The sequence below is a fragment of the Carassius carassius genome, chromosome 41, assembly GCF_963082965.1.
Source record: "Carassius carassius chromosome 41, fCarCar2.1, whole genome shotgun sequence".
NCBI lineage: Eukaryota > Metazoa > Chordata > Actinopteri > Cypriniformes > Cyprinidae > Carassius > Carassius carassius.
In genome coordinates, this window is record NC_081795.1 from 24,627,408 (window position 1) to 24,688,355 (window position 60,948).

A 60,948-nucleotide genomic window follows, 5' to 3' on the forward strand; every position below is an offset into this window, starting at 1 on the left:
AGCACATTTAAACTAGTGTTTAACCTTGAGGTTCCATGAGTATCTATATCAGACGTGTAGATCACGTCCAAAACAGACATCATAAAAACTTTCATTCTGGCTCCTTTGTGGAATATCTATGGTGTACTGTCAAGTGGACAATGAGAAACAAGAGACCAAACGATGTAGATGAGCTGAAGGCCACTTTCAAAGAAGACATAGAGACATGAAGCTATGGTACAATTTGATATTCAGCAGATCTACAGCTTGAAGGAAACATCAGTTTCTTAGTTCAAACACAACTTTGTAAAAGGTGCATATGATACTTAATTGCGGGCTCGACATTAGGCTTTGACATGCAGTTGTCCTTCGGACAAGTAAATCAACAATTTACTTGTCCGGGTAAAAAAGTTACTTGTCCTGGGGAAAAAATAAATAAATGTAATTTATTCTGAAGCAGTCTTCTCATTGTTCTATCAGAAATTACTTTAATCAGCATATTTTTGATATCTGCCTTTAACAAAAGAGCTAGAAAAATCACTCTGGACCCCTCACATCCAGAACACTCCCTCTTTGAACTGTTGCCATCTGGTCGATGCCATAGAGCCCTGAGCACCAGAATGGCCAGAAACAGGAACAGTTTCTTCCCTCAGGCAATCCGTTTCAGGAACACATTTACCCAACCCAATTTATACACTAATAAGCTTATTTATCTAACACACACACTTCCCACATAGCAACATTGTTTCGGCCCAGATCTGGCCCACATCTGGCACCCGTGGAAAGATGATCTGGCCCACATGTAGCGTGGAATGATGGCACTTGGGCGGACCGCTCCTGTTTGCCAGATTTGAGCCACAAACAAGCAGGCCATAGCAATGCCACATGTCAGCCAAGACTAAAGAAATTACCCAGAATTGGACCTTATATGAGCCACAAAATCTGTGTATATTAAATATGAAGTAATTTCAGCCTTAATAAGCCTGTTAACAAGCAGAATCACCGAAGGAAAGAAGAGAACAGAAAAAGAGATTAGCAGAAACACAAGAACTACAACTGACTAATTAAAATCTGACTTTAACACTTTAGGGGTCAAGAGCCCAACTAAAGCAAACATTGACCACTATAATGGTGATACCCTTAAAATAGTGGTTTTCATCTTTGTTGATTCTGCATGTTAACATCAGGTCTCATCAATAATGGTCAATCATCATAAATTAATCACTTAATTATCTCATTAACTTTAACTTTAACTCTGCTTCAGTGTTAATATAACACTCCTATTTTAACACTTTCACACTCTTGAGTGTGGTCTCACATGTACTCCCAGCAGAGTTAATTTCACTCAGATTTTTTTGCTGTGCACTAGGTATGCGTGTGTGACATTAATAAATAATTGTGAAAATTAATATAGTTAAATTTATTAAATAAATTAGTTATATTAGTTTTATTACATACTAAATTGAATGATGTTTCTCTTCTAAGTATTCTTTGTTGGGCTTGAGAAAGCCAACATATATTTAAACATTATTATTATTATTATTATTATTATTATTATTATTATTTATTATTATAAGAGAAATTGACACCTACTAGAACTTTAATGTTTCACCAAATTCAGCTTAGATCTTCAGACTCGTCTGACTCGTTGCTGTATAACTGGTCAGACTTAACTTCCCAAAAAATCCTAGTGACTTTTGTTAGCCGAGCAATGAAGGCCTTAACACTTAATGTCCACTAGAGGGGGCGACAGGATTTCTGTTTACAATACATGAATTTCACGTGTATTGCCATGAATATGCCATATCTGTGTACAAGAATAAACTTCACACTTCAAGCTGTACAACAACTTAAAACTTCCTAATCTGTCTTTTTCAACCTACCTCCAAATTTATTTTAAGATATAGTTTATTCACACTGGTTTATGCATTTAATGTTTGTCCATCTGGAACTTTTATTTTTCATGAGCTGTATATTTTAAGATGTACTACACAGCAAAATCCCAAGTGTTAATTTACAAGCAAGCAGACTCACCAAACGAGAAAATCACAATTTGTGTGTCACCATTATAGTGGTCAGTGTTTGCTTTAGTTGTGATCTTGGCTTGTGGCTTTTTACTTTTAAAATTTGTTTGGCAAGCCAAGAGCAAAAATCATCGGATGGTGATGATTATGTTTTAATGTAATTGTTGTTTGACCTGAGTTACTGAACTAATTTACAGTGTTTTCTCTAAATAAAACTTCCATTATTGATTGTAACAGCTTTGATTCCACAATGAAAGTGTCTGCATTTTCTACACATTTTGTAGCCATCTCTTGCAAGTGATTCTGATTATTTATTTTTTTTATTAAAGAGTATTTATTTTAGGTACACACAGATAACAAGAATCAACGTATGAATCTCAACAACGGTGACAAACAGCATATCCAGATAAACAGATCTACTCTGAACATCACAAAACTAGATACTAAAAATTCACATAAAAACAGCAAAAATAAATTATAGTTAGAATAAAAAGTTAAAAAGACAGTTCAGCTCATAATTTATTCATGCCGCAATGCATGATGGGAGCCATGGATGTGTTTTTATTGGCTACAACATGCTTTTTTGATGGTCACCATTGTTGTGATGCTCACACTGATTCTTGATGTCTGTGTGTCTAAACTAAAGAATTTTTTTCTTTATGTAGAACTAACTTTTAAAAACATGTCATATTATGCCAAAAATATCTTTTTTCCACTTAATTTATGTATACATTAAAGAAACCTGAACTCATGCATTCAGGTCACTCCATGACAACTAGCTCAAACCACAATCAATAGCACACATGATTGCCTTTGCTCTGGTCTGTATGTTATAATTTTGTTACCACAGCCCAGAAAGTCTAAAGTAAATAACTGAAGGTTCAAGATCCCAACTAAAGCAAACACTGACCACTGTAATGGTGACACACAAATTGTGATTTTCTTGTTTGGTGAGTCTGCTTGTTAACATCAGGTGTCTTCAATAATGGTCAATCATAACTCAATTAACTTATTAATTATCTCATTAACTTAAACTCTGCTTCAGTGTTTATATGAGTCCACACCCAGAGTGTTAAATTAACACTGGGGATTTTGCTGTGTACCAGCAGGGTCTCAGTGATAGAGTGTGGCTTCATCTAAAATTGTATACTTCTCTAGAATATAGTAGGCCAAAAACAGTATGTGAAAGATAATGTCTTAATTCACAGTATCACAGACCTACTAAAATTTCTGGCATGGATTCGTGGATTTGTTTAACAACGGTTGCAACTTCAACATGAATTTCTTGGTCTGCAATAAAAGCAAATATGCTTATTTTCATTCTTTTATGTGTAAAACATTTTTCAAAAAAAATATTGCAAAAAAAAAAAAAAAGGGAAAGAAAATTCTGGATAAAGTTAAGGTCGAGACTAACAATTTTAAGGGGATACCAGTTTAGTTTCATGTTAGTCATAAGTAACTCCAGCCCATTGTAATGCAGTTGAATGAATGTGGTTTCAAAGAGACTTCACTAGATAGCAGCAAACCATCATGACTATATGTACATCAGCAGTTATACTCACACAAGTTGCACAAGTGAGTAGTCTCAAGTTGCAGGTCGGAAGTGACAGGCACTTAGCGGGTTCTTGCCACTTTACTGAACATTACTCAGTGAAAGGTTCTTTGTTCGGCTGAGGCACTGACACTAGCTAATTATGCAGAATGACCCAAAGCTACAGTAAGTTATTTGCATGGAGGGGACAGGGTGTTGCACAGGCATGAATCATGAATCATGCCTGTGCATGAATCATTTATTCACTTTGGAAATAAAACTCACAACAGCATAACACAAACCTCAAAAGGCAATCACATTCAAAGCAAACCGATTTTGAAAAAAAGATTTTTAAAGTACTTTTAAGGTAACACACACATCCTGCATTTTGTTTTGTGTCTAAAAAACTAAACAAAATGGGAACCAAACAACTTTGACTTGCAAATGACCCAATTGAAAATCACCCAATCACGGGTGCTTGCATTTTTCTCTCATTCTTTGACTTGTTTCACATACACTGACACACATAGAGATACATACAAAACCCAATTTCCTCTTTACATGTTACAGAGGGAACTTATGAAGGGAGTGAATGAAAAAGACAAACTTTAGATCAGAGCTCAGTGGACAGCTTGGCTACAAGTGAGAATTTCAAGTAAGTTAAATATGATTAATTAATTAAATAGCTTTTAGATTTTTGTTTATTGCAATTATGGTTCTTCTATAAACATTGAGGGATCCATTTGAGGGAAAAGTTTGCAGTTATTGCTTTTATCATGCATTAACTGTTATATAAGACAGGACATTTTTAATGTCTCCAAGCTATTTTACCTCTCAGTGCTAAGGAACGTCCTAAAGTTTGAATGTAATATATGTAATTACCAAGAAAGGGCTTGTGCTTCAAAGAGCATTTTGTGGTTATTTTGTTCTAAATGTCAAATGAACTGAGTAATGCATTACTCTTTTTTTGATATGTACCAGATAATTCAGTTAGTTGCTAATTCAAATTTTTTGAATGTTTAGAATTATACAGTATATAAAAATGTTAGCGTCAGTTTAAGCACAGTGACAGTGTCAGTATGATGCCGGTAACATTTATGTCACAGACAAGAGCACATTAAAGTGGCCCCTGTGACCCTGACCTTTATTAAAGAGTCATTGAATTTGATCAATATCACATTATGCAGCTCTCAACACTGCAATAGATTGATGGAGATCTGATTTTGCAACAGTGTATTATGAAATAAAGATATAACCGTCAGAGGTGGTATTCAGTCATTTAAGATCTAAAAATTTCAGGATTGGAATTTGTAAATTTCTTGACTTCATTGCTCAAAATATTTTTCCATTTTTGCTCATTAACAGTCCATGCAGCAGCTGACATAGACGGGCAGATGGGATCAGATTAGGCTTAATTATCCCTGATTGAAATGGGAATATTTTTTTAATGGTTTGTCACCCAGAATGAGGATGTGTGCTGTGTTAAAGAGAAAAAGGACATTCTGTTGCTAATTATACATGTAAATATACCTTAACTGAAATCACAGCAATAGATTGTGTTAAAAGGCAATATGTGAGCACAGATAGTAGAAATGGAGCAAACTGATGTAAAGAGCTGTTTTTATTAATGCGAACATCTGTTTTTGAGTTGTCAGACTGATTCTGTCTGTGCTAAGGTCGACTCAGGTCTTGCTAGTACAGGATACATCTATCGCATTTGCTATTTTTAAAATGGTTGGTCAGTGTGCACATGCCAACCAACAGCTGACTTTAGCTGTTTTATTGCACAGTGATAAGAGAATCGAGAGTCTCATGTTCAGTTTCATTCTGTTACTCAGCTCTTTCTTTAAACACAAGAACACATCCTGTGTGTAAGTTTTTAGAATATGCTTTTTTATTTTTATTTTTATTTTTTTTATTTTTTTTTTTTTTTTTTGAGAACCATTCTAACATTGCAGGAATGCATGGCTGCACGCTTCCCTACTGCCATTTATAACAGATGAAAAACAGAATGTAAAAAGAGTAGTATGTCCAATTCACAGTATTCCTAAAACATTAGGAGAAAAGTTCCAGGATAACTTTCTACTATCACAGATATTTTAAAGTGTACATCCAGTGGACAGTTTACAATCGTACGAGGATGATTTGTGAATGATAATGATGTAATGAGTGTTTAATGACAATGCATAAGCATGCATAAGAGCCTTTGTGTAAAGGTCTTTCTTTAAATGTATGATGAGTAGACTGTAGCCTAAGATTATCCTATTTTTTTAATGGCTTTTAAATATGTTATAGTATATATTATAATGTTATTGTTGTTTTACGTCTTCCATTCATTTTACAATTACATTCAGTATGCAATCCAACCATTTGCACCACCTGGCGGTAGTTTCGCGAATGATTTTAACACGCGACTGTCTTGCAGTTAACGCCGCGGTATTACCTATTTTGGTTGTCAACCTACTGTATATAAAACATACTTTTTTTAACCATCACAAAGTAATAACTTATTTAAAAGACGTACCTGCACAGAGAATAATTCGATTTTGGATGCATCCACCGTTCTCTAAGGGTTATTTTTATGTTATTTTTTATAGCCATAAACTAATCTTCCCAGAACATTGCAGTTTCAAAGAAAATGTTCACTTGTTGAGCTTTAAGGATAAATAAATTCTAGTCTACAACCTACTGTATGGTGAATTTAACCTGTTTGTCTTGTGCATTAATAGATGGAGTCAGCAGTTTCACAAATTCTTCGAACTGCAGAACCACTAACCAGCTTCACCACTGTCCTGAATGAAACCACAGAAGCAAACACGACTCAAGCTGAAACAAAGGCTTCCTGTGAATTTTCAAAGATCCCCTCCCACCCTGTTTTCATAATTGCATACTCACTACTGTTTCTTGTCAGCCTGGGGCTTAACTGCATCACAATGCGGGTGTATTTCTGCACCAATCAGCGTGTCCAGTCCAGCGTAACTGTCTACATGAAGAACCTGGCTGCAGCTGACTTCTTCCTTTGCCTTTGTTTGCCTTTGCGCATTGCTAAGTATGCTAACAGTTCAGATGTACTGCGTGATATTTACTGCAGCTTTGGAGCAACAGCATTCTATATAAACATGTATGCAAGCATTCTCTTCATGGACTTTATTGCTGCAAACAGGTATGCAACTCATGCAAGCAACCTACTTCACAAGAAATTGGTGTGCCTTGTTTTTTTTTTGGATGTGAAATTTACATCAATCCAGTTGTTATAGCAAAATAAAACCTGATAGGGTGATCAAGCCATATTGCTATTACCTACTGACAGAGGGCATCTTGATTGACCGCCACAACCTTGACCTGAAATCACCTTATTTGCAGGCATCAGTCACACAGGATTAGTTTCAAGGATATGCTAAATATTAAAACATTAAGAAAATATTAATATCAGGAAATGTTAAATAGACATGTATGGTAAAAGTGAATATACATAGATTTTAGTTGTTTGCTCAGTTTACTTAATATAAGCTTAAACAGCATAAATATTTAGTTTTTCATTCAGTTGTCATTTGCACTCAGTTTTATTATGTTAAATGAAATAAACTTAAACCATTGAAGTTAACATCATGATCGAGAATAAATGTTGAAATCAAGTGCTGTTTAATTCATTTTTGGTAAAGGTAAAGACATAAGTTTGTTGTTTAGTTATTTTTTACATTTAAAAAAAGTTTGTTTATTTTTGAGGTTACCATTATGGCAAAGTATAGACCCTGTGGTTAGGCTGTAGGCTACATGAGCTGCAACTGTGCTAAAGTCATGAAAACATTTTTATTTGATCATCACTTGCATGGTACAACAATTTTTCTACAGTCAGCATTTGTATTCTTCAAAATCAAACAATCATGAAACATTTACATGCATCTATGATAGCTATTGACAACCTAAGCACAAGCTCCACTCTTCACCACAATGGTAACAAAAAAACATGTTTGAACTATTTTAAATGTTCAAAATAACTAAACATTAAAAACTTAAACTCTAACAGGCCTGTCCATTTTCATGAAAATATATTCTGTATGCAGTCAGTGCAATGTAAAATATAAATAAATTATATATATATATATATATATATATATATATGTAATGTTGAGACAGAGACGTTCGGATCCATGTGCAGAACTTTAATGATGATCAGTAACGGCATCAGGTATGTAGGGATAACCAGAATCGATAACAGAAACAGGCAGATGTCGGGGGCAAGCAGCAGAGAATCAGAGTCGGTATAAACAATCCAAAGGTCAGGTACAGAAGGAAAACACAAGGAAAATGCAAGGAAATGTCAGACTGGCTAAACAAGACTTCGCAGAGAGTGGGAGTGAGTGTGCTGCTTTTATGTGTGTGTAAATGAGGTGCAGGTGTGACAAGGAAATTGGCTGATGAATGATGTGCAGGTGTGGCAGGGTGATTGTGATGCAGTGACTCATGGGGAATGTAGTTCGGGTGTGGTGCAACAGATGAGAGGTGCTAGAGTCCGAGTGACATCTGGTGGTTGATGTGGAATGGTCCTGATTGGAGTGCCCTCTACTGAAGTTCATGGGCACTCCATCTAATGATGGTGACATAGCCCTCCCCCCCCCAAAGGAGCGGCTTCCAGACCCTCAAAACAATCTAGGAGGGCGGTGGAGCGGAGGCGGAACAGGGGGAGGGACGGAGAACCAGGTCCATGAGGAAGTACAGTGGTTGAGGACCGGGGCAGAGCAGGCAGAACTGGGCCTAACATGGAGATCAGGAGCCTCTCCTGGACCTGACATGGGAAACAAGGGCCCTTCCTGGGCCTGACAGGGGAAACAGGGACCCGCCATGGGCTTAACTCGGGAACAGGAACCCGCCATGGGCCTAACTCGGTAACAGGAACCCGCCGTGGGCCTAACTCGGGAACAGGGGTCCACCAAGGCAGAGCAGGTGGAGTGGGAGCCCACCAGAGTGGGGCAGACGACCACCACAGCTGAGAAGAGGAGACAAAAGCCCTCCAGGGCGGAGCAGACGACCACCACAGCTGAGAAGAGGGGACAGAAGCCCACCAGGGCGGAGCAGAGGACCACCATACTTGAGCAGACATGACAGAGGCCCACCAGGGCGGAGCAGAGGACCACCACAGTGGAGTTGATGGCACAGGAAAGCAAGTCTGGTCAGGTGGGACTGAAACAGGGAACATAAACAGGTTAATATCGGTCTCCGTGGCCATGATGAGATGGTAGCTGGCCTCCATGGCTGTGACAGGGCAGGCGGTGAGTTCTGGAAGTGCGGCTGAGATGTGACGAGGCTCTGGTAGATCAGTGGTGATTTGACCGGATTCATGAAGATCGACTGTGACTTGACTTAGTTCACGGAGGTAAATGGTGACTTGACTTTGCTCATGAAGATCATTGGTGACTTGCCTTCTGAGGATCGACTGTGACTTGACTTGGTTCCTGAAGAACGACTGTGATTTGACTTGGTTCCTGAAGATCACCAGTGACTTGACTCTGTCCTTGTAGATCACCAGTGACTTGACTCTGTCCTTGAAGATCACCAGTGACTTGACTCCGTCCTTGAAGATCACCAGTGACTTGACTTGACTCTGAAAGGTCAACGGTGACTAGCCTCAACTCTGGAAGGTCCACAGGAACTAGCCCTGACTCTGGAGGATCGACGGTGACTAACCCTGACTCTGGAGGGTCGACGGTGACTAACCCTGACTCTGGAGGGTCCATGAGCACCTGACTCGACTTTGGAGAGTCCACGAGCACCTGACTCGACTCTGGAGGGTCAACCAGAACCTGACTCAACTCTGGAAAGTCAATGGGCACCTGACTCAACTCTGGAAGGTTAACCGGAATCTGACTTGATTCTGGGGAATCAACTGGAACGTGACTCGACTCTGGAAGGTCAACAGGAACTAGCCCTGACTCTGGAAGGTCAAAAGTGACTAACCGTGACTCTGGAAGGTCGACGGTGACTAACCCTGACATTGGAAGGTCGACAGTGACTAACCCTGACACTGGAAGATCGACGGTGACTAATCCTGACTCTGGAGGGTCCATGAGCACCTGACTCGACTTTGGAGGGTCAACCAGAACCTGACTCAACTCCGGGAAATCAACAGGGACCTGATCAACGGTGAGCTGACTAGACTCATGAAGTTTAACTGTGGTTTTACTTGACTCATGGCTGTTAATGAGTGACTTGACCTGACTCTGGACGGTCAGCGGAGACTTGACTAGACTCATGAAGCTTAACTGTTGTTTCACTTGACTCTTGTGTGTTAGTGGTGACTTGACCTGACTCTGGAAAGTCGACGGGGACCTGACTTGACTCTGGAAAGTCGACGGGGACCTGACTTGACTCTGGAAAGTCGACGAGGACCTGACTTGACTCTGGAAAGTCGACGGGGACGTGACTTGACTCTGGAAAGTCGACGAGGACCTGACTTGACTCTGGAAAGTCGACGGGGACCTGACTTGACTCTGGAAAGTCGACCGTAGCTGCCATCTTGTGCAGCGGCGCTGGGCTGGCGGCCATCTTGTGCAGCGGCGCTGGGCTGGCGGCCATCTTGTGCAAAAGCTCAGGTACAGGGACCATCGAACGGATAGGAGCTGGATACCTTGGAGAAGTGACCTCCTCAAGTGTAAAGGGAGAGCCACAAAACTGCAATACAAAGTCAATAAACTGTCCCAGGGTCCAGCTAGGGTCTTCTGGTAAACTTAAGCTTACCTTAGCGTCAAGACCACTCCAGAAACAGTCCTTTACCAGATCCACATCCCCAGGCAAAAGGTGACTATTCTGAATGAATTCCTCCACAAAGAGCTCAATTGGTCGGCCATCTTGAAAAATGGAGCAAAGCACACCTACAGGGTTAAATGAACTTTTAGCTGGCTCTATACCTGGTCTGGGGTTCAATAAAGCTGCTGGATCCTGGTTAGGCGAAGTCTTCTGTAATGTTGAGACAGAGACGTTCGGATCCATGTGCAGAACTTTAATGATGAGAATGGTCAGACAGGCAATGATCAGTAACGGCGTCAGGTATGTAGGGATAACCAGAATCGATAACAGAAACAGGCAGATGTCAGGGGGAAAGCAGCAGAGAATCAGAGTCAGTATAAACAATCCAAAGGTCAGGTACAGAAGGAAAACACAAGGAAAATGCTCAGAAATGTCAGACTGGCTAAACAAGACTTTGCAGAGAGTGGGAGTGAGTGTGCTGCTTTTATGTGTGTGTAAATGAGGTGCAGGTGTGACAAGGAAATTGGCTGATGAATGATGTGCAGGTGTGGCAGGGTGATTGTGATGCAGTGACTCATGGGGAATGTAGTTCGGGTGTGGTGCAACAGATGAGAGGTGCTAGAGTCCGAGTGACATCTGGTGGTTGATGTGGAATGGTCCTGATTGGAGTGCCCTCTACTGAAGTTCATGGGCACTCCATCTAATGATCGTGACATAGCCCCCCCCCCCCAAAGGAGCGGCTTCCAGATGCTCAAAACAATCTAGGAGGGCGGTGGAGCGGAGGCGGAACAGGGGGAGGGACGGAGGGCCAGGTCCATGAGGAAGTGCAGTGGTTGAGGACCGGGGCAGAGCAGGCAGAACTGGGCCTAACATGGAGATCAGGAGCCTCTCCTGGACCTGACATGGGAAACAAGGGCCCTTCCTGGGCCTGACAGGGGAAACAGGGACCCGCCATGGGCTTAACTCAGGAACAGGAACCCGCCATGGGCCTAACTCGGTAACAGGAACCCGCCGTGGGCCTAACTCGGGAACAGGGGTCCACCAAGGCAGAGCAGGTGGCGTGGGAGCCCACCAGAGCGGAGCAGGTGGAGCTGGAGCCCACCAGGGTGGGGCAGACGACCACCACAGCTGAGAAGAGGACACAAAAGCCCTCCAGGGCGGAGCAGACGACCACCACAGCTGAGAAGAGGGGACAGAAGCCCACCAGGGCGGAGCAGAGGACCACCATAGTTCAGCAGACATGACAGAGGCCCACCAGGGCGGAGCAGAGGACCACCACAGTGGAGTTGATGGCACAGGAAAGCAAGTCTGGTCAGGTGGGACTGAAACAGGGAACATAAACAGGTTGATGAGATGGTAGCTGGCCTCCATGGCCGTGACAGGGCAGGCGGTGAGTTCTGGAAGTGCGGCTGAGATGTGACGAGGCTCTGGTAGATCAGTGGTGATTTGACTGGATTCATGAAGATCGACTGTGACTTGACTTAGTTCACGGAGGTTAATGGTGACTTGACTTTGCTCATGAAGATCATTGGTGACTTGCCTTGGTTCCTGAGGATCGACTGTGACTTGACTTGGTTCCTGAAGAACGACTGTGATTTGACTTGGTTCCTGAAGATCACCAGTGACTTGACTCTGTCCTTGAAGATCACCAGTGACTTGGTAGTACTTGGGGAATGTAGTTAGGTGTGATGCAACAGATGAGAGGTGCTAGAGTCCGAGTGACATCTGGTGGTTGATGCGGAATGGTCCTGATTGGAGTGCCCCCTACTGAAGTTCATGGGCACTCCATCTAATGATATATATATATATCCACTGGGCAAAGTTACGTCCAGTGGAAGTCTTTTTTTATGTCTTTGCAGACGTTGATAAGACGTCCACTGAGGAGCCAGAATGAAGGTTTTTATGACGTCTTTTTTTGATGTGTTCTGTACTTCTGATACAGACACAGTGACGATAAAAGCCAGCAAAGAAGAATGAACAAAATGTTGAACCAAAAAAAAAACCTCTATAGCAGGGGTCTCCAACCTTTTTGTGAGTGAGGGTTCCCTGAAGGGATAAAATAGTCTTGAGGGCTACTTGTTTGATATAGACACACGCACACACACACACACACACACACACACACACACACACACACACACACACACACACAGTTTCAAGTTTTGAAAAATACAACAACAAACAGTAATATTGTTAAATATTATGACTATTGAATATATAATTACCGTATATACCCGAATATAAGACAAGTTTTTTTGTCCTAAAAATAGGCGTTTTTGTCCTAAAAAATGGGGGGTCATCTTATATTCGAGATATAGACAAAATCACGGGGGGAAAGGGAGAAAGAACAACGGCATGAATATGAAATAGTGACTGAATGATATACTTTACATACTTGCATGTAAAATTAGAAAAGCAACATAATATCTGTGTTTAACTAAATTAAAACGCTGCTCCTCTGCCGCGCGATACACAGAGAGAACAAGAGAGGTGCGCGCAAGAGACGCAGAGCGAGCGAGAGACAGAGAGGTGCACGCGCGCGAGACGAAGAGCGAGCGAGCGAGCGAGAGAGAGAGAGAGGTGCGCGCACAAGATGCAGAGAGAGAGAGATAGAGAGACGTGCAGATTCTAAATATTTTAAATTATTGAATTATTTTATTATGTTTTAATGGTATATGAAATGTCACCAATAGTTATTTTCTCATTTTATAACATTATCATAAAAAAAAAAAATGAAAGATTACAATTCAGGCTATTTATAGAACGTGCTCGGCGGGCGACTCAGAGACTCCACGCGGGCTACCAGGTGCCCGCGGGCACCATGTTGGAGACCACTGCTCTATAGCATGATCTTTTCATGTTGTTTTTTAGTTGCTGCTTGCCTTCAGAGTTCATCTGCTCTGTAGAAACACAGTATGACACTGTTTGTTCACAAGAAATTTCTAAGAGTGCAGTTAGATAAAATAGAAGTGCTTCTGTGAAATTACTGTGAAAGTAAAGCAATTGTTAACCTGGAACGTACTGCAATTTCACACTACATTTTTTTAAGTGTTTGCAAGGCGAATTATATTCACATACATTACAAAGTATAAACCTTTATTCAGATTTCAGTATGGGCATTTTGACATTTGTAACACAAGTATGTTGAGGATCTCATCCTTCGGTCGATTTGATGTTCTCTACTGTGATAAATATGAACGTAACTTTTTAATATGTAGGGAAATTTCCAACTTTAAACAATTTACCATTTATGTGCTTAAGAATAAATTATGTTGACTCATTATAATTTTTTTTTTTATTATACGATTTCCTCAATAGAATAGTAATTCGATAGAATACAAGAAGAATACTAGAGAATAGCAATATGGCGGCAATCCAGTTCTCTGTTTTACTGTGTGTATATACTGTTTATTATCTTATAATGCATTGCAAAGTGTAAAACAATCTAAACTAGCTAAAATAGGATTATGTCAACAATATATTCCATAGGACTACAATAATAGAGTGCTGCAGTTGTGACAAAAGGTTCCTCTGAAGTTTTCCTATGGGCTTTTATAATGAGGGTTTTCAATTCATAAGTATTGAATTTGTATCTATTTATGTATTATGATGTTATATGAATCTTTTACTCTCACCTCAGGTACCTGAAGATTGTCCGGCCGTTGGAAACTCATGCTCTGCGGACGGTTCGTACCGCTCGACACATTTCCATAGGAACTTGGGTTTCCCTGTTAGCCATGTCTTCCATCTACTTGATCCTCTTTCTCCTGACCTCTTGGGGTCATGTTCACAAGCCTGAGAATAATGGCTGTGAGGCCTTACACAGTCCCCAGCTCAGTGTGGTCTACAAAGTCACTCACAGTCTGTCTATGGTGCTCTTCACTTTTGTTCTGGTGTCTCTGATTGTTATGTACTGGGGGACTTTGCAAAAGATCAAACAGGCTCAGTTGTCCACAAAGATCACATCCAGAAGCCATAAATTCATGAAATCGAAGCGTAACATGCTGGTGCTTGTGGTGGTTTTTTGTGTGTGCTTTGTGCCCTACCATTTAGTTAGGCTGCCTTACACATTCATCAAACCTCAGATGAAACTCTGCACAGTGCAGGCCATCTATGTCCTGAAGGAGCTGACCGTCCTGCTATCAGTGTTAAATGCTTGTCTGGATCCACTTATATACTTTATTTTTTGCAAGGCTTTCAGAGCTCAGCTAAGCCTCAGGAAGATGTCAGATTCTCCAAGACACAGCGACGATAAAAGCCAGCAAAGAAGAATGAACAACATGTTGAGCTACATTGAGACAAAGCTATCCACATTACGACATGAAAGTGTCATTTAATAGAGAAATTCCCTGGAGGGAATTCAATTTGTCTTAATAACAATGAAACAAACTGTGAGATGTCAATGATGGCTCATTAAATCTAACAGTGTAATACATTAATTTATTAGATTTATTCCTTTTTCTAATGCAACATTTTTAATTTCTGTTTTGTTATCACTTGATTACAGCAAGCCGATATTATGATCTGTTTTAATTGACCACCAAACCAGAAACTGCAATTGTAGATATGCTTTCATAAGTTATAGTGCAATACTATAATATATGAAAAAACATAAAGGAGAAAATATTGTTAATTATATTCTTAATACTGTGTGTATATACTGTTCAACAATTTTTTTTAAAGAAATGCAATTTTAATCAGCAAAGATGCATTAAATTGGTCAAAGGTCACAGTAAAAACATTATGATGTTACAGAATATTTCTTTTGCAAATAAATGCTGTTCATTGGAACTTTCTATTCAACAAACTTAAGAATCCTGATAATAATGTGTAAGAGTGAAAATGTTTGAGCAGTAAATCAGCATATTAGAATGATCATGTGACACTGAAGAGTAATGATGCTGAACATTCAGCTTTGCATCACAGAGATATATAATATATATATATATATATATATATATATATATACACACACGTGTGTGTGTGTGTGTGTGTGTGTGTGTGTGTGTGCGTGTGTAGTCAAAGTCACCTTTATTTATATAGCGCTTTAAACAAAATACATTGCGTCAAAGCAACTGAACAACATTTATTAGGAAAACAGTGTCAATAATGCAAAATGATAGATAAAGGCAGTTCATTATTGGATTCAGTTATGTCATCTCTGTTCAGTTAAATAGTGTCTGTGCATTTATTTGCAATCAAGTCAACAATATCGCTGTAGATGAAGTGTCCCCAACTAAGCAAGCCAGAGGCGACAGCGGCAAGGAACCGAAACTCCATCGGTGACAGAATGGATCAATAGATACTTACTGCAGACTAGTGGAGAAGGATGTTTCCCTCCTATTAGGCAAAAAGAGGGATTATAAGGTAGCCAATAACTTGTCTAAGGTTCAGAGGATGGAATTGAACTCTATAAAAAACGATAAGTCAGTGGTGATCCAAAGTGCAGATAAGGGTGGTGCTATTGTCATCATGGACCGGACAGCATATGATATGGAAATTCAGAGACAGTTGAGCAATACGATCTTCTATAATAAACTCAATCGTAATCCCACACAGGAGTTCAAACAGCGTATAAGCGGGTAGTTGGATTCCCTCCTACAAATTGGAGAAATTACAAAACAAGAACATGCTTTCATGGTAGTAGACTTTCCTGTCACTCCAGTTTTGTACACTCTCCCCAAAATCCATAAAACCTACACAAATGTACCCCCAGGACGGCCCATTTTGGCAGCCATTGGGTCTCTAACAGAGAAAATTGCAGCATTCGTGGATCATTTTCTCCAACCACTCGTCACTTCTCTTCCATCCTATGTAAAAGACTCTGTGGAATTCATAAATATGATTCAATCAATTCAATTATCAGATGAACACTGCATCCTGGTGACCATGGACATTGAGTCTCTTTACACCAATGTACCCTTTGAAGGGGGGCTAAAGGCAGTAGAATTCTTTTTAAATCAGCGCTCGAGCTGCACACCTAGCACTTCCTGTATTGTGGATCTCATAGAAATTGTGCTTACATCCAATTATTTTCTTTTTGGCTCTGACTTTTATCTCCAGGTGTCAGGCACGAGCATGGGAGCTAAAATGGCCCCACGTTTTGCGGCCCTATACTGCGGACTGCTTGAAAAGGAAATCATCCTGAATCAACTACACAGCAAAAAAATCTGAGTGAAATTAACTCTGCTGGGAGTACATGTGAGACCACACTCAAGATTGTGAAAGTGTTAAAATAGGAGTGTTAAATTAAAACTGAAGCAGAGTTAAAGTTAATGAGATAATTAAGTGATTAATTGAGTGATGATTGAAAAATCACTATTTTAATGGTATCACCATTATAGTGGTCAGTGTTTGCTTTAGTTGGGCTCTTGACCGCTAAAGTGTTAAAGTCAGATTTTAATTGGCTGTTATAATGAAGTTTCAAAACTGACGGACAAGCAAAGACTATTGTTATTCTTGAATTACTTGAGTTAAAGTTACATTGTTGATTATTGCAGCCCTATGATTGTTCAACAAAGTATTTCCAGCATTTTAAATACAATCTGAGGAATTTCTTAAAAGTTGTTTGTTCGAAAATCGTTCAAAAGGGTCTTTCAGTTATACATGCAAACATCAAGAATCAACCTGTCAATCTCACAATGGTGAAAATCCAAAAAGCATGTTGCAGTGCATTCTGGGTGCCACCTATCAAAATTCATCCATGGCTCCCATGATGCATTGCAGCATGAATAAATTATTAGCTAAATTGTTTCAGTCATTTCCTTTATTCTTACTATTCTATTTTTGTTTTTTATGTTTCTATTAGTAGTTTGTTTTCTAATGTTTAGAGTTGTTCTATTTTTCTGAATATGCGGTTTGTCACCGTTGTTGAGATTCCTACACTAATTTTTGATGTATGTGTGTGCCTAAAGCAAGCTTTTCTAATGATCAGAACAACTTTCGAGAAATCATTTTAATTAGTGGGTACTGTACAATAACAGGTTTGTTATAATCAATAAGGTCAATCAAATCTGTTTAGGCTTTAATTGAGTTTGGTGATTCAGGTCAAATGACCATGTTTTGATTTTTTTCTTGTCTGTTTGTTACAATTCAGTTGTAACAGCCAAACCAGATCTGACTTTAAAAATGTAAGGCTCAAGAGCCCAACTAAAGCAAACACTGACCACTATAATGGTGACACCATTATATTATAAAATAGTGATTTTCATCTTTGTTGATTCTGCATGTTAACATCAGGTTTCATCAATAATGGTCAATAATCACTCAATTATCTCATTAACTTTAACTCTGCTTCAGTGTTAAATTAACACTCCTATTTTAACACTTTCACACTCTTGAGTGCGGTCTCACATGTACTCCCAGCAGAGTTAATTTCTGAGAAGAAGGAATTAAAAGAGAAGCATTCTGGATCTATACCCTGGACACTTTAGCCCCAAATGGGTTGAATGAAGACATTGACCTGAGGCCATTTCTGTAAATTACTTCTGTAATTTTGTTAATATTGTAAATATTGTTTTGCTGACTTGATATATGTAACACACTTTTGTGGTACCCCTTATGTATCTACATTCTTGCTCATCTATTATGACTGCCTACAGTGGTAGAGACATTTTTTTAAAACTTTCTAGGCTATGCTTCAAGCACTGCAGGCCTTTTCTTAGCCACTTAATATATTTTTTGTATTACAAATGTTGGTTTATATATCTTTATCTGTTTTCCTGATGTAATTATAATTTAACTTGATTGGTCATGTGATTAATCATGGATGTATGTGATCATGTGATCATACATGGCTGTATATATGGAGGTGTGTCTCCCCACTTGTTTTCATGTCTGATGAAGGGCTTGTGCCTGAAACGTTACACGTGGTGAGCAACCATTAAAATTGCTAAGGAGCATTTTCTGGTGTGCGGACTCATTGTTTAACTTTGCAAGAATAGAGAAAAAACCTTGGGAGAAACCAGGCTCAGTTGCGGGGGCAGTTCTCCTCTGACCAGACGAAACCAGTAGTTCAATTCCAGGCTGCAGCAAAGTCAGATTGTGCAGAAGAATCATCTGTTTCCTGTGGTCTTGTCCTGGTGCTCCTCTGAGACAAGGTCTTTACAGGGGATCTGTATCTGGGGCTCTAGTTGTCCTGGTCTCCGCTGTCTTTGAGGGCAGTAGAGGTCCTTTCTAGGTGCTGATCCACCATCTGGTCTGGATACGTACTGGATCCGGGTGACTGCAGTGACCCTCTGATCTGGACACAGACTGGATCTGGTGGCCACGGTGACCTCGGAACAAGAGAGAAACAGACAAATATTAGCGTAGATGCCATTCTTCAAATGATGTAGCAAGTACATAGGGTGTTATGGGAAGTGTTTCCGGTTCCGGTTTACCTAATTAATGCAGCATAAAAATCGTTTAACGGATTTGGATATTAAAAGCATATTAGTATGTTATGTGTATGCCAGGTTAAAGAGATGGGTCTTTAATCTAGATTTAAACTGCAAGAGTGTGTCTGCCTCCTGAACAATGTTAGGTAGTTTATTCCAGAGTTTAGGCGCCAAATAGGAAAAGGATCTGCCGCCCGCAGTTGATTTTGATATTCTAGGTATTATCAAATTGCCTGAGTTTTGAGAACGTAGCGGACGTAGAGGATTATAATGTAAAAGGAGCTCATTCAAATACTGAGGTGCTAAACCATTCAGGGCTTTATAAGTAATAAGCAATATTTTAAAATCTATACGATGTTTGATAGGGAGCCAGTGCAGTGTTGACAGAACCGGGGCTAATATGGTCATACTTCCTGGTTCTAGTAAGAACTCTTGCTGCTGCATTTTGGACTAGCTGTAGTTTGTTTACTAAGCGTGCAGAACAACCACCCAATAAAGCATTACAATAAACTATCATTGAGGTCATAAATGCATGGATCAACATTTCTGCATTTGACATTGAGAGCATAGGCCGTAATTTAGATATATTTTTGAGATGGAAAAATGCAGTTTTACAAATGCTAGACACGTGGCTTTCTAAGGAAAGGTTGCGATCAAATAGCACACCTAGGTTCCTAACTGATGACGAAGAATTGACAGAGCAACCATCAAGTCTTAGACAGTGTTCTAGGTTATTACAAGTGGAGTTTTTAGGTCCTATAATTAACACCTCTGTTTTTTCAGAATTTAGCAGTAAAAAATTACTCGTCATCCAGTTTTTTTATATCGACTATGCAATCCATTAGTTTTTCAAATTGGTGTGTTTCACCGGGCCGCGAAGAAATATAGAGCTGAGTATCATCAGCATAACAGTGAAAGCTAACACCATGTTTCCTGATGATATCTGCCAAGGGTAACATATAAAGCGTGAAGAGTAGCGGCCCTAGTACTGAGCCTTGAGGTACTCCATACTGCACTTGTGATCGATAGGATACATCTTCATTCACTGCTACGAACTGATGGCGGTCATATAAGTACGACTTAAACCATGCTAATGCACTTCCACTGGTGCCAACAAAGTGTTCAAGTCTATGCAAAAGAATGTTGTGGTCAATTGTGTCAAACGCAGCACTAAGATCCAATAAAACTAATAGAGAGATACACCCATGATGAGATGATAAGAGCAGATCATTTGTAACTCTAAGGAGAGCAGTCTCAGTACTATGATACGGTCTAAATCCTGACTGGAAATCCTCACATATACCATTTTTCTCTAAGAAGGAATATAATTGTGAGGATACCACCTTTTCTAGTATCTTGGACAGAAAAGGGAGATTCGAGATTGGTCTATAATTAACTAGTTCTTTGGGGTCAAGTTGTGGTTTTTTGATGAGAGGCTTAATAACAGCCAGTTTGAAGGTTTTGGGGACATATCCTAATGGCAATGAGGAATTAATAATAGTCAGAAGAGGATCTATGACTTCTGGAATAGTGTACATATACATCTACATATAGTTCCGTGTACATATACATCTATAAATAACTGTTAGTTTATATTGCTGCTTACTGATCAAATGATTGCAGCCTTGGTAAGCCTAAAATTTCTTATAAAGAGAGAGAGAGAGAGAGAGAGAGAGGAGAAGAGAAAAAATTATTTATTTATAGTACTGTATACTGCTTGCTATAGAAAAAAATGGCATAATAATAAAATATTAAAGTTGCCTTTTTAGCTTAAATATATATTTTATTGTTGTCTACTTTAATTATTTATTGCTGTTTTATTCTGAGAAAAATAACTGTGCATTAATTTGGTGAACTGTCAAGCCTTGGTGGTAAATTGTCAAAACACTGGTTAATTACAGTGGAAAAACACTTTGAAATGGCTCCTTTCCTATTTAAATAGCTTGCCCTTTTACTGGAAGTATTGTATTTTTAGATATTTTCTCTTAAATCTGTAAACGTGTAGTGAACTTTTTTGAAATACCTTGATGGAAGCATTACATGTTATTGTCTATATCTAGTTTAAAGCCAAACAATTAGTCCTGGTAATACTTTGCAAAACTGCATCTGAAAAACATATATTACTGAATTCTCTGTTTGGTGGGTATGCATTGTTTTGTTTGTGTTTTTAAATGACTTTGTCACTGGGCTACAAACACTCGATTTGATGTTAAATGACACTGACAGTGCAAACTTTTATGTCCAACACATCGAATGGAAAGTCAAAACCCCAACAGTTGTCTTTCAAACCAGGAACTTACAGCACAGAGAGCACATGCAAATGAGAGTAATCGACTATTGGTTTGTGGTCATCTACAGACATAGTATCTGGAAAGTTCACGTTTCCGCTGCGTCATTTCACAGCACTGTAGGTATGGTAAGTGCTTTCTTCCATTGGCTGATATAAATGAAACCAAACCAAAAAACGGAAACTGGATTTGTAATGTAGTTGAGGCAGTAAAGAAACTCTTAGAGCAAGTATCTCAGTAGCTGTTTGGATTACAGTTAGAAAGTATACGGCTGGAGAGCAGAATCACATTACTCCAGCGTCTGATCTGATGTCTGCTGGAGAAGCCTGTCTGGTAATGCGGTGAGTTTCCAAAATCGAATTCTGATACAAGTCACTGTGCGTCTGTTTCTTCCTGGGATTTTAGACATCTGATAATTACTCTAAAATGTTAATTTGAGGACAAATTTTTGATATCCTTATGTGTAATCAGAATAATGATTGATGTACCTGATAGTACATAGAGAGACAGGTATTGGAAATTACAAATAATATGCATTACATTAAAGGGTTAGTTCACCCAATAATCAAAATTATGTCATTAATGACTCACCCTCATGTCGTTCCAAACCCGTGAAACCTACTTTTATCTTCGGAACACAGTTTAAGATATTTTAGATTTAGTCCGAGAGCTCTCAGTCCCTCCATTGAAACTGTGTGAACGGTCTACTGTCCATGTTCAGAAAGGTAAGAAAAACATCATCAAAGTAGTCCATGTGACATCAGAGGGTCAGTTAAAATAATTTTTTGTCCAAAAATAGCAAAAACTACGACTTTATTCAGCATTGTCTTCTCTTCCGTGTCTGTTGTGAAAGAGTTCAAAACAAAGCAGTTTGTGATATCCGGTTCGCGAACGAATCATTCGATGTAACCAGATCTTTTTGAACCAGTTCACCAAATCGAACTGAATCGTTTTAAACGGTTTGCGTCTCCAATACGCATTAATCCACAAATGACTTAAGCTGTTAACTTTTTTAATGTGGCTGACACTCCCTCTGAGTTCAAACAAACCAATATCCCGGAGTAATTTACTAGTAATTCCCGGAGGAATTTAGTTCATTAACTCAAACAGTACACTGACGGAACTGCTGTGAAAAGAGAACTGAAGATGAACACCGAGCCGAGCCAGATAACGAACAAAAGACTGACTCGTTCTTGAGTCAAGAACCGTTTCTGTCGGACGTGTCCGATTCGAGAACCAAAGAGCTGATGATACTGCGCATGTGTGATTCAGCGTGAAGCAGAATGACACACAGAGCGTCTGAACCGAACTGATTCTTTTGGTGATTGATTCTGAACTGATTCTATGCTAATGTTATGAGCGCGGGTAAACCGAAGGCTTGAATCAAGGGCAATCATCGCCAATGGCGCCATAACGTCGAGCGCAAAAGAACTGGTGAACCGTTTTCTTCAACCGGTTTATTGAATCGAACTGTCCGAAAGAACTACTGGTGATCCAAAAACCGATGCAACCGGTTCTTGACTCATGAACGAGTCAATGTTTCATTCATTATCTGGCTCGGCTCGGTGTTCATCTTCAGTTCTCTCTTCACAGCAGTTCAGTCAGTGTACTGTTTGAGTAAATGAATTACTCCGGGATATTGGTTTGTTTGGACTCAGAGGGAGTGTCAGCCACATTAAAAAAGTTAATGGAGATGTGAACTGTTTAAAACGATTCAGTTCGATTTGGTGAACTGGTTCAAGAAGATCCGGTTACATCGAGTGAGTCATTCGGAACAGACCGTAAGAGAAGACAATGCTGAATAAAGTCGTAGTTTTTGTTATTTTTGGACCAAAATGTATTTTCGATGCTTCAAAATATTCTATCTGACCCTCTGATGTCACATGGACTACTTTGATGATGTTTTTTTACCTTTCTGAACATGGACAGTATACCGTACACACAGCTTCAATGGAGGGACTGAGAGCTCTCGGACTAAATCTAAAATATCTTAAACTGTGTTCTGAAGATGAACGGAGGTCTCACGGGTTTGGAACAACATGAGGGTGAGTTATTAATGACATAATTTAGATTATTGGGTGAACTAACCCTTTAATAAGCAATGAAGGATAACTGAATTTATTATTATAATTATTATTTCTTTAAGTAAAATAGAACAGTTTCAAGTAAAATAAATAAAATTAAAAAGACAGAATTCCAAGTTCCACCTTGTAAAAATTCCAAGTTTACTGTCCAAGAATTTCGACGAGTTTCCTTTTTTCAGTTTATCAGATGACCACAATCTGACTCACTTCCCTAAAGAGCATATTCAAGGTTTTTCTCATCACCATTTATAGAATATGCTAACAAAGACCTGTATTTTTGTCAAAACAATATATAATAGTTGTAAATTTGAATTTAACTGATGAGTTCTGAGGAAAAGACATGTTTTGGACCTCACAAAAATCCAAACAGATTGTATTGCAGCTGTGGGTTACATTGAGAAAAATACAATTATGTTTTTCATTTTCGGTTTTGTCCTGAAATGATAATGTTGCGGTCAGTGACTTGAGTGAGAAGACAAACTAAGTTTTGGTATTCAAGGGATAAATTGTAAGCTCTTGAGGAGTCTCTTTATTGGTGAACCAGGTGTTGTAAAATGCACAAAAATGTCAATTAAATGATACAGAGGTTGTCATATTTTTTTATCAAAAGAAAAGCATAAAATTAATGTTTTGTTATCACACAATACTATATATATATATATATATATATATATATATATATATATATATATATATATATATATATATATAAATACACTTCAGAACTCTAACTGACTGTCTGTATTATTAGCATGGAATGTGAAGGGAGCATGATTTCATTTTCAAACTTTTTATTTGACAATGATGAACATTTCCTGCAGCAGCTTCACTTGAAAAAAAAAGTTACCATATTTTAACATGTCTGTTTGCAAAGTTGAATATCTGTAAGCTTTTGTATGTGAAGTTGGTATACATTTATTGGAAACACTTTACAATAAGATCCCATCAGTTAATGCATTAACTAACATTAGTTATCAATTAGGAGTACATTAATAAAGTGACATACAGCCAAGTTCAGTGATCCATACTCAGAATTTGTGCTCTGCGTTTAACCCATCCAAAGTGTGCAACCACACACCCAGAGCAATGGGCAGCCATTTATGTTCTGGCACCTGGGTAGCAGTTGGGGGTTTGGTGCCTTGCTCAAGGACACCTCAGTCATGATATTGCTTGCCCGAGACTCGAACCCCAAGGGTTAGGAATCAAACTCTCTAACCTTTAAGCGATGACTTCCCCCAGTTAGTAAGGCCTACTGTATTTATTCATTAAACATTAGTTATTAATTAAACTTTATTTAATGAAAATACAAATATTCATTGTCAGTTCATGTTAGCTCAAGTCAATTAAATAATATGAACAGATATATTTATGTAACTTCTAATTAAATAATGTATTTAAAAATTAACATAGTTATAACTGCAACAACATAGAAATAATAAAAGCACTACAGTTTGAAATAAAACTGCAACCAGAGATTAAGACACATAACTTTATTGCAAGTTCCTTGCAATCGCATATGTGTTTAATACACACAGTTGAGCCAGCCAAAGAAACATTTACATTTAAAAAGTCAAAGGGTCAAGGGGCAACTAAAACAACCACTATTAAAAAAAATATTGTAAGTTGAAAAAACAAGCAAAAAAACATCTAAATATTAATTCTCAAAAATAACTTCTGTTTCAGATAGTCTAACTGGTTAGTAATGCATGAAGTGATGCTGTTTGTGGAGATGATTAATTATCCTCTCCTGAGATCTTGAAAGATTTAATGTCTTCTTTTAATCCAGTTGATTTCATTTAAGTTAACAACAGCAGTTCATCACTAATGCTCAATCATCAGTTAATTTATCACTTAATTAACTCATTAACTTCAGTGTTACCTTAAGACTCTTTTAGATTTGGACCATATATGCTCTGAGCAGTGTTAATTAAACACTCTGGATTTTACTGTGTAGTATTATATGTAACTTTGTATATACTAGTGTAATTAATTAATGTTAATAAATAGAACCTTACTATAAAGTGTTACCAACTAACCTATTATGGAATATATTAAAGGGCTAAACTAAACATGCTGTGATCGTGCTGTGAAAATATCAAGAAATAAGTATGCTTATTTTGAATTAATAAAATTGAATCTTTTTCTTTCTGTCTCCTTCCAGGATTGCCACATAACATTTTCTGATTGATGCTGATAGTACGTTTGCGTGCTTGAACAGGGGATTTACCACTTCCTCTGAAACCTTCTACTTTCCGGTGAAGTGAAAGGCAGAACTGCATTCAGATCAGCTTCGATTATTCTCAGTGGTCTGACAAGACCTAAAAGGAAATCACGTGACGAAAAGGAGAACTTAAACGTACTTATCTGATAATCTTGATTTGACTTATTTAGGCCTAGTTTAAAGTTCACACAGTCCAGATCCAAAGGATGGAGAGTGCAAATGCCAGTGTCTGTGTTGTCAATGACAACATGGTGCCCTTCGCCACAGTCTACATCCTCATCTTCCTGATTGGAATGGCTGCCAGCCTGGTGGCGCTGTGGGCCTTCATAACCAGCCGAAGTGCTAAAAAGTGCATTAATGTTTACCTCATCAATCTTCTAACGTCTGACTTCCTCCTCATGTTGGCATTACCTGTCAAGATTGCCAAAGATCTGGGCAACGATTCCAAGAGCTTGACCATCTTTCACTGCCAAGTGAGTGCGCCGCTCATCTACATCAACATGTACGCGTCTATCATCTTTCTAGCTTTTGTCAGCGTGCAGCGCTATCTCCAGATCACCCGCAGCTCCAAACTACTACGATTGCAGGAGGTCGGCTTTGCAGTGCTGATGTCTTCGGTGGTCTGGTTCCTGGTGCTCTTCATCAACGTGCCCAACATGGCCATCCCTATTAAAGAAAACATTAAAGAAGACAAAGTTAGGCTAACATGTTCAGACCTAAAAGATAATTTGGGCAAGCACTGGCATGCTTTGTCTGTGTTTCTGGGCATGGCCATCTTCTTCAACTCCTCTGTAGCGGTGCTGTTGTCCAATGGATTGGTCTTGAAGCAACTCTGGGGTCGGCGTAAATCTGACCCTGAGGAACAGGATAATGCCCAACATGCCTTCATAAACATTGCATTGGTGACCTTGGCATATGTGGTGTGCTTCGTGCCTTACCACATTGTGCGTATGCCGTACACTTTTACTCAGATAAAGGTCATCACAGAATGTGCATTAAAGAAGAGTCTCTTCCTGGCTAAAGAGTCGACTCTTCTCCTCGCCATCCTGCACCTGTGCTTCGACCCAGTGCTGTACTTTGTCACCTGCCGTGCATTCAGGCATCAGATCACAAAGGCCTTTTCAAAGAAAGGCAGTGTTCCGACCACAGACACAGAGTGATAATTCAACCGGAGGAGAGTTATGGACCGAGTACCAGTGCTGAATGTCAATGTAGGGTCAAGAAAGAGTTTCTTGAGAAAAACTGGGTAAAGGTAATGTAGGAAAATCAATAAATTCGACAAAGCAGAAGACTGAAATCTGTGGAGAAGGACCTTTTGCCAAAAACGGCCCAAAAAAATTTCAGCTGAAATTCTATTTCATAAACATTTTGGAGCAGAATATGTATATATGTATACATAATCCTTCTAATATGACTAAATCTACAAAAGGTGGACTTTACAGAGATGCTCAGAGTGTTAGTTATAACCAAGTTAGTTATCACCTCAAGGACAACCGCACCTCAAGCATGAATTGAATGTTTTTTGTGTTTTTTATTGATAATTCAGTGGGATATTATTTGTATAATTTGTATTCCATATCCCAAATTCCTAATCAAAAAATCTATAAATTAATTGTGTTTCTGACATTGTGAGGGTTGATTATAAAGATCATTATTTATAATAACATTTTAATACATTAAATGTTTAATAAATGTAACACATTATTTATCTCTCTTGAGTCTTCCTTATCTCTTTTCGGTTAATGGCCTTTTAGGTAATTTTCCCTAGAAATGACTGAAAGAAATGTGTGAGTCATGTTTCTGATGAGATGACTTTGTGTCAGAAAAGCCTTGTGTGGGCTGAGTCAGTCAAAACGGGCATTCCTAAACGAGATCTGTGGTTTTTATTTACTTGTGATATTCATTCACATGAATATATTTAGCTTAATTCTCCATTACATCACACACAATAAACTCTGTATTTAAAGTTCACTTGTAGCTTTATTAAATTGAGCCAGACATGATGAGCTAATAGCCAATCCGATGTAAGGTCACATCTTGCCTGATCACTGGAGCGAGACACTCAACCCGGTTGCTTGGACACGGAGCACAGTGAACGCGCTTGGGGTAACCCTATCCAGAGAAGACACCGGGATCGAGCTTCACTCTTCCAGCATCTGCTATCTAGTACTTGAGATCGTTTTATAGCATTCGTGGTTTAGACATGAGGGGAAATCGACAAAAGCACAATGTCCTTTTCCATGCTGAATTACAGGAATAATCGTGTGGATATCCAGTGATTACTGTGGTTGTGCTCGTCGCGTAACACGATGCCTAGCCTTCAAAAGAAAATAATTTTCTCTGTTTCTGGCGTGCTTTGCTTTGGTTGTGTTCTGGTCGTGGCGGCCGCGATGGGGACGCAGTTTTGGGTTCAAGCGGCGGTTCTGTGCAGGACGGGTGCGCAGATCGTCAACGCGTCCGGGGCAGAGCTGGACAAGTTCATCGGGAGGACGAACTACGGGCTTTTCCAAGGCCAGGGGATGAAACAGTGTGGTCTGGGAGACAGACCCTTTTATTTCTCTTGTGAGTAACTTCATCTTCTAAATAGCCCCCCATCCTTCCCGCCCCCAAAGTTGTCATCATTTACTTGTTCCAAACCTGTATGAGTTTATTTCTTCTACTGACAAAAATTCCTGATTTGCCTATACAAGTTGAGAGTGAATAAAAAAATAAAATAAAAAAACTACACACGGATTTTTAATTTTTGGTTAAAATAGTCAAGTCACCTTTAGAAATATAAGAATATGACAGTACACTGTAAAACCCGACAAGTAAACTTAACTCAAACCGTTTGAGTAAACAGATTGCCCTGATTTAAACCATGTAAGTTTTAAAACTTTGCATTCAAGTAATTAAGTGATTAACTAAGTGCTGATTGAGAATTAGTGATGAACAGCTGCTGTTAACAAACAGAATCACTGAAGAAAAGAGAAACACAAGAACTACTACAACTGACTTCAGACACAGTCTTAGATGAAATCAACTGAAATAAAATACATGAAATCTCTCAAGATCTGATTAAACAACCCCACAAACAGCATCACCAACTCCACTTATTAATAACCAGACTGACTTTATTTCTGTCAGACGTCTACAGAAGATCTTATTGAGAATGAACTAAGGTTTAGATGTTGATTTATTGTTTCATTTGAAGTAACCATGTTAGAGATCACTGTTTGCTTTAGTTGTGCTCTTGACCCTTGATTTCTGTCTTAGTCTTTTCTCTGGCTGTTATAACCGTGTGTTTCTAAAACACATTCGTTGTAAACTAAAAGCCCAGAAGAAATGCCATCAGGTGTTAACCTGTACCTAGGTGTAGGTTCTTATACTTCACAATAATCATCAATTATTGAACTGTACGGAGTCTAATCTCTGATGAAATAGGTGTTGTGTAATTTGATTGATTATAGTAAAAGTGATGCTAAGAGCCAGTGGTTCTGTAATAATCAGTTAATATGAATGACTTTTCAAATAGTGTGGTCTTCTACGGTGTAGTTTTGTACTTCAATAGTACCCAGCATGCATTGCAGCATGTTTTTTTGTCACCATTGTAGAGGTTCATATTCTGATTATTAATGTCTGTGTTTGACCAACTACTGGCATAGAAGAAAAATTTATGTGTAGAAGATTTTTAAAAAGTCGTTTTTATATTAATTGATTATCACATAACCACTGGCTCTTTGTGTCATTTTTACTAGGTCCACTTCTACTAATTACACAACGCCTACTTCATCAAAGATTAGACTCCATACGGCTCAATAATTGTGAATAATAATGAATAATTATCATCACCAATATAAAGTATAACAACCTACACCTAGGTACAGGTTAACACCTGATGGCATTTCTTCTGGGCTTTTGAGTTACAACAAATGTGTTTTAGAAACACACGGTTATAACAGCCAGAGAAAACACAAAGACAGAAGTCAAGGGTCAAGAGCCCAACTAAAGCAAACACTGATCTCTAACATGGTTACTTCAAATGAAACAATAAATCAACATCTACACCTTAGTTCATTCTCAATAAGATCTTCTGTAGACGTCTGACAGAAATAAAGTCAGTCTGGTTATTAATAAGTGGAGCTTGTGATGCTGTTTGTGGGGTTGTTTAATCAGATCTTGAGAGATTTCATGTATTTTATTTCAGTTGATTTCATCTAAGACTGTGTCTGAAGTCAGTCGTAGTAGTTCTTGTGTTTCTCTTTTCTTCAGTGATTCTGTTTGTTAACAGCAGCTGTTCATCACTAATTCTCAATCAGCACTTAGTTAATCACTTAATTACTTAATTGCAATGTACATCTTCTTTAAGTGAACTCAACTGAATTAAGTTCAGAGTACTCATAACTGTTAGTTTTTTTTCAACTTAAACGGTTTAAGGCAATCGGTTTCCTCAAATGGTTTGAGTTAACATAACTTAAGGATATCTGTTTACTCAAACGGTTTGAGTTAAGTTAACTTGTCGGGTTTTACAGTGTACATGTAAAACACACCATGTAGAGATATGAATAGTACTTCTGGGTAAGCTTAACACAGTACACTTAACAAGGGCTTTTAAATAATATAATAAATAAAAAGAAAACAGATAGAATAGAAAAAGAATAGAGCAAGCTAGTGTTAGAGGTCTTTATACACTGAAAACCCTAATAAGTTGACTGAACTAAATTGATTGAGTAAACTCGTTGCCTCAATTTAATTGAGTAATGGAGTCTCCCAAAACGTACATATTTAAGTTTATTTAACTTGACGCTTTTGTAGACACTACCTAATTCACTCAGAGGTTTAAAATGTTGATACTTGATTCATTTGAAGTCACCATTGTGGTGGAAAGTGTTTGGTTTAGTTGGGATCTTGGTCCAGTTGCTGCTGGGTTGGTGTATTTAAAACGCTGTTTTTGTGGTGAAAAAAGACAAATTTAAATGAGCTCAGGTGTTATCAGATGTTTTTTGTTGATGAGAAAGTCATCACATAATATGTATTTGAGATCATAAAATAAGTTTTGTTTGATATTTTTAACAGGCACCAAGAGCAAAATACTTATTTTGAAGATGGACAAAATGAATGCATTTGAAATATTTTGAGTAAAAGAATCAAGTACTCACACACACAGACTTCTAGATTTAGCATATGCATCACAACAACGGTGACAAACAAAAGAGCTTCATAGCACAAACTCATCCTTATTTTACAGCCTTTTTTGTTCTGATTGTCACCATTGATGTGATGCATATCCAAAATCTTGATGTCTGTTTGTGACGATGTGATCTGTTTTCAAAAAGTAAGTACATTATTTTATCTACTAGGTTTCTATCCATAAAAGTGAATCCACAGTTGCAGCAATACATTTTATTTTAACTTGTCACCATTACATGCAAGATGTGCATGTCTGATCTCAACTCTCATTGCCACAATAACAGTGTTTTACAACACACAAGTTACAGCAGCAAGAGACAAACTAACACCAATAAAGAGCTAATAACACCTGAGCTCTTTTAAGTTTGTCTTTCTTCGCCACAAAAACAGTGTTTTAAAATACACTGTTACAGCAGCAAAAGACAAGCTTACACAAGAAGTAACTGGACCAAGATCCCAACTAAACCAAACACTTTCCACCACAATGGTCACTTCAAATGTATAAAGTATCAACATTTAAACCTCTGTTAATTCTCAATAAGAGCTTCTCTAGATGTCTGACAGAAATAAAGTCACAGAAAACCTTGTAAGGAGGATCTGTGAACGTCTATATCGGACGTACAGAAGACATAAAAAACATTTGAAAAAAGACATCATAAAACATTATGCCTCCTCAGTGGACATCTTTTCAACGTCTGCAAAGACATAAAAAGATGTCCACTGGACGTAACTTTGCCCAATGGATTAGGTTGATGTTAAAATACGCAAACATAGTAATTTTTTGTTAAGTTTACTCAAAAAAGCGCTTGCGATAAGTTGCCTTATTTTTTTAAGTTGACACAACTTTTTTTTTTACAGTGCAGTATAGGGTTTACTGTATTTTCATAAATATTGTGACATTTTGTCAAAAGGTCAAAGTTTAAATATGTTGTTATTTGTTTTACTTCAGTGTGCAAAAAGTGTGCGGTCAAAAATAAGAACATAATTTTCTGTTAAATTTACATGTTGAGTTAACTTAAATATATAAGTACACTTGAAATTAATACCAAGTTAAGTGAACATAATCGTTTAAGTACATTAAATAAGCACCAAGTTTGGTGAACTGAGTGATTTAAGTACAATCTACAAAACCGTCAAGTTAAATAAACTTAAATATGTAAGTTTTGGGAGACTCCATTACTCAATTAAATTGAGGCAACGAGTTTACTCAATCAATTTAGTTCAGTCAACTTATTAGGGTTTCCAGTGTATTGGTCTAACGAGTTAAGCAGTAACGTTAGCTGCCATGTTCTTTCTCTCAAAGGAAAACGATTGGGCCACTTCATCAAATACTATAAGTTGTCGTTTCAATAATCATACCATATCAAAATCACGTACCACAAGGATAACATATTTCACTAGTAGAAATCATGCAAAACAACTTTATATCTACATAACTTTACTCACCTAACACAATACACTAAAATAAAAAAAAACATCATCTTGAAATGTAGTTCAGCAAACTAAACAGACCAAAAGGACGAATTTTGTAATCCACCAATCAGTGCTTTTGTTCTCTTGTTGCTGGGCAGAATTCCTCCCATGGCCAATCACATTAAAGGAAGAACAGAGTGACGTTGAGTTTTTCCAAAGGATTACTCATGATTTTGAGCTCACAACACTTGAAATCTTAAGTTTATGCATTTTGAAGGTAAATTAGTTAAATTAACTCATATTTTTAAGTGGCAGGGCCAAAACGCAAAATTTTAAGTAATGTTTAGTCAACATTACTTGATTTTTTAAGTCAAGACAACATTAGGGTTTACAGTGTATATATGTATATATATATATATATGTATATGTGTGTGTGATATATATATATATATATATATATATATATATATATATATATATATATATATATAGTACAGACCAAAAGTTTGGTAACATTACTATTTTTAATGTTTTTGAAAGAAGTTTCTTCTGCTCATCAAGCCTGCATTTATTTGATCAAAAATACAGAAAAAAACTGTAATATTGTGAAATATTATTGCAACTTAAAATAATAGTTTTCTCTTTGAATATACTTTTAATAAATAATTTATTCCTGTGATGCAAAGCTGAATTTTCAGCATCATTCCTCCAGCCTTCAGTGTCACATGTAACATCAGTCGATCACATGATCATTTAGAAATCATTCTAATATTCTGATTTATTATGAGTGTTGGAAACAGTTCTGCTGTCTAATATATTTGATGAATAAAAGGTTAAAAAGAACTGCATTTATTCAAAAAAAAATTCTAATAATATATATTCTAATAATATATTTTCTTTACTATCACTTTTTATCAATTTAACACATCCTTGCTGAATAAAAGTATTGATTTTATTTAAAAAAAAAGAAAGAAAAAAAAATTACTGACCCCAAATTACTGACCAGTAGTGTACTATTGAACTATTAAAAACATAGCTTCTATTTTTTTTTTTTTTTTTTTACTTTTTATTCATCAAAGTATCCTAAAAAAGTATCACATGTTCTGAAAAAATATTAAGCAGCAGAACTGTTTCCAACTTTGATACTGAATCATCATATTAGAATGATTTCTAAAGGATCATGTGATAATGATCCTAAAAATTCAGATTTGCATCACAGAAATAAATGATAATTTAAAGTATAATAAATGTAAAAACACTTATTTTAAATTGTAATAATATATCACAATATTACATTTTTTTTCTGTATTTTTGATCAAATAAATGAAGGCTTGATGAACAAAAGAAACTTCTTTCAAAAACATTAAAAATAGTAATGTTTCCAAACTTTTGGTCTGTACTATATATATATATATATATATATATATATATATATATATATATGGCTTGGTGGTAGAGCATTGCATAAGGTTGTGGGATCGATTCTCAGGAAACACACATACTGGTAAAAAAAAAAAAATATATATATATATATATATATATATATAGCTTGAATGCAATGTAAGTTGCTTTTAAAGCGTCTGCTAAATGTGAAATTGAGAATCGAACCCACAACCTTATGCAATGCTCTACCACCAAGCCACAGGAACACTCTATCATTGAGCCACTGAAACTGTACTAGCGTTGTTGCAGTACATTAAACAATAAGCATAACAATTAACAAATGTATGTTAAACCATAAAACAATAGATATGCTGTACAAAATAATGAATGTATTTTGGACTTTTTACTTTATTTTATTTTTATTGATCCTTAATGTATTTATATGGTATCAGCAGGTTTGTTATATAGGCCTAGAGTCATATGGACTATTTTGATGATATTTTTATAATTGCATCCTTTATGAAGCCTTAAAGCTTTTGTAGATGATTGGAAAAAGATCACCCAATATGTTAGTCAAAGTGTCTTCTTTGTTTTCTTTTAAAAAAAAGAAAGGTATGCAGGTTTTTAATGACATGAGTAAATGATGACAGGATTTTCAATTCAGTTCTCTTTAAAGGTCCAAATACATTTTGAGGCCACTGATGTATAGAGCCTATTTCAAATTATTTTAATTATATATTATATATATGTATATATAAAAAACTAATTCACAAGCACGTCCCATTTTTAGTATTTTCTCATCAATCTAAAGCTTTTTCCTATAATCCCCTTCAAACTACTTCTATAGAATGAATAGATTTAAAAGAGTCTAAGGGGCTGTTTCATGAGGCATCTGATACATTGTTCAGTTTATCAGATTTGAGTTTTTCACTAAGGTCTCATTGATGTGGCTTTGAATGGGGCTCAGATGGATCTTCTGTAACAGCTTCAAGTACAATGGTTCATTCTTTCCTAATGAGATTTGGAAAAGCCCCAGATTCATGAGCCAGACTGATAGCTGAACAAAAGAATATTGTCATCATAAATGTTTTTTACTCCCCGGAAGAAGCAAGGTAATTGTGCCAGAAAATGATCAGAGATTACTTTTAATGAGTGAAATAATTTTTCTTACATACTGTACTCAGATCTTATCCTCAGAATTATTCAGAGATGATACTCAAAATGAAACAATAACTAATCACTCACAATAGCCTGAAGAATATCTGATTGAAAAACTAAAAACCGATTCTCAGTACATTTTCCTCATATATGTATGAGAATAATTAATATCCTCGCCCAATCTAAGTTTAAACTCAAATGATGGAGATCATGTTTGACATCTTTTTATTCTGTGTAGTTTTCCCTGACCTGATGGATGTGATCCCAGCCAGTCTTCATGTGAGCGTGATCTTCTTCTGCGCGGTGCTCATCGTCTTCTCCTCAGTGTCCTGTGCCTTCTTCTTTTACAATGCTTTCGGAAGCCCATATGAGACGCTGCATGGACCCCAGGGCCTTTACCTCTGGAACATGATAAGCTGTAAGACTTTGCTCAGATGCACACACACACACACACACACACACACACACACAAGCAGAGGCTTTTGGATAGTCGAATCTGCTGTACCTACAATGAACACTAATCACTAAACTTCTTTCACTCAGAAATGTGTAGTCAATTTTAAATATAATTACAGAAAAAAGTAACATTATATTGTCTTTGACCCATTTACTTTATTATATTAATTATACTTTATATTAATATTGATTGAAAATATTTTTACAGTGTATTCTTTATTGCTACTAATATTAAATTCATCAAATTATTATCAAACCAATCAAAACTCAAATGATTCTAACTTAGGACATTACCATCTTCATAAAGTCTATTTTGAGATACTTTGTAAACAGGAATAAAAATGACCATGTATATACTGTATGCCAAATTTCCATAACTACACTGTAAAAAAAAATTTTTTTTAAAGATGCAAATAAAACAAATCAAAGATATGAATAGAAAGTTCAAAAGAAAATAAAACAAAGATTTTTGAATTATGTTTTACAAGAAAATACTACTTCTATTCCCTCTAGTTCCACTTCAGAATGTAATGTTTAATTCAGTGTGATACTTGCTGTTTATCTGTAATTATTTGTGAAATGTACTGGCAATTTCTTAGCAAAAATTAATTAAAAGTAATTATTTTTAGTGTATCCAGTCCAAATCAATTATTAAAAAATGAAACTAAATAATAATAATAATAATAATTTGTAATTCAGTAAAAAAAAAAAAAACCTTGGTAAATATAAACATAAAAATTCAAAACTTCATAAAAATATATTACAAAACAACACAAAACTGATTTCACAAATAAAAATAGGCAATATTATGTTAATGTAAAGATTTTACCAGGTCAATAGCAGCTTGAATTCTTGAATCTTGAGAGAAAATCCAGACCTTGAAGGCAGAATGTGATCAATATTTCACACATACATCCATTCAGACCGGCTCTTTACTGAAGCACAGTAAAAACGAGCCTCTGCAATTGTTAATAACTCTCTGTAAGTAGTGAGAACGTGATCTCGCCTGTCCTGAGAACAGATAATTACATGATAAATAAGTAAAGTGATGGAAATGAATGCGGTAGGTGGAACTGGCCAGATTTCCACTCCATCTCTAGTGTCAGCTGCCTCTGTTGTGTGTGTAATGATGGCACTCTAATAGGCCATTGACCTGTCCACAACTGAACACCATTAAGTCAAAAAATAAAGCAGGATCGCTTGCAGATAATGGAAAGTTGTTGTTAGACTCAACACATGTCTGTTACTGTATCATGAATTTAAGCTTGGCTGAAACACTGTACTGACCAAACAGCAGCCAGTACTCAAACAGTGCCTATAAGTGGAAGTCTGTTTGATTTTCTGTCAAATCTTGTTAAAACAAACAAACAAATAGCTTTAAATATGTTTCTCGTTCAAACAAAAACCTATCTGGAGAACCCTAAATGCTTTTTTCAAGAGTCTTTTCATTTTTACAGTGATTAATCCAAGGCTGTAAAAAAAAAAAAAAATGAATATGGAATTGTACATTTTGAATATAGTTTATTTTACCTTTAAATGCATACATATTGGTTCAGAAGTTTGGGGTTGGTAGGATTTTTTTTTCATGTGAGCATTTATTTGATCAAAAATTCAGTCAAAACAGTTATAGTGAAAAATTATTACAATTTAAAATATCAGTCTTTTTATTTTAATATATTTTCAAATGTAATGTATTAATGCAATGCAAAGCTTTTAATAGAAATAGATTAATAGATTGTTCAAAAGAACAGCATTTATTCAAATATAAAACATTTTAACAATGTAAGCCTTTAATGTCACTTTTGAATGAATTCTTAATGAATAAAAGTATTGATTTTTGTCTTAAAAACTATATAAACTTTTGAACAGTGGTGTAAATATGTGACCCTGGAGCACAAACCCAGTTTGGAGCACAAACCCCAGATGCTGGGGTATATTTTTAGCAGTAGCCAAAAAAAAAAAAAAAAAACATTGTATGGGTCAAAATTATCTATTTTTCTTTTATGCCAAAAATCATTAGGATATTAAGTAAATATCATGTTCCATGAAGATATTTGGTAAATTTCCTACCATAAATATCTCAAAACTTAATTTTTGATTAGTAATATGCATTGCTAAGAATTAATTTGGACAACTTTAAAGATGATTTTCTCAGTATTTTGAGTTTTTTTTTTTTTTTGACATGTGATAGCAGTCCGTAAGTCTTATGAAGACCTACATTAGTTTTTGATAAGGACAAGTTTGTCATACGTAATTATATAATGAAAACCTCTCAGTCCATGGCAGCACTCACACTTGTGTTAGCATGTATTCAAGGCTTTGAAATGAATGAAAATTGACAGCTACATCAAAGGGGCAGACGTTCAGTGAGTAATGACTGTTGTATTCATGCTCACTGCACTTTTTATGGTATTTTTTTTTGCCCTTTTTGGAGAGTGACAGGGTAAATAACAATCCACAAGCATTGCATAAAAAAGGCAGAGAGGTTTTTATTTAGGGGAGTATTTGAAGGCCCTAAAAAGCTAAAAGGATTGAATGTGTTGCTTATACTTGCCAAGCAAAAATGCACTTATAGATAGCAAGATAAACTAAGTTCCTTTATAGTGAAGGGATGTGGTAAAAACCTTAGTGTCAAGAATACAGCTCAAACAAACAATGGTTGCTCTGAGGCTTTTCTTTTTTAAAGGGACAGTTCAACCAAAAATTTGATCTGCCTGCATCATTACAAACCTGTATGAACTTCTTTCTTCTGTGAGGAAGTCAATAATGACAGATGGTTTTGGGTGAACTATCCCCTGAAGAACTGTCATGTGTTCCTATTATTTATTATGCTTGTATCTATTACTCTTTCCCATCAGGTTTCTGTGCCTGCATGATCCTCATCCTGTTCTCCTCAGAGGTCAAACTGCACCACCTGACCGAGACCATTTTCAACTTCAACGAGGCCAGTTTTGTCTACAAGAAGCAGAACGAGAGGTACGACAGATCCTTCTGGCTCATCTTCCTCACCTTCCTCATGCATGGTCTCAACATCTTGCTCATCCGCCTGGCCGGGATCCAGTTCCCTTTTCAGGAGGCCAAAGAGCCTGATGCGAGCACAGGAGCGGCGGATCTCATGTACTGACCAGCTCTTTTGTTCTTCTGCTCCCCCCGCAGCGACTAGCACTTCTCAACAGGAGTCTTCTGATGAGCTGCATCCGTTTTGTTTACAGCTGAACACATCTGAGCCTCTTAAGCTATTGAGACCACGTGTGGTGATGAACTTGGAGATGCCCGTGTGTTTGGAGAGAAGGGTTCTTATCTCACAGCGGGGAGGCGGGAGGGAGGCTGATGGAGCATTCATTCTGTCAATCGCTCAAACAATTAACGTTCACCATTTCAAACGGCTGATGAAAACACCCTCTAGTTTCCAGTCTGGCTGGGGACATGACAGTTTCCTTTGGTTGTGGATCTTTTGTAATCCAGTTGTGGCACAAAGGGATGTGACAGTTGGCAATTCTACAGTGACCCTAGAAAGTTTTGACACTTAAGCCACACTTAAATATGTATGAATGTCTTTGCATTAGATAACAAAATGACAAACCAAGCTTTCAAACAGAATATTGCACAAAAATAAGTTTGTTTGACTTCATACATCCAATTAAAAAAATTCGAAAAATTTAAACGATAAAAAAAAAGTTTTCATTAATTAAAAGGAAATAAATATTAACTTAAATAAAATAAAATAATAATAATGATAGTAAATAATTATAAAAGTCATACCCATAAATATTATTATACAAATATAATAATAATAATAAATAATAATTATAAAAGTCATACCCATAAATAGTATTATATAAATAATATAATAATAATAATAAAAATAATAATAATAATAATGACAAAAATACAACACAGTAACAAAACTTTCAGAATTTATATGAAAAAGTAAAACTAAATAAAATACAAAAATAAGATTGATTCACAATATTAACAAAAACTATAATAGTATATTATATATAATAGCATATCACTGATACATTGGTTCATTGTTTTGTTTTCTAATGCAATTGCATTAATCCATTTTATGTTTTCTTGACTTTTTAGGGCCATTGTGTAGTAATATTCAAATTTCTGGTTTTATATAAGCCACCATATCATTTAAATAAAAAAATAAAAGATGTTGGATCTCATTTCATGCGTATACATCCAACTATAGCCATGGCTTTAGAATATCAGAGAGATGTAACAACTGATACTGATTCATCAAGTATTGGATGATCATGGATTTAATGTTGTTATTAACTTTTCCATGTTGAACTAATATTTTAGAATCTTATTAGAATCTTAATCTTAATGTCTTATTTGTGTTTCTACACTCATGCAGTGCTAATGTGCCACATTATTCATAATATAAATATAGAATTTAATAAACCAGTTTTATGTATGTAAACACTAAATTATCCTTAAATTGAATTTTCAAACTTCATTTAACAATGAAAACAAATTAGATATAAGAATAGATAATTTAATTAAAAGTAATAAAAACACTTGTATGCTTAGGTATTTGGCATATACAGTGGATCCTGACTGTTAGGTTGTAGAATGAGAGGGGCCAAAATTACTATATATATATATATAATGTTTATGGGAGTGCAGCTTTTCTGGTCACTATAAATTTCCGTGCCTTCACTCAAAATAAAATGATATGAACTATTCTAATTTCAATTTCTTCATAATGCATTGTGTATTATATTTATTGCATGAACAGACAAAAATGACAGCATAGTACTAAGTTTGTACATTTTATGGACACAGAAGGCTTCAAAGCATCCAGGAACAATGCTGTGAAAGAAGAGAAAAGCGGCTCTCATCACTCCAGACATAATGAAAGAGCACTGCTTTGTAAGCACAGAAATCAGACCAACAGAAAAGAAACCACTCCACCTGCTGCCAGGAAACTGTAAAATGAAGAGCTTCTCTGTCATGTTGTGCAGCCATGTGTCTGTCTGCTTCCTGTATATAAAGTCTGTCACATATACAGTATAAGCAATGTGTTGGTTACCTGCTTCACACTGAGGTTTGAACTTTAAACAGAGTTTAAAGGCTTCTCATCTGAGCCTGCAGCTACAGCGTCTGATACTCATTTCTAAAGAAGTGATAAAGAAGGTATGGCTTTTCTTTTTGTAGTTGTGCGACAGGTTTAGGTTGACTCAATTTAAAAGTGATTCAGAGTAAAAATAAATAAATTATAAATGAAATGAAATCATTGCTTTAATCTGCATTAAAGTAATTCAGAATAAACAGCTCAACATCGTTTTCAAAGTTATTTTGAAAACTGAATTCAATTGTACTGACTGAACAGTGTAGATTCAGCCATTCATTCGGTTATTTTTTTTTTCTTGCATTCTGAAATACACTATCTTACAACTACATTATTTGTTGCCTTACAAATATTCCAAGTTTTCATTATTAGTATCAGTATTAAAAAAAATAAAAATCTGTTTCATTTTCTATTATATTCCGTGAGAAAGTGGAAACAAGACCCCATAATCTTTTTTACACATTTCCGGAACACAGAACTAAATACAGTGTACAGTCATATTTGTCTTGATTGTTGGTTAACCAGAAAATGTGTTCATCATGTGTCAGCATTTGCATTTTGTATTTTTGATAACATTTGATATGCATCTGCATGTGCATTTACTGCTCGACTTCCTCTAAATGCAAAATGCATGTTCCCTACGGCACTTGTGCTTTTGTTATTGAAATCTGTGACACGGCTTAGAGGTTGTTACCCTTGCCATGTACAAGATGCTATCGCTGGGGTTCCCTTTCAGTCGGTCACTCTCGACGTAACGTCAGGGACTACTACTAGATCTAGATCTACTACTAGCCAATGCACATTGGTATGCAATTATTATCACAGTGTGAGCATAAAAAGGCAGCAGGTGCACTGCATACCATTTTACTTGTCTTTTTAAAGATGCCATTACACCCGTGCGTTTCTGTACCTGGCACCAGGTGATGGTCACAAACGCTGCCTCACATGTCTGGGCATTAAACATGTTGAGGTGGCGTTTGCAGATGAGTCATGTTCCCATTGCAGGAATATGACCATCTCAGAGCTGCGGACCAGGCTTCACTTCCTCCAGGGGGTCGGAGTTCTGTTACCTCTCCCACAATCTAGTGCTTGTCCTGGAGGCTACAAGGCAAAGGCTACTTCCAGCAATAGCACGGGTGGTTTGAGGATTACAGGGGTAGGCAAACCCTTCAGAGAACCAACCTTCGGGAGTCCACCAGTCCTCTTGAACTTCTGATCCAGTAAAGCAGCCAAAGAAACATGCTGGGCCCTCTTCAAATAGCGTACCAACGGTATCCTTGGTGCTTCTCCTGGCAACCAGATGTCGAGCGCTGCATCGAAAGGAGAGCTTTCTGAGGAAGATTCGGCTGTGCCTCCAGCATGTTTGTAATGCTTGAATTGGATCCAGAGATGACAGCTATGCTTTCCTGGGCTCGAGTGGAAACCTCCATCACTTCCCGGGTCTTCAAGGTTGGATGATTGATTGACCTGCACGAGAATGGTCACGATGCAGAAGCTCTGAAAGAGCTCAGAACCGCCACTGACCTCGTGCTCCGAGTGACAAAGATCACCGCGAGTTCTCTGAATCGTGCAATGTCCACACTTGTGGTCCAGGAGCACCATATCTGGCTGTGTCTGGTTGATATGAGGGACGCCGACAAAGTTTGGTTCCTTAATACCACTTTGTCCCAGACCAGCCTCTTAGGCGATGCAGCCAGGTAAGTGTTGCATAGCACACTCAGAGCCCTCTCCAGTCTGCTCACAAGCCACCAGAGATGAGTCCCTGCGTTCCACCTCGCTGCCACACTACGGGTACGGCGGTGGTTCCGTTGGTCCCGCTTGCATGGTTTCTGAGTGCCTGGCTAGCACTACCTAGCATGTCTCACTGTCTTCTGTGGACCATCTGCCTCGGCTATGCGATTCGAGATCCACTTTCCTGCAGAGTTTAGCTAAAACCTTGATCAAACTCATCTGTCTCTAACTTTCTATTGATCCCGAAGACCTTGATGAATTTGTTCAGGTGTGTTTGATTAGGGTTCGAGGTAAACTCTGAAGGAAAATGGACCTTTGAGTGCCAGAGTTGAGAAACCCCTGCACTATAGCGTCAATGTCAACAGTGCATCAATAGATGGCACTGTTACCAAAGAGCAAGCGGATGATTTTGTAAAGACAAAGTTTTTTGTGAATTTCTACATTTTATACACTTGCTCTGTATATGTGACCCTGGACCACAAAACCAGTCTTAAGTTTCAGTTTTTCAAAATTGAGATTTATACATCATTTGAATGCTGAATAAATATTTTTTTTCCATTGATGTATGGTTTCGAATCTGACGGTGCAAAAAAAAAAAAAAAAAAAGATTTTTGGCATAAAAGAAAAATACAATAATTTTGACCCATACAATGATCTCTTTTTTTTTTTTTAAACCACAGCTATTTAAGACTGGTTCGGTGGTCCAGGATCACATATACATTTTGATTAAATCAATTAAATTGCTTCTTTAAAAAATATATAAATAAAATAAATAATAATAATGAAAAAATTATAATACTATTTTATTTATTATTATTATTATTATAAACTACTGTATTAATAAAATAAATGAACCTTGTATATCTTAAAGCTACAGTTTTAGTTCATATACATTTCACTAATAAATCAATTTTTAAAGCAGTCAACTCCTCTCCACATATGCTTCTTGCAGTAGTTGATTATGGAAGACTTTAGGTTACTCACTGAGAACAGTGTGTGAGAGAGACGATAAAATGTTTGGGTCTTATAAAAAAAAAAAAGAAAGCTAAATGATCATTTACACATTAAACAATAAGTTTAATTAAAACTGTTATTGATTTAACAATTTTACTATTACTGGAATAACCTTTCATTATAGGCCATAACAAGATAATCTGAAACAACCATAAAATTCTGCACTAATGCACCGAGGGATTCTTGGGAAAGATTCATAAATTCACTTTGACTCATTACCTGCTTTTTTAGAATGGTACTGTACAGAAAAACGGGACGTTAAATCATTTTATGTTGTTTATTTATGAAAAACCTTGTATCTAAACCGGCCTACCACAACCTGCTTAATTCACAAAATAATGTTTAAAACTACTACTTTATTACATGACCATAAATGTAGCTACATTATGATTGCATTCATGTGCACATTAAGGTGCTCACACAGTGCAAAAAAAAAGAAAAAAAAAGAAAAAGAGCTCAAGTGTCTCAAGAAACGCGTTCTAATATAAACAAAAACGCCAGAATGCTTCCTGTCTGCACGCAACCTAAGCAACAAGACGCTTTTCTCTGTATCTATTCTTTTGTTTTGTGTTCCCTGGGGAGCTGCTGTGAGACTGTCTTACTGAACACGAGGCAGGACAGCTGGGACTCGAACCAAACACTAATGTGATGTTTCCTGTCACATGCAGATGGACGCTGATGTGGAGGCGAGCAGTGAAATAGATGAAATCCTCCAGCAGATCATGGAATTGGATAAATGGAGAGAGATATTTAACTCCCGCGGGTACGCGCACGTTCGGGCACTGCTGTCTGCTTCTCCTGCCCAGGACCCATGTTTACTCAACCTGTTTTTTATCTTACAGGTCGGAATTACCACAGGGCTATCTTGAAGTAAGTCTTAATCGGTTTTATTTATTTATATTTGGATTGCGTAATGTTTCTATTTCTAATTTAGACATCTTGCGATGCAAGCAAAGTGTTTTCTAGAGAAAGAAAAATGGTTACTGCTGGAGTAGATCAGCTCAAAACGACAAAATTATCATAATTTATTTTCCCCTCACGTCGTTCCAAATGGGTAAGGATTAAAATTTTTCCATCTCTGAAATGAAGGAAGATCATTTTGAAGAATTTAGCAAAACATTTGTATGCACTAACCCACAGGTAGGCATACTGTTTGTATTTTTATTTATTTATTATTATTATTTTTAAAGAAATTAGTGTACTATATATAGATTATTGTTTAAGTGGAAAAAAAGTTCAAAAACACAATACACAAACAAGTTGTGTTCCAAATTTGAGGTTGATATCTTAAAAATGAACTTGAACGAACATTTCCACTAGAGTGAATTAATTTCCAATGGAAGTATGCCTTTTTTTCCAATACGTTTAACCTTTTTGAATAATGTCAATGTTTCCTTTTCTGTTTTCGCATGTTTGTTCATATAGCAACCCACAAAGCAAATCTAATCTGGCCCAGCTCCGGGCCACGCAATCACTTTTCCCTCAGCCCAAGTGCTGCATAGAATGAGGGCCTTGAAGTGGCCCAGAACTTGATTAAATACAAGGGTCACACATGGGCCATAACCGTCCCGAATCTCAGCCAGTTAATCACCGTTAGCTGGCCCTGAACTGGGCCAAAACAGGTTTTATTACTGGTACCAATTCTGGTACCAAAGTAAACCAGAATCCCCAAATCTGAGCCACACCTGAGCCTTATATAGCCCAGACCCAAAACAGAATATTAATATTTTATATTATTGTATTGTGTATTACTATAAACGCCATTATTCATTTTGTGAAATGTTTTGGTAATGTACACACAAACTATGCCAATAAAATTAAACTTAATAGAAAATCAGACTTAAAACCCACAAATCATAAATGTGCAATAAAAAACATATTGCATTGATTTTTTTTTATTATTTATTATTTTATAAACAAGAGAAAACAAGAAAATCCTGCACACTAACAACTTGCAAAAAAGTAAAAGAAATACTTTAATAGCAACGTTTTGATCGTATGATCTTCATCAGGCATCTATAATTTTATAAACAACAAATCAACTAATGAAGTGGATAATAAAGTAGCATTATACAGTCTATAAGAGAAGCGTAACAGACAGACACTGTAATAATAAGAAGTTATTACAGATGTGTCAAAAGAGCAGTATAGTAGTCCAAATGATGATACATTTCAGTTGCAGTCCACTCTGGCAGAATATAATGTGTGAAGAGCAGGCCATAATTTAAGTGGTTAAACGCAGAAAATACTATCCCGACCCACTCCATCAAGGCACGCGTTTCTCATTCAAAACACGCATCACCAGAAACACGGCATGGCGAAATCTATGGCGAAACCGGCGAGAGCCAATGTGCGTTTGATATTGCTGCCGTAAAACTTGTTGTAAAACTTCTTAAGTGCAAATTTTAAATTATTACTAAAGCTACAGAAGGAGATACATATCGCAAATCAGTGGTTTAAAATTTGATCTGTTCCTCACAAAAGGATCACATGGATACAGAGGATTTAAATAAAAATAAAAAACTTTTATGATAATTTTATTTATTGCTTGTGCATACTAATGATTTGTCCCATGGTAAACCAAATAAAGATTACATGATAATGGTTAAATGATCTCTCTCTTTCTCTCTCTCTTTCTTTATGTAAGAATTGTTATATTATTTGTACTGAGAAAAATATAAAATTTTATAAAATTATAATTAAGTGCAGTTTAATGCAGTTGACTGATTTACTGGTTTGCTTAATTTTGAAATGATAATTTTTCATTCTGTTATGACTTACCATTTCAAATATTAAATTTAAACAATACTACACTTCATTAAAATGTATGTGATAATTTAACCAGTACCATGCAAAATTGTATTTATCTTTTTTATCTTGGGTCACATAATATGTTGTCAGATCACAAGCCTGATTTGGCCCTCATAATCACTGAACTGATCTGGGCCACACTCCTCCCACCAGAAATTGGCCCTCATATTGTTTGCCATGATCTACCCTGTGCCATCATTGCCACATACGACTAGCTCTGGCTGAAAATGTACATGCCATTGCCAACAGAAGGCCAGCAGTGCCATCTTGAGGCCACATTTGTGCCAAGACTGTTTGCTATGTGGGAAGTGCCAAAAACCTTACCAAGTTTTCTTTCCAATGAAGTAAAAAATTATTAACAAGTAAAACGTGAACTTTCTCTGTAAAAACTGAACGAATAAAACCAGGGGGTTAATTAAAGGTGATCAAGCTTCAAAATGAAAAATCTAAATCAAAGTAGTAAACTCTGTGCTATTGTAACGTTGACGTGTGACAACAGGGTTGAGCATCCAAGTGCAGGCTTTATTTACAAGAGTGGCCAGGACAGGCAGGGTCAATGAACAGCATAAAAGGTATTATTCAGGCTGAGACAAAAGAGTAATCCAAACACAGGCAAAGGTCAGGGCAGGCAGCAAAACAATCAGATAAAAGGGTCCAGAGGCAAGGCAAGGCGAAACTGGGAGAACAGAGGAACGCTACAGGCTAACAATACGGAGCAATGTGTGTGTATTGTATCAGGCTTTAAATAGGGTAAGACGGATGAGATAACAAGACACAGGTGAATGCAATCAATGATGATGAGTCCGGCAAAGGATTATGGGAAATGTAGTCTGGGGTATATTGGAAAAAGTCAGAGGTTGCGTGCCATCTGGTGGAGTTCATTGGAACTACAGTAGGAGATTGTGACAGCTATATTTTGATGAACAGACCGAAATATTAAAAATAGCTAGTCAAGGTTGTAAAGTCTGTTTTGTGAATGAATTTTTAGTAAATTGGAATACTTTTGGAGGCTTATAGTCAATATTTTGTAAAGTGATTAGGTGGACATCCCTTTGTGAAAAGAAAGTTTGAAATGGCTCAAGTGTTAGTAAATGATGACAGAACTTTAATTTTGTGGCCAAATGTTTCTGTTAAATATTTCAAATGAACGTGTTCTGATGCATTCTTCTGTGCTTTTAGCTGTTTTTAATGCAATAATGCATTTGTGTGAATACCTTTTAAATCTTGCGAATGGAAATGTAACATTCCGTTTGCCAATGTCATTCTTATGTGGTTAAGTCTAATATTTCAATAATCGATACTTCAGACACTGTGCTCTCAGGTGGCTGTATGTCATTTTTCCCATGGCATGCAGTCAGCCAATCAGATGAGAGTAAGTGGTTGTCTGCGTAGCTGCAATCCTCTCAACAAACTCCATATCACAGACTGGAAGAGAGGTGTGTGTTTGCTACCACATTTCCTGGAAGTCATTTTACTAGGCATATTGCTATTGCCATGTGTGAAAATGCATTTACATGCAATAATAGAGTGCATGTAAAGGCCATCATGACAGATTATCAGGACCTTCTGCGTACCATCAAGAGTTTGCAGCACTCCAGACTGAGCTACATAGAGCTTCTTCAAGAGGAGGTGAAGAGAAACCAAGATGTGAGTTATCTGCTGATGACTCATTCAACTCAAGCCTGGCAACTTCATATTCATAAGATTAGTAACTGTGCTTTAGGATTTATGTGACTGAAGAGTTATGTAGAAACTGGTAAGTTTAGGGTAAGACTGACTGACTGACTGACTGACTGACTGATTGATTGATTGCACAAACATTTAAAATTGATCATAAAACAGATTCTAAATGGAAGGTTTTAAAGTATAGTAAAACAGAAAACAGTTCTTTTTAATTTAACAATGTTTTCAAATATGAAACAACATTAAACAAAAAATAGTTTTCACCATTACAGGAGAAAAAACAAACAAACAAAACAACTTAAGGTACAACCAATATTTGTCAGGAAGCCTGAAAATATGTTTCGCTAGCATGTAATAACATTCATTTTAAGGGTAAGACAAGGTAGAAGGTATACTGTAGCAACTGCATATTTTCACTTTATCACTTGCATAGAGACCTAGTGAGAAGATCAAATCTGAAGAGGACAGTGAGGACTCTTCTAGGCCGGCCACCTCGGCCCATCACGTCAGCGCACAGAACGAGCAGTTTACAGCACCCTACTCCATTCCTCAAACCCTCACAGTGTCTCTGAGTCTGGGTGGGCAACCGCTGTCACCAGAGCTGGCGGTGGTGAGTCGTGGAACATGACCCTGTCACTTGATCTGCTGCTCTATTGCCTCCCATGTGTCTCATAACAGACTTGTGCTCTGTGTCCTGAAGACAAAAGACAGGATATCGACTTATCATTTATTTATTAGGACTTTAAGCATTAGATCAAGTTATTCTCATATAGTCATAACTACTGCTAATTCCACTGAACATACGATTATGTTTGAAAAAAATGATAAACCTACATTTCAATGATATTAGCTGGAACTTGGGTGTTGATTTTTATCAAAAATTAATGACTCAATTTTCCTGTCACTTGATTTATTATTATTATTATTATTATTTTGACATTTAATTTAGCTTTGTCTCTCATACAGAGTCTAAGAAATATTTTGTTTGGAAACACCTTCTATGTATTCAACTATGAGTGGAAGAAATCATTCTTCAAGTTTCAGGAGCCTTTCTCTGAAATGGCATATGCTCTGGAGACTGAGAGGCTGGTGAGTATAAGAGAACTTCATACATGTCATAAGTCATTGCTTATTGTCTTAGTTTTGGGTATAAACTTTTAAAACTCATAGGATATTGTAACAATTCTTTAAAACATGAAATGTTTGATTCATATAAATGAATTGAGGAGACAAAACCTTTCTCTTTGATGTGTAAGTGAAGTAAATGTGTATATCTAAACGCATGTAAAACAAACACAAAACATCTATGGTTGAAGGCATGTTGGTGATAAATATGCATTAATTTACTAAAAGAAACTGTCAGAGGCAAGGATCTAAGTGTAGGTTGTTTAATGAAGAAAACTGAGACAAAACCTTAACCAAAATGGGAAAAAAAAACAAGCAGAAACAGGCAAAGAACAAGGGAAACACAAGGGGTATATATACAGAGCAGAAGCAATGAACTAATTAGTAACCATAACAAAGATGATGGGTGAGGTTCAATAAGTGTCTAGAGCAACAAATGAGAGAAGCAGAGCAACAATGAAGACATAGGGTGTACTCACACTAGCCAGTTTGAACCGTACCCGAGTGCGTTTGACTACCAAAGCGCGGTTCGTTTGACTAGTGTGAGTGCTCCGTACCGTGCCCGGGCGCGGCTCGATTGGCCGGCCCTGGCCCGCTTGGAAGAGGTGGGCCAGAGCACGGTTCAGTTGGACTCGGGCGCGTTTCGCATGCAGTGTGAGCGCTAACCGTGCTGGAGCACGGAACAGGACGCGTGGCGTCGCGGTTTTGCGACGCTCCAAAAGCTCAGCTGGTACCTTGCAAACCTCCTCATACGAGCAGCGCGACTACGTGAAAATTTTCAGAGGGGGAGTGGGGAGTGGGGACAATCGTACTCGGGCCCGGTTCATGGCAACCGTGCCTAGTGTGAGTACACCCATAGACACAGGAAAACACAGGCAGGGATTGTCGCACATGCCATGAGGAGGGGAAAAAATTGGTGTTGCCACAAATTAACGCCGGTTTCACACTGCACGCGTAAGCAGAGAGTATTTTTTTTTCAGTGCACATGTTAACAGATTAGCGCATTCACACCACATGCAGAGGCAGTTCAGACACGTGTAGCAGGAGCAGAGCAGAAGCAGCGGTGCTGCGATCATTTCAGCGCAGAGTCTACTTTTGCTGTGCTACTTTTACCTGAATAACAAAAAAAAAAATAACACATTTCACCATAAAATCATGTAAGTGAAGTGTTTCACAGTAATTATATGAAAAACTAATTAGGGTACCTATAACAGGACTAAAGGCACACCTTAAGAAAAAAATTGCTTTTCACTACACAGCAAAATCCCCAGTGTTAATTTAACACTCTGAGTGTGGACTCATATAAACACTGAAGCAGTGTTAAAAGTAACACTGAAGCAGAGTTGAAGTTAATGAGATAATTAAGCAGTTAATTGAGTTATGATTGACCATTATTGAAGACACCTGATGTTAACAAGCAGAATCACCAAACGAGAAAATCACAATTTGTGTGTCACCATTATAGTGGTCAGTGTTTGCTTTAGTTGGGATCTTGGCCCTTCAGTTATTTACTTTAGACTTTGTGGGCTGTGGTAACTGAATTTTAACATACAGACCAGAGCAAAGGCAACCATGTGTGCTATTGATTGTGGTTTGAACTAATTGTCATGGAGTGACCTGAATGCCTGAGTTCAGGTTTCTTTACTGTATACATAAATTAAGTGAAAAAAAGTAAGCAATCCAGCATTTTTGGCATATTATGACATGTTTTTAAAAGTTAGTTCTAGATAAAAAAAAAATCATTAGTTTAGACACATAGACATCAAAAATCAGTGTGAGCATTACAACAATGGTGACCATCAAAAAAGCATGTTAACTTTTTATTCTAACTATATTTCATTTTTGCAGTTTTTATGTGAATTTTTAGTATCTAGTTTTGTGATTTTCAGAGTAGATCTGTTTATCTGAAAATGCTGTTTGTCACCGTTGTTGAGATTCATACGCTGATTCTTGTTATCTTTGTGTGCCTAAAATCAAACATTTTAATAATAAAAAAAAAATCTGAATCACTTGCAAAAGATGCCTACAAAACAGCCAGTATAGAGAATACAGACTCTTTCATTGTAGAATCAAAGCTGTTACAATCAATAATGGAAGTTTTACTTAGAGAAAAGAGTTTAAATGAGTTCAGTAATTCAGGTCAAACAACGATTACATTAAAACATAATCATCACCACCCGATGACTTTTGCTCTTGGCTTGCCAAACACATTTTAAAAGTAAAGAGTCACAAGCCAAGATCCCAACTAAAGAAAACACTGACCACTACAATACAAATTTTTATTTTCTTGTTTGGTGATTCTGCTTGTTAACATCAGGTGTCTTCAATAATGCTCAATCATAACTCAATTAATTTCTTAATTATCTCATTAACTTCAACTCTGCTTCAGTGTTACTTTTAACACTGCTTCAGAGTTTATATGAGTCCACACTCAGAGTGTTAAATTAACACTGGAGATTTTGCTGTGTATGCCCATAATGTGATTGCAGAAAAAATATTGTTATGAGGTAGCAAGGGGGACCTTTAACCCCATACGGGGTAAAAAACATGGGGCAAAAGGCACACAGTATAGTAAAGGCACACTCTAGCAAAATATATATATATATTTTTTTTACATTTTGATAAATTATATATATATATATATATATATATATATATATATATATATATATATATATATATATATATATATATATTAATAATAAATTCATTTGTGGCCACATTGTACTACGTTTCCCCCTTCATTTTAATTTATTTAAATCATAGCCAATTGTGGCATGTACAGGGCTCCATACTATTAGCCTATACATAAAATTATATTTTTTTCAATTATAATGAAAAAATATATATAATTCCAAAATCATCTTTGAAATTAATTACACAACTGGTATTATTTATTTGAGCTTCATCATATAGAAACTATGGTGGTTATGACATTTTATTATTATTTGAATGTTGTTTTTCTGAGTCAGTAATCTCTACACTTGGTACTATGACAGTCAGAATCCTTGTCAGATGTTTCATCATTATGCTTGTAAATTCGGGAATTAAAGGCATAGCTCAATCAGAAATGAAAGTTTTGTCATTATTCATTCATCTTTGTCATTTCAGACCACGTTATTTCCCATGGTGCATGAAATGACAAGTTAGTCCACATTCACATCTTAAATTTAAAACTGGTACATAGTGATAACTTTTTTGGGGGGTGAATTACCTTAATCTGAGTCGATTTGATTAGTTATTGTATTCTTATTTGACACTTGAAAAGATTTAACAGTCCTTAAAATAGCTGTTGTAAGTAGAACTGGAAAAATACTTACTAAAAATACTGGCTAAGCCCAAACTGGAGACAGTTGACCTTATGTGTGATCATGTTATCTAAGTTACTTCCCCTTTGCCAGAACTGCAAGTTAAATATGTGAACAAGGATTTTGTTACAAGCTTAAGTAGATCACTTCTCATAGGTCTTTTTCATGGAGAAGCCATGACTTCAGATTGATTAGCCCTTCACTATTGTTTGAACTTTGCATCACTACACGCCACCTCATTATTTCATGAGCTTGAAATGTTGGCTGTTTTCTTAACCACAGATCATTGGCACGCTTAAACTAAGGCAGCTAAGTTAACATGCTTTTCATCATCCTCAGGAAGTGAAGAGAGGGGCATGTCCTTAGCAGATTACACTGACATTAAAAGCACAATTATATTAAGAGCACTCTAGAAACTGATTCAAGGTGAACTTTCTCCACCATATAATTTCCACTCAAATAATAATGAAATCTGTCTTGCATGCCTTATGAATGGTTCATAAACTGAACACTAAGTGCTGGAGAACATTAAAACGGTTATTTTCACTACCATATACACTACCAAAAAGTTTGAGATGATAAGATTACTTTTTTAATGTTTTTAATTGAGGTCTCTTATGCTCACCAAGGGTGGATTTATTTGATCAAAAATACCGTAAAAGCAGTTATACTGTGAAATATTATTACAATTTAAAACAACTATTCTCTAGTCAAGTAACATTTACTTATATTGAACTTTATACAATACAGATTGTTTCAAAGCAGCTTTACTGTGATAAACAGGAAAATAATGATTGAGTGACGCAAACAATTCAATTCTGCAGTAAAGCAGCTCTAGAAAGACAATACTAATTAAGAATTAATCAGTTAGAAAAAAGTTCATTGTTGATTCAGTTTGTTTCAATAATGTGGTCTGTCACTCAAGGTCAATGCAGTGACACCAGGGGTCACATTTGGGAGCCCCAAACACCTCTGATACTTTAGAAAAGGCCACTGAGATTTTTAAAATGGAATTTGCATTTCACTCTCCTGGCTTGCTCCACTCATTATTATAATTTTTTTCTCTGAGATTCTCTCCATTCACCTCTGGCTAGAAACTTTGTTGGATATCTCTATGGCACATTTCAGTTGTTCTCTCTCCCACATGCACTGTTAAGTGCAAAAGAGTTCCCCTGGGTGCTTCAATGAGCTACTAAAAGAGAGATTTCCATAAGAGAACATTCTCTAACAAGAGAGTTTCCCCATAAAAGAGACATTTCCCCTAAGAGCAACACTGTAGAAAACATCTTTTTAAAGATGAAATTCCAAGTTTCAGTCCAAGTTTCCCATCCAAAACCTGTAAAATCACAACATCCATGATGGCGAGAGCTTACAGCGCTGTCAGACATGCCGCCTCCACATTGAGAGAGATGCACAAAGTTAGCCCCGACCCAGTATCATGCAGGAGCTGCAAGTGGCAACTGCTCTTGGTCTATGGATGATGAAGGTCACAGCACAGACACTTGGTCAGGCAATGTCCACCCAGGTGGTCCAATAGTCCATTCATGGCTCAAAATTGCAGAGATGAGGGATGCCAAGAAAGAGCCCTTTGTTCAGAGCAAGGTAGGTGTTTCGACACCTTTACAGCCACAGCAATGAGATCAGGTTGTTACCTGGGTGCTTCTCATGTAGAGTCTGAACACATGCTTAACACTTCCAATCTATCATGCTGGCTCATCAGAACAATTCAACCCAAAAGAAAAGATGGTGGGTCGGGGCCAGTCTAAGATCTGCAAGTTTTGAATCAGGGCCTGCATAAGCACCTTTTCATGTTGATATTGATGCAGAAAAGCATTTTTACATGCATCAATATCAAGAATGGTTTGTGGCAACACACAATGAAGGGTTATCCCCCTTCACCTTGAAGTTGTACGTGGCTGATGTAGAAGCACATTATGACACAGTGGATGGTAAGTACACACGAAAGCAAAACCTGGTCAAAAGGTTCCTCAGAAATGTGAGAAGGGTAACTCACTGGGGTCTGAGAGGGGTTTTAATTTTTTTATGTTTGTTTTGGGATTGCAGATTACATTCTTTGTTAGCAAAATGTGCTTGGAGTTCTGCCCAAAATACTTCTGAGACTCCGACCCGGCTATGTGCCCACCACCCCTTTCAGGCATCAGGTGGTGAATGTGTAAGCGCTCCATTGTGTCAAGGCAGACACAGCCGTGTCCTTGCTGGGCTGTATCCAATACCTTTGTGAGATTTTTACAATCGCCATGTTAAGCCAGTTTTGTCCCAAATGTTACTGGGTATGAACAGGTCAGCATTAGGCAACTGGCTGACAACTTGCATGGAGTGCCTTTCCCTTCTCTGAGGTGATAATGTGCACTTTTTTGTCCATCTAAGTTCTCCAATTCCTGCGAACCCTGAAAACCATCCTGTTTCTCCAGCACTCACATGTACTTGGGTTGAGTGCTTCATATGTGCTGATTCCCTCTTGGTAATCCCGTATGATCCATTTTCCACTGCTCTGTTTTCCTGTCGGAAAAACCGTGGGTCTTCCACTGGGCAAGGCCTCATAACACAGTTCAGATGGTTGAACATTTAATATAGGGCCCCCTAGTGTCACTAATTTGACACAATATCAAGTGATTGAGGGAATGTCTTGGTTACTATTGTAACCTCTGTTCTCTTGATGGAGGGAACAAGATGTTGTGTCCCTCCTGTCACAACACTGAACACCCCACTGAAATGACAGAGACACTGTTTTGGCTCCTCTTCACAAACCTAAATGAGTGGAGCACGGCATCACCTTTTATAACCGTATGGAGTTTGGGGTTCCCAGTCGCCCTAATGTCACTCTATCAGAGAACAGAGGTTACAGTAGTAATGGAGATGTTTGGATCTAGTATCTTCTTTGTCACTTGATCCTCCAGAAATCATTCTAATATGCTGATTTGTTACTAAAGACGTATTTCTTATTATAAATAATGTTGAAAACGGTTCTTTGTTAGTTCTGCCAAAAATGAACATTCTGTGATTTAAGTATCTGATTATTTTTTATTTGGCTAAACTGTCCCTTTAAATACACAAAGTCTGGTACAAACTGTTTTAATTATAACCTTTGGACTAGTCATATATGTATATTTGTTGTGTTTCATCATTAACATGGAAGTCCTGTGTTCTGAAATGTCTATTACTGTTAAAGCAAATTAAAATGTGGAATTTGTGAACAGTGTTTTCTATTTCTGTTCACTTACAGGGAGGAGCGTGTGCTATTCAGATGGTGGTTCAGGCTCATATTATTAAATATTTGCTCTTCGACCAGTCAGTAAACTCATGCACAATGCAAAGGTGATTTATTTTTTCAAGTTTGAATAATTGGGATATAACCATGGCAGAGAGGAAAGATTTCAGATTTTCAGTCAGTAATAACTTGCATTTCAATCTGTTTCTTTCAGAACATTTATGGTTGGGGTAGAAGTGGTGTTAATAGCTCCAAAATATTGCTATTTCTATATTATATAAAATTAATAACAATAATAAATAAAAATTAATATACATATTTAGCATTTGAAATCACTTGTGTCATTCAAATGAAAGTTTTTTTTGATGGTTTTGACTGAATCGTCTGAAGTGAAATGAGAATGTTGTGGTACTGCACAGTCCAGTGTATCACCGCTCTGACAGACTCTTTCTCTCGTTCTCAGTATGGTGACAGTAGGGGAGAACGAGCAGAGGAAGGCCCTGGCAGCCGCTCTATCTGACATCTTGTGGACAGCTGGTGAGGAGCAGACTGCTACCGTCTGCTTGGTCACGTCAGAGCGCTGTTTTACCCCCCACATGGACTACAAACTGGACAGCTTCACAGAGAGGGTACATGCAGTTTATTAAAAAATTAACATACAGCTTAAAAAAAAAAATAAAAATAAAAATAAATATATATATATATATATATATTTCTTACTTTTTTTAAATTCTACAGTTGCAGATTTTCACCTTTAAAGAGAAAGAAGATGTTAGATCATTTATATGGGAGCACATCCAATGTGTGAGTATATTTTTAAAACACAAATGATATATTATTGGGTAAATCTATGCCATATGTTATATTATTATATATGTCCATAATAACTTTAATAAATGCACTTGATAATTTTAATCGCACTTTCTTTGACTTACCCAGATGTTTTTTTTTTTTTAACTTTCACCTGAATGTCTTTAGTTTAAGGAAGAAGGAAGCCATGGCATCATACTTTTTCTGTACAGTCTTATCTTCTCCAGGACTATTGACAGGTATGTTTACAGGTTTTCTTGAAAGAAATTAGTAATTCGATTCAGCAAGGAAGCATTACATTGATCAAAAGTGAGAGTAAAGACATTTACACTGTTACAAGAAAAAAAAAAGAAAAAGAAAAGAAAAAAAGTCATAATACAGTCAGTTCGTAAAAGAATATGGATCTGCCATATGAAAAAAACATAAAATTATCAGAGAGAATTTTAGTATTTTAAATGAATGAAGTGAGTGATTGAATTAAGCAGTCTCTGAATTTGTAGGATACGGGCAGATTTTGATTGTACCTCCACTCATCTTTTGCATTTGAGCTTGGGGAACTTTGTTTGTCGACAGGTGAGGAAGGGAATTTTTTTTTTTTTGAGATTTTTGTTCATTTGACTTGTTAGTATTTAATTGCGTCAAACTCCCTACATCCATTAGGCTTTATTAAACCTGTTGCTGACCGGCCACGCTACTCCTCAAGTCTTCAATGGTACATCACTGAACGATGAGCAACACAAAGCTCTCCACGGGGTTCTGACACGCAGTCATGTCGGATATCTGCTCTGGAACAGAGAACAATTCAACCATGCACAGCTTCCCCTGGTACAGCACCCATCCTACGGGTTTGGTCTTTCACTCTGTCACTTTCTCTCTAAACTTTACATTACTGTAGGCAACATATGAATATACGCTGTAAAAATTTGAAGATACTTGAGCCAGCAGTTGTGATTCCCGAGATTACCATATTGATCAAACCCTTTAGAGGACCTCTAGGAACTTAAAAAGAAGAACTTTACAAAAGAAAAGGGGGTATTTCTCTGAGGAACTTTTTGTACAAAATGGAGCCCTTGAAGTTGAAGTTCCTTCAGTGCACAATAAATACATTTTTCGATACGCATTCTTACAAGTTACGAGCCTGTGAACTTCAAACTTCTTGTTTTCAGTCTCCCAAGTGCAAGCTCACATATAAGTGATGGTTTGTGAAAGTAAACATTTATAATTTTGCTTTGCATAATTTTAATAAAGACCTGGAGAAACCTTACAGTATTTTTATAGGCACATTAGGCACAAATACATGCTGTAAAATAAAAAGTTATAAAGTAATATGAAAATAAATTTTAATAGGTTATGACATTTCAATTCTCACAAAGATGTGTTCTGTGTCCTCGCGTCCTTCCGAGTTGGTTCTATCAAGGTATCATGGCTGGACAGGTCCCCATATCTGTTCTTGGCGTTCTTGGAGATGACTAAATACTGAGGTTACTTGAGGCACCCTAAAATGGCTCCCAACAGGTTCACCAAAGAGGTCTGCTAATAGATCAGTGACAACCTTTGTCAAAAAGCAGTGCACTTTAGGTGTGCTTTTTTTAAGAATACTTTTGGAAATAATATACAGGAATTTAATGTTTTCAGACTTAGCTGAATGTAAATTGCAGTTAAATAAAAATAAATTGCAGTTCAACAGTTATTATCTTAAATTGAGTGCTTTTTGACCCACTTAAGTATTTTTAGTTTTTTCTTTTTCACGAAGGAAAAATATCTCGATAAAATATTTCATTAGAAACACACTTTCTAATTATAAATATATCTATCTAATATATGACTCTAAAACCAGCAAGTAAACTCCTCAGATATATGTGAGTGTAAAACTATTAATAAATGTATTCATGTCACAACACAACAGCTGACATATTACAGCCTTTATTATAATTTCCTTGTTATAAAAAGTCAAACAGCATTACTGACCTTTGACACACGGTCATAAGGGGTCCATTCTGTGAAATAATTGTCTGCTTTATTGCTTTCTGCATGTTGTTTGCATCACATGGTTCATGGGCTCTGTTTGAAGCTAATTCCCACCGTGTATTGATGTTTTTCTGGTTTAATTTTGTAAGGCTTTACTTAAAAAAATGCTGCTTTATCTACTCCCACAGGACTTTTGGCTTCTTAATTCCTGTTTTACTGCACTGTAATCTATTATATTTTGAACACATCCATGTTGAGTTGAACACTTTTCTCCTAAGGTGGGCAGCATGCTGAAAACACCCAGGCTGCCTATCTGGGTGTGCAACATCAATAGCACCTACAGTGTTTTATTCAGCCCAAACCGTTCACTGCTCTCTGACTGGAAAATGGAGCATCTTTTCCAGCTTTACTTCTACAATGGCTATCCAACTCAGCTCAGCACAACAATGCTCACCATAGGTAGAGTCGTTAGCTGCTGCCCACACTTCATTCTTATTGATGCCACCTGCCAGTGTGAACCAAAATATTTAAATGTATGTATTGTATTGCTCTTTTGTATTTCAGATACACACTCCCATCACTGGGAGGCTGAACATAATGATATTCAAGAAGACCCTGAAAAAAAGTTTCCATCTGTAGAGATGACCATTAGGACCAAGTGGGAGGGAGCGGTTATTGACTGGAATGGAACAGTGCCTTTTTTCTGAAGAGATTTGAAGCAGGGTCACCTGATTTGTAGCATACATTTACATTTACATTTAGCAGACGCTTTTATCCAAAGCGACTTACAAATGAGAACAATAGAAGCAGTCAGGTCAACAAGGGAACAACAACAGTATACAAGTGCCATGACAAGTCTCAGTTAGTCTAGTATAGAATGCATATTTAGGTTGTTGTTTTTTTTTTTTTTTTTTTAATTAAAAGACAAGAAAAGAAAAAGTGCTAGTGTTAGTTGGTTAAGTGCAGGCGAAAAAGATGAGTCTTTAGCTGTTTCTTGAAAATGAGCTGTACGAATTGAGAGTGGGAGGTCATTCCACCAGCTGGGCACAGTCCAGGATAAGGTCAGTGAGAGTGATTTTGAACTTCTTTGGGATGGTACCACAAGGCGTCTATCACTTGCAGAGCGCAAACTTCTGGAGGGCACATAAGATTTAACCAATGAGTTTAGGTAAGTTGGTGCCGTGCCAGTGGTCGTCTTGTAGGCTAGCATCAGTACCTTGAATTTGATGCGAGCAGCTACTGGTAGCCAGTGTAACCTGATGAGGAGAGGAGTAACGTGAGCTTTTTTTGGCTCATTGAAGACAACCCTCGCTGCTGCATTCTGGATCAATTGCAGAGGCTTGACAGTACATGCAGGAAGGCCCGCCAGGAGAGCATTACAATAGTCCAGTCTGGAGAGAACAAGAGCTTGAACAAGAAGTTGGGTTGCTTTCTCTGACAGGAAGGGTCTAATCTTCCTAATGTCTAAAGGGTCTAATCTTCCTAAGGCAAACCTGCAGGACCGGGTAGTTGTAGCAATGTGGTCTGTGAAGCTTAACTGATGATCCATCACAACTCCTAGGTTTCTAGCTGTCCTCGAAGGAGTAATGGTTGATGAGCCCAGCTGTATAGAGAAGTTGTGATGAAGCAATTGGTTAGCTGGAATCACCAGGAGTTCTGTCTTCGTAATGTTAAGCTGAAGGTGATTGTCATTCATCCAGCTAGAGATGTCACTCAGACAGGCTGAAATGCGAGCAGCTACCGTCGGGTCATCTGGTTGGAATGAGAGGTAGAGTTGGGTGTCATCAGCGTAGCAGTGATGTATACATCTCCTGGCCTGAAATAGAGTAGACTAACATACTGTAGGTTATAATTTGGGCTTACTTTTGACTTTCAGTTTGGCTTGCGAATCTTAATAACACGATTACTCTTCACAACCTGTCCATTTGAACATCTCAGAATCTGAGCATTTAATACGTGAAAACCTTAAATATGTAAAACATGTCTTTTGTAAAACAACATCTTTTGTTTGTTAAAAATAGATTCAAATCTGGTACACATGTCCCTTTCCGGGCCTATATTAGCCCCCATACTGTTTTTGTCCTTCTATTTGGATCTGACATGGGTTCAGACTGCAAGTCTCAAGTCATGACAGAAAAGGCTGATATCTCAAGTTACACGGTTTAATTAATTTAAGTCAAGACCTTTATTCAAAGCCTTGCACTCTTTGATACCTCTGTGGTATAAATCATGTATGTAGTATTTTATTTTTGTATTTTAATTATTGCTGTATGACAGTATTATTAAAGAAAGGCAATACTTTACAATAAGGATCAGTAATTTAACATTTTTACAGCATTTAACTGACGTAATAACTAACTACTGTAAAGTGTAAAAAATATTAGTATATGTAGAAATTAAAATGAACCTAGTTTAATAAATTGTTTGTTATTTAATTGTTACTAACTAATTGTAACACAGAACTGTTTTTTAAAGTGTTACCTAAATAAATAATAACTCTCTCTCTCTCTATCCCTCTCTCTCTCTCTCTCTCTCTCTCTCTATATATATATATATATATATATATATATATATAAAACATATTTTTGATTGTTTATAGATTGAACTCATGACTGTGACATTTGGTTTACTTGTAAGAACGGGCAAACAAATAACAGTAAAGTTATATTTAAAAAATTAAAAATCATGTAAATTCAGTGAGTTATGGACTACAGGGTGATTGAAGGAATACAGAAAGTACTGAAGATCTGCATTATAAAGAGCTTTACTTGTAGCAATATTTTAACTGTTCAGGACTCTAACAGGTGTTAAGTATAGAAATGATAGATTACTGCTGATTATCAGATTTTCTGAATTTGGTAAAAACAACAGAGGACTTAAGACAAAGCCTTGTGGCACATCACTTCAATATGCTGTAAAGGTTCTTATTTGATGTAGTTTATTATCAAAGGCTAAATTGACATAATAGGATATACACTTTTATGACAGAATTATACTGCATTATACAAAAGAAATAGAAAATATATTTTATATACTGAGATACAGGTGTATAAATACAATATTGCCAATAAGAACTTATAAAGTTAATGTGTCTTTCTAAAGAAGGTCGACTTTATCAGTTAACAATTGCATCTAACATTCTGAACATATATGTATTCCCTTTACAGACTTTCTCTTTTGGATGTGTAATAAGATGACACATAAATGGCTATTTTTCAATACACGTTAATATGTAATTTAGGAATCGATAGTGAAAACAGATCTGGTCTTTTGTGTTATGCAACAGAATTTCAATATTACAAAATTTAAGATGTAAAACCTTCATCTGTAAGAGCCAGAACAAAGTCTTTATCAT

General features: G+C 36.8%; 4 protein-coding genes across 5 annotated transcripts; all 4 read left to right on the forward strand.

Moving 5' to 3' along the window:
- The first annotated feature begins 4,106 nt into the window (after positions 1 to 4,106).
- On the forward strand, positions 4,107 to 14,856 carry LOC132123373 (P2Y purinoceptor 14-like). Its single transcript, XM_059533954.1, has 3 exons — positions 4,107 to 4,189; positions 6,264 to 6,697; positions 13,919 to 14,856. Exons 2-3 carry the CDS (start codon positions 6,264 to 6,266, stop codon positions 14,613 to 14,615), a joined length of 1,131 nt encoding a protein of 376 aa, XP_059389937.1. The 5' UTR covers positions 4,107 to 4,189; the 3' UTR covers positions 14,616 to 14,856.
- A 10,370-nt stretch (positions 14,857 to 25,226) lies between these two features.
- LOC132122979 (G-protein coupled receptor 171-like) lies at positions 25,227 to 26,523 on the forward strand. Its single transcript, XM_059533517.1, has one exon. It carries the CDS (start codon positions 25,456 to 25,458, stop codon positions 26,407 to 26,409), a length of 954 nt encoding a protein of 317 aa, XP_059389500.1. The 5' UTR covers positions 25,227 to 25,455; the 3' UTR covers positions 26,410 to 26,523.
- A 712-nt stretch (positions 26,524 to 27,235) lies between these two features.
- On the forward strand, positions 27,236 to 38,471 carry clrn1 (clarin 1). Its single transcript, XM_059533518.1, has 3 exons — positions 27,236 to 27,811; positions 34,611 to 34,790; positions 37,687 to 38,471. The coding sequence occupies exons 1-3, from the start codon at positions 27,559 to 27,561 to the stop codon at positions 37,950 to 37,952; spliced, it is 699 nt and encodes a 232-aa protein (XP_059389501.1). The 5' UTR covers positions 27,236 to 27,558; the 3' UTR covers positions 37,953 to 38,471.
- Positions 38,472 to 39,464: 993 nt separating this feature from the next.
- Positions 39,465 to 58,333, forward strand: mindy4b (MINDY family member 4B). 2 transcript variants are annotated; one of them, XM_059533605.1, is made up of 13 exons: positions 39,465 to 39,979; positions 43,328 to 43,422; positions 43,502 to 43,529; positions 47,587 to 47,763; positions 48,120 to 48,242; positions 54,831 to 54,922; positions 55,279 to 55,444; positions 55,554 to 55,619; positions 55,794 to 55,864; positions 56,126 to 56,198; positions 56,286 to 56,450; positions 57,872 to 58,052; positions 58,158 to 58,333. In XM_059533605.1, the coding sequence occupies exons 2-13, from the start codon at positions 43,328 to 43,330 to the stop codon at positions 58,298 to 58,300; spliced, it is 1,380 nt and encodes a 459-aa protein (XP_059389588.1). In that variant the 5' UTR covers positions 39,465 to 39,979; the 3' UTR covers positions 58,301 to 58,333. The 2 variants fall into 2 exon arrangements, with proteins under 2 accessions (XP_059389588.1, XP_059389589.1); XM_059533606.1 differs by lacking the exon at positions 39,465 to 39,979 and adding an exon at positions 41,561 to 41,611.
- Positions 58,334 to 60,948: the final 2,615 nt, after the last annotated feature.

Coding starts and splice junctions, on each gene's coding strand:
- LOC132122979 (XM_059533517.1), top strand. CDS start 25,456: ATGGAGAGTGCAAATGCCAGTGTCTGTGTTGTCAATGACAACATGGTG.
- mindy4b (XM_059533605.1), top strand. CDS start 43,328: ATGGACGCTGATGTGGAGGCGAGCAGTGAAATAGATGAAATCCTCCAG. Junction 55,865..56,125: donor TTCTCCAGGACTATTGACAG/GTATGTTTACAG, acceptor CTGAATTTGTAG/GATACGGGCAGATTTTGATT. Junction 56,451..57,871: donor ACCATGCACAGCTTCCCCTG/GTACAGCACCCA, acceptor TTTTCTCCTAAG/GTGGGCAGCATGCTGAAAAC.
- clrn1 (XM_059533518.1), top strand. CDS start 27,559: ATGCCTAGCCTTCAAAAGAAAATAATTTTCTCTGTTTCTGGCGTGCTT. Junction 27,812..34,610: donor CAGACCCTTTTATTTCTCTT/GTGAGTAACTTC, acceptor TATTCTGTGTAG/TTTTCCCTGACCTGATGGAT. Junction 34,791..37,686: donor CCTCTGGAACATGATAAGCT/GTAAGACTTTGC, acceptor CTTTCCCATCAG/GTTTCTGTGCCTGCATGATC.
- LOC132123373 (XM_059533954.1), top strand. CDS start 6,264: ATGGAGTCAGCAGTTTCACAAATTCTTCGAACTGCAGAACCACTAACC. Junction 6,698..13,918: donor GACTTTATTGCTGCAAACAG/GTATGCAACTCA, acceptor CTCTCACCTCAG/GTACCTGAAGATTGTCCGGC.